This window comes from Pristiophorus japonicus, chromosome 2 (genome assembly GCF_044704955.1).
Source record: "Pristiophorus japonicus isolate sPriJap1 chromosome 2, sPriJap1.hap1, whole genome shotgun sequence".
In the NCBI taxonomy this organism is placed as follows: Eukaryota; Metazoa; Chordata; class Chondrichthyes; family Pristiophoridae; genus Pristiophorus; species Pristiophorus japonicus.
This window is the reverse complement of record NC_091978.1, coordinates 28,065,704-28,137,792: the sequence shown is the minus strand read 5'-3', so window position 1 is coordinate 28,137,792 and position 72,089 is coordinate 28,065,704.

The following is a 72,089-nucleotide window of genomic DNA, read 5'->3' as shown; positions in this document are numbered from 1 at the left end:
CAGATATTGATTAACCTGACATCCCCTTCAGAAATTGATCAACCCGACATTCCCTTCAGATATTGATTAACCTGACAGTCCTTTCAGATCTTGATTAACCTGACATTCCCTTCAGATATTGATTAACCCTACAGTCTCTTCAGATATTTATTAATCTGATAGTCCCTTTAGATATTGATTAACCCGACAATTTCCTCAGATATCAATTAACCTGACATTCCCCTCAGATATTGATGAACCTGACATTCCCTTCAAATATTGAATAACACAGCATTCCCATCAGATATTGATTAAACCAACATTCCCTTCAGATATTGATTCATCCAACATTCCTTTCAGATATTGATTAACTTAACATTCTCTTCAGATATTCATTAACTACATTCCCTTCCGATATTGATTAAGCAGATATTCGCTTCAGATATTGATTAAACTGACATTCACAACAGATATTCATTAACCCAACTTTACCTTCACATATTGATTAACCTGTCATTCCCTTCAGATATTGATTAACCTGACATTCCTTTCAGATCTTGATTCACCTAACATTCCCTTCAGATATTGATTAACCCGACAGTCTCTTCAGATATTTATTAATCTGATAGTCCCTTTAGATATTGATTAACACGACATTTCCCTCAGATAACGATTAACCTGACATTCCCCTCAGATATTGATCAACCCAACTTTCCCTGCTGATATTGATATTCCTGACATTCCCTTCAGATATTGATTAACCTGACATTCCCTTCAAATATTGAATAACACAGCATTCCCATCAGATATTGAATAAACCAACATACCCTTCAGATATTGATTAACCCAACATTCCATTCAGATATTGATTAACCCAACATTTCCTTCAGATATTGATTAACCCAATATTCTCTTCAGATATTGCTTAAACCAACATTGCCTTCAGATATTGTTTCAGCAGATATTCATTTCTTATATTGATTAACCCAACATACCCTTCAGACATTGATTAACCCAACATTCCCTTCAGATATTGATAAAGCAGACATTCCCTTCAGATATTGATTAACCCAACATTCCCATCAGATATTGATTAACCCAACATTCCCTTCAGATATTGATTATTCCAATAATCGCTTCAGATATTGATTAAACAGACATTCGCTTCAGATATTGATTAAACTGACATTCACATCAGATATTAATGAAACCAGCATTCCCTTCAGATATTGATTAACCCGATATTCTCTTCAGATATTGATCAACCCAACTTTCTTTTCTGATCTTGATTATTCCAACATTCACTTCAGATATTGATTAAGAAAACATTCTCTTCAGACATTGATTAACCTGACATTCACATCAGATATTGATTAAACCAGCATTCCCTTCAGATATTGATTAACCAGACATTCTCTTCAGATATTGATTAACCCAACATAGCCTTCAGATATTGATTAACCCAACATTCCCTTCAGATATTGATAAAGCAGACATTCTCTTCAGATATTGACTCACCCACTATTCCCATCAGATATTTATTAAACCAACAGTCCCTTCAGATATTGATTAAGCAGGCATGCCCTTCAGATATTGATTAAACTGACATTCCATCAGATATTGATTAACCCAAAAATCCCTTCAGATAATGATTAACCTGACATTCCCTTCAGATATTGATTAACCCTACAGTCTCTTCAGATATTTATTAATCTGATCGTCCCTTTAGATATTGATTAACCCGACAATTCCCTCAGATATCAATTAACCTGACATTCCCCTCAGATATTGATGAACCTGACATTCCCTTCAAATATTGAATCACACAGCATTCCCATCAGATATTGATTAAACCAACATTCCCTTCAGATATTGATTCATCCAACATTCCTTTCAGATATTGATTAACGCAACATTCCCTTCAGATATTCATTAACTACATTCCCTTCAGATATTGATTAAGCAGATATTCGCTTCAGATATTGATTAAATTGACATTCACAACAGATATTCATTAACCCAACTTTCCCTTCACATATTGATTAACCTGTCATTCCCTTCAGATATTGATTAAGCTGACATTCCTTTCAGATCTTGATTCACCTAACATTCCCTTCAGATATTGATTCTCCCTACAGTCTCTTCAGATATTTATTAATCTGATAGTCCCTTTTGATATTGATTCACCCGACATTTCCCTCAGATATCGATTAACCTGACAGTACCCTCAGATATTGATGAACCCAACTTTCCCTGCTGATATTGATATTCCTGACATTACCTTCAGATATTGATTAACCTGACATTCCCTTCAAATATTGAATAACACAGCATTCCCATCAGATATTGATTAAACCAACATTCCCTTCAGATATTGATTCATCCAACATTCCTTTCAGATATTGATTAACGCAACATTCCCTTCAGACATTAATTAACCCTACATTCTATTCAGATATTGATTAAGCAGACATTCGCTAGAGATATTGATTAAACTGAGATTCACAACAGATATTCATTAAGCCAACATTCCCTTCACATATTGATTAACCCAACATTCCCTTCAGATATTGATTCCCCCGACACTCCCTTCAGATATTGATTAACCCAACATCCCCTCAGATATTGATTAAACCAAAATTCCCTTCAGATATTTGTTAACGTGACATATCCCTCAGAAATTCATTAACCCTACATTCCCTTCAGATATTGATTAAACCGACATTCCCTTCAAATATTAATTCACCCAAGATTCCATGCAAATATTGATTAAAACAACATTCCCTTCAGATATTGATTCCGCAGATATTCATTTCAGATATTGATTTACCCAACATACCCTTCAGACATTGATTAATCCAACATTCCCTTCAGATATTGATAAAGCAGACATTCGCTTCAGATACTGATTAACCCAACATTCCCTTCAGATATTGATTAACCAACATTCCCTTCAGATATTGATTAACCCAACATTCGCTTCAGTTATTGATTAACGTGACATTCCCTTCAGACATTGATAAACCTAACATCCCCTTCAGATATTGATTCATACAATATTCCGTTTATATATTGATTAACCCAACATTCCCTTCTGATATTGATTAACCCAACATTCCGTTCAGATATTGATCAACCCAACATTTCTTTCAGATATAGATTATCTCAACATTCCCTTCAGATATTGATTAACCTGACATTCCATTCAGATATTGCTCAACCCAACATTCTCTTCAGATATAGATTAACATAACATCCCCTCAGATATTGATTAAGCCAACATTCCCTTTAGATATTGATTATCTCAACATTCCCTTCAGATATAGATGAACCCAACATCCCCTCAGATATTGATTAAGCCAACATTCCCTTCAGATATTGATTAACCTGACATTCACTTCAAATATTAATTAACCCAAGATTCCATTCAAATATTGATTAACCCAACATTCCCTTCAGATATTGATTTACCCAACATTCTATTCAGATAGTGAATAACCCGACATTCCCTTTCGATATTGATGAACTCAATATAAACTTCAGATATTGATTAACCTGACATTCCCTTCAGATATTGATTAACCCGACATTCACTTCAGATATTGATGAACCCAACATTCCATTCAGATTTTGCTTAACTCAACATTCCCTTCAGATATTGATGAACCCAACATTCCATTCATATTTTGATTAACTCAAAATTCCCTTCAGATATTGATTATCTCAACATTCCCTTCAGAGATTGATTAACCTGACATTCCATCAGATATTGATCAAGCCAACATTCCATTCAGATATTGATTAACCCAAAATTCCGTTCAGATATTGATTAACCTGACATTCACTTCAGATATTGATGAACTCAACATTCCCTTCAGATATTGATTAGGCAGACATTTGCTTCAAATATAGATTAACTTAACATTCCCTTCAGATAATGATTAACCCAACATTCCCTTCTGATATTGATTAACCCAACATTCCCCTCAGATAGCGATTAACCCAAAATTCCCTTCAGATATTGATGAACCCAACATTCCATTCAGATTTTGATTAACTCAAAATTCCCTTCAGATATTGATTATCTCAACATTCCCTTCAGAGATTGATTAACCTGACATTCCATCAGATATTGAAAAACCCAAAATTCCCTTCAGATATTGATTAACCCAAAATTCCGTTCAGATATTGATTAACCTGACATTCACTTCAGATATTTATTAACCCAACATTCCTTTCAGATATTAATTCATCCAACATTCATTTCAGATATTGAAAAACCCAACATTCCCTTCAGATATTGATTAACCTGACATTCTCTCTGATATTGATCAACTCAACATTCCCTTCAGATATTGATTATCCTGATATTCCCTTCAGATATTGATTTACCCAACATTCGACTCAGATAGTGATAAACCCAACATTCCATTTAGATATTGATTAAATCAACATAACCTTCAGATATTGATTAACCTCACAGTCCATTGAGAAATTGATTAACCCGACATTCCGTTCAAATATTAATTTAACCCAAGATTCTCTTCAAATATTGATTAACCCAACATTCCCTTCAGATATTGATTAACCCAACATTCCCATCAGATGTTGATTAACCTAACATTCCCTTCAGATATTGATTAACTCAACGTTCACTTCAGATACAGATTAACCCAACATACCCTTCAGATATTGATTTACCCAACATTCCCTTCAGATATTGATAAAGCAGTCATTCATTTCAGATATTGATTAACCCAACATTCCCATCAGCTATTGATTAACCCAATATTCCCTTCAGCTATTGATTAATCCAACATTCCCTTCAGATATTGATTTACCCAACATTCTATTAAGATAGTGATGAATCCAACATTCCCTTTAGATATTGATTAACTCAACATAACCTTAAAATATTGATTAACCTGACATTCCATTCAGATATTGCTCAACCCAACATTTTCTTCAGATATCGATTATCATAACTTCCCCTCAGATATTGATTAAGCCAACATTCTCTTCAGATATTGATTAACCCAACATTCCCTTCAGATATTGACTTACCCAACATTCTATTCAGATAGTGATTAACCCAACATTCCCTTTAGATATTGATTAACCCAACATTCCCTTCAGATATTGATTAACCCAACATTCCCTTCAGATATTGACTTGCCCAACATTCTATTCAGATATTGATGCACCCGACATTCCCTTCAGATATTGATTAACCCAACATTCCCTCAGATATTGATGCACCCGACATTCTATTCAGATAGTGATTAACCCAACATTCCCTTTAGATATTGATTAACCCAACATTCCCTTCAGATGTTGATTAACCCAACATTCCCTTCAGATATTGACTTGCCCAACATTCTATTCAGATAGTGATGAATCCAACATTCCCTATAGATATTGATTAACTCAACATAACCTTAAAATATTGATTAACCTGACTTTCCATTCAGATATTGCTCAACCCAACATTCTCTTCAGATATCGATTAACATAACTTCCCCTCAGATATTGATTAAGCCAACATTCTCTTCAGATATTGATTATTTCAACATTCCCTTCAGATATAGATTAACCCAACATCCCCTCAGATATTGATTAAGCCAACATTCCCTTCAGATATTGATTAACCTGACATCTCCCTCAGAAATTCATTAACCCTACATTCCCTTCAGATATTTATTAACACGACATTCCTTCAAATATTAATTAAGCCAATATTCCATTCAAATATTGATTAAACCAACATTCCATTCAGATATTGATTAACCCAACATTCCCTTCAGATATTGATTAACCCAACATTCGCTTCAGATATTGATGCACCCGACATTCCCTTCAGATATTGATTAACCCAACATTCCCTTCAGATATTGATGCACTCGACATTCCCTTCAGATATTGATTATCTCAACATTCCCTTCAGATATTGATTAACCCAACATCCCCTCAGATATTGATTGAACCAAAATTCCCTTCAGATATTTGTTAACGTGACATATCCCTCAATATATTGATTAACCCGACATTCCCGTCAGTTATTGATTAATCCTGCATGCCACTCAGATATTGATTAAACTATCATTCCCTTCAGATATTGAGTAACCCAACATTCACTTCAGATATTGATTAACCAGACATTCCCTTTAGATATCAATTAACCTGACATTCCCTTTAGATATCGATGAACCGAGCATTCCCCTCAGATATTGATTAAGCCTACATTCTCTTCAGATATTCATTAACCCGACATTCTACTCAGATATTGATTAACGCAACATTCACGTCAGATATTGATTAACGTGACATTCTTTTCAGATATTAATTTACCCAATATTCGTTTCAGTTATTGATTAACGTGACATTCCCTTCTGACATTGATTAACCCAACATCCCCTTCAGATATTGATTAACACAACATTCCTTTCAGATATCGATGAACCTGACATTCCCTTCAGATATTGATTAACCCAACATTCTCTTCAGATATTGATTAACCCGACATTCTCCTCAGATATTGATTAACCCAACATCCCCTTCAGATATTGATTAATCCTACATTCCATTCAAATATTGTTTCACCCAACTTTCCTTTCAGTTATTCATTAACCAAACATTCCCTTCAGACATTAATTAACCCAACATCCCCTTCAGATATTGACTAATCCATCATTCCCTTCAGATATTGAGAAACCCAACATTCCCTTATGATATTGATTAATGCAACAGTCCTTTCAGATATTGATTAACCCAACATTTCCTTCAGATATTGATCAGTGAGACATTAGCATCAGATATAGATTAACCCAACATTCCCTTCTGATATTGATTACCAGAACATTTCTTTCCGATGTTGATTAACTCAACATTCCCTTCAGATATTGATTAACCTGACATTCCATTCAGATATTGATTAACCCAACATTCCCTTCAGATATTGATTAGGCAGACATACGCTTCAGATATTGATTAACCTGACATTCCATTCAGATATTGATTCACCCAACATTCCCTTCAGATATTGATTAGGCAGACATACGCTTCAGATATAGATGGACCCAACATTCCCATCAGATATAGATTAACCCAACATCCTCTCAGATATTGATTAACCTGACATCTCCCTCAGAAATTCATTAACCCTACATTCCCTTCAGATATTGATTAACCCGACATTCCGTTCAAATATTAATTAACCCAAGATTCCATTCAAATATTGATTAACCCAACATTACCTTCAGATATTGATTAAACCAGCATTCCCTTCAGATATTGATCAACCAGATATTCTCTTCAGATATTGATTAACCCAACATTCCCTTCAGATCTTAATTATTCCAACATTCACTTCAGATATTGATTGAGCAAACATTCTCTTCAGATATTGATTACCCTGACATTCTCATCAGATATTGATTAACCAGCATTCCCTTCATATATTCATTAACCGGACATTCTCTTCAGATATTGATTAACTCAACATTCACTTCAGATAAATATTAACGCAACATTCCCTTCAGATATTGATTCAGCAGATATTTACTTCAGATATTAATTAACCAAACATACCCTTCAGATATTGATAAAGCAGACATTCTCTTCAGATATTGATTAACCTCACATTCCATCAGAAATTCATTAACCCTACATTCCTTTGAGATATCGATTAACCCGACATTCCCTTCAAATATTAATTAACCCAAGATTCCATTCAAATATTGATTAACCCAACATTACCTTCAGATATTGATTAACCCAACATTCTCTTCAGATATTGATTAACACAACATACCCTTCAGACATTGATTAACTCAACATTCACTTCAGATATTGATAAAGCAGAGATTCACTTCAGATATTGATTAACCCAACATTCACTTCTGATATTGATTAACCCAACATTCCGTTCAGGTATTGATTATTCCAACATTCACATCTGATATTGATTAAGCAAACGTTCGCTTTAGATATTGATTAACATGACATTTACATCAGATATTGATTAAACCAGCATTCCCTTCAGATATTGAATAACCCAACATACACTTCAGATATTGATTAACTCAACATTCCCTTCAGATATTGATTAAGAAGACATTCCCTTCAGATATTGATTAACCATGCATTCCCTTCAGATATTGATTATCTCAACATACCCTTCAGTTATTGATTAACCTGACAATCCATCAGATATTGATTAACCCAACATTCACTTCAGACATTGATTAACAAAACATTCCCTTCAGATGTTGATTAATCTAACATGCCGTTCAGATATTGATTAACCTGACATTCACTTCAGATATTGATTAACAAAACATTCCCTTCAGATATTGATTTACATAACATTCTATTCAGATAGTGTTTAACCCAACATTCCCTTCAGATATTGATTAACTCAACATAACCTTCAGATATTGATTAACCTCACATTACATTCAGATATTGCTTAACACAACTTTCTCTTCAGATACAGATTAACATTACATCCCCTCAGTTATTTATTAAGCCAATATTCACTTTCGATATTGATTATCCCAACATTCCCTTCAGATATTGATTAACCAAACATTCCCTTCAGATATTGTTTAACTCGACATTCATTTCAGATATTGATTAACTCAACAATCGCTTCAGATATAGATTAACCCAACATTCCCTTCAGATATTGATTAACGCAACATTCCTTTTAGATATTGAAGCACCCAACATTCCCTTCAGAAATTGATTAACCCAATAATCCCTTCAGGTATTGATTTACCCAACATTCCCTTCACATATTTATTAACCCAACATTCCTTTTATATGTTGATTGACGTGACATTACCTTCAGATATTGATTAACCCAACATTCGCTTCAGATATTGATTAATCCAACATTCACATCAGATATTGATTAAACCAACATTCCCTTTAGCTATAGATTAACCCGACATTCCATTTAGCTATTGATTAATCCAAACATTCCTTTCAGAAATTGATTAACCCAACATTCCCTGCAGATTTTGATTAACCCAACATTCCCTTCAGATACGGATTAACCTGACATTCCTTTCTGATACTGATTAACCCTAAATTGTCTTCAGATATTGATTAACCTGACATTCCCTTCAGATTTTGATCAACCCGACATTCCCTTCAGATATTGATTAAACCAAAATTCCCTTCAGATATTGATTAACACGAAATTCTCTTCAGATATTAATTAACCCGACATTCCCTTCAGATATTGATTAACCTGACATTCCCTTCAGGCATTGAATAACCCAACATCCCCTTCAGATATTGATTAATCCAACATTCCCTTCGGATATTGATTAACACAACATTCCCTTCTGATATTGATTAACCCAACATTCCCTTCTGATATTGATTAACCCAACATTTCCTTCAAGTAATGATTAGGTAGACATTCGCTTCAGATATTGATTATGCAGGCATTCGCTTCAGTTATTGATTAACGTGACAGTCTCTTCAGACATTGATTAACACAGCATCCCCTTCAGACATTGATTAACCCACCATTCCCTTCAGATAATGATTAACCCAACATTCCCTTCTGATATTGATTAACCCAATTATCCCTTCAGATATTGATTCGGCAGACATTCCTTTCAACTATTGATTAAACCAACATTCCGTTAGATATTGATTGACCCAAAATTCCCTTCAGATATTGATTTTCTCAACATTCCCTTGAGATTTTGATGAAATCAACATTCCCTTCAGATATTGATTAACCTGTCATTCCCTTCAGATATTGATTAACCTGACATCCCCTTCAGAAATTGATTAAACCTACATTCCCATCAGATATTGATTAACCCAACTTTCCCTGCTGATATTGATAATCAATATAACCTGACATTCCCTTCAAAGAATGAATAACACAGCATTCCCATGAGATATTGATTAAACCAACATTCCCTTCAGATATTGATTCATCCAACATTCTTTCAGATATTGATTAATGCAACATTCCCTTCAGATATTGATTAACCCTACATTCCCTTCAGATATTGATTAAGCAGACATTCGCTTCAGATATTGATTAAACTGACATTCACAACAGATATTCATTAACCCAACATTCCCTTCACATATTGATTAACCCAACTTTCCCTTCAGATATTGATTCACCCGACATTCCCGTCAGATATTGATTAACCCGACATTCCCTTCAGATATTGAGTAACCCAACGTTCACTGCAGATATAGATTAACCTGACATTCCCTTCAGATATCGATGAACCTAACATTCCCCTCAGATATTGATTAACCCGACATTCTACTCAGATATTGATTAACGCAACATTCATGTTAGATATTGATTAACCTGACATTCCCTTCAGATATTAATTAACCCAATATTCGATTCAGTTATTGATTAACGTGACATTCCCTTCTGACATTGATTAACCCAACATCCCTTTCAGATATTGATTAATCCAACATTCCATTCAGATATTGTTTAACCCAACTTTCCCTTCAGTTATTGATTAACCTAACATTCGCTTCAGATATAGATTAACCCAACATTCCCTTCTGATATTGATTACCCCAACATTTCCTTCAGATATTGATTCACACAACATTCTCTTCAGATCTTGATTAACCTGACATTCCATTCAGATATTGATTAACTCAACATTCCCTTCAGATATTGATTCGGCAGACATTCGCTTCAGATATAGATTGACCCAACATTCCCTTCAGATATTGATTAACCCAACATTCCCTTCAGATATTGATGAACTCAACATTCATTTCAGATTTTGATTTACCCAACATTCTTTGAAGATATTGATTAACCAACATTCCCTTCAGATATTGATTAACCCAACGTTCCCTTATGATATTGAATAACCCAACATTCCCTTCAGATATTGATTAACACACCATTTCCTTCAGATATTGATTAGGCAGACATACGCATCAGATATAGATTAACCCAACATTTCCTTCTGATATTGATTACCCCAACATTTCCTTCAAATATTGATTAACTCAACATTCTCTTCTGATATTGTTTGACCAACATCCCCTTCAGATATTGATTGACCCAACATCCCCTTCAGATATTGATTAATCCAACATTACATTCAGATATTGTTTCACCCAACTTTCCCTTCAGTTATTGATTAACCAGACATTCGCTTCAGATATAGATTAACCCAACATTCCATTCTGATATTGATTACCCCAACATTTCCTTCAGATATTGATTCACTCAACATTCCCTTCAGATCTTGATTAACCTGACATTCCACTCAGATATTGATTAACCCAACATTCCCTTGAGATATTGATTAGGCAGACATTCGCTTCAGATATAGATTGACCCAACATTCCCTTCAGATACTGATTAACTCAACATTCACTTCAGATTTTGATTAACCCAACATTCCTTTAAGATATTGATTAACCCAACATTCCCTTCAGATATTGATTAACCCATCATTCCCTTCAGATATTGATGAACACAAAATATCCCTTCAGATATTGATTTACCCTACATTCCCTTCTCATATTGATTAACCTAATATTCCCTTCAGATATTGATTAAACCAAACTTACCTTCAGATATTGATATACGCAACATTCCCTTCAGATATTAATTAATCTGACATTCCCTTCAGATATTGATCAACTCAACATTCCCTTCAGATATAGATTAAGCTGACATTCCCTTCAGATATTGATTAACCCAGCATTCCCTTCAGATAGCGATGAACCTAACATTCCCTTCAGATATTGATTAACCCAACATTTTCTTCAGATATTGATAAACATGACATTCCATTCTGATATTGATTAAACCAACATTCCCTTTAGATAGTGATTAACCCAACATTACCTTCAGATATTGAATAATCCGACATTCTCTTCAGATATTGATAAACCTGACATTCCATTCTGATATTGATTAAACCAACATTCCCTTTACATAGTGATTAACCCAACATTACCTTCAGATATTAAATAACCCGACATTCCCTTCAGATATTGATTAACCTGACATTCCCTTCAGATATTGATTAAGCTGACATTCACTTCAGGTATTGATTCACCCAACATTCACTTCAGGCATTGATTAACCCAACATTCCCTTCACATATTGATTAACCCAACTTTCCCTTCAGATATTGATTAACCCGACATTCCCGTCAGATATTGATTAACCCGACATTCCCCTCAGATAGTGATTAAACCAACATTCCCTTCAGATATTGAGTAACCCAACATTCACTGCAGATATCGATTAACCTGATATTCCCTTCAGATATCGATGAACCTAACATTCCCCTCAGATATTGATTAACGCAACATTCGTGTCAGATATTGATTAACCTGACATTCCCTTCAGATATTAATTAACCCAATATTCGCTTCAGTTATTGATTAAAGTGACATTCCCTTCTGACATTGATTAACCCAACATCCCCTTCAGATATTGATTAATCCAACATTCCATTCAGATATTGATTAACCTGACATTCCATTCAGATATAGATTAACCCAACATTCCCTTCTGATATTGATTACCCCAACATTTCCTTCAGATATTGATTCACTCAACATTCTCTTCAGATCTTGATTAACCTGACATTCCATTCAGATATTGATTAACCCAACATTCCCTTCAGATATTGATTCGGCAGACATTCGCTTCAGATATAGATTGACCCAACATTCCCTTCAGATATTGATTAACCCAACATTCCTTTAAGATATTGATTAACCCAACATTCCCTTCAGATAGTGATTAACCCATCATTCCCTTCAGATATTGATCAACACAAAATATCCCTTCAGATGTTGATTTACCCTACATTCTCTTCTCATATTGATTAACCTAATATTCCCTTCAGATATTGATTAAACCAAACTTCCCTTCAGATATTGATATACGCAACATTCCCTTCAGATATTGATTAAGCAAACATTCCCTTCAGATATAGATTAACCTGACATTCCCTTCAGATATAGATTAACTCCTCATTCCCTTCAGATATAGATTAAGCTGACATTCCCTTCAGATATTGATTAACCCGGCATTCCCTTCAGATAGCGATGAACCTAACATTCCCTTCAGATATTGATTAAACCAACATTCTCTTTAGATAGTGATTAACCCAACATTACCTTCAGAAATTGAATAACCCGACATTCTCTTCAGATATTGATAAACCTGACATTCCATTCTGATATTTATTAAACCAACATTCCCTTAAGATAGTGATTAACCCAACATTACCTTCAGATATTGAATAACCCGACATTCCCTTCAGATATTGATTAACCTGACATTCCCTTCAGATATTGATTAAGCTGACATTCACTTCAGGTATTGATTCATCCAACATTCACTTCAGGCATTGATTAACCCAACATTCCCTTCTGATATTGATTAAGCCAACATCCCCTTTAGATACTGATTAGCCCAACATTCCCTTCAGATACTAATTAACCTGACATTCCTTTCTGATATTGATTAACCCTACATCTCCTTCAGATATTGATTAAGAGGACCTTCGCTTCAAATATAGATTAACCTGACACTCTCCTCAGATATTGATTAAACCAACAGTCCCTTCACGTATTGATTAACCCAACATTACCTTCGGATCGCGATGAATCGAACATTCCCTTCAGTTATTGATTAACCTGACATTCCCTTCAGATATTGATTAACCCAACATTCCCTTCAGATATTGATTCAGAAAACATTCCCTTCAGATATAGATTAACCTGACATTCCCTTCAGATATTGATCAATTCAACATTCCCTTCAGATATTGATTAACCCAGCATTCCATTCAGATATTGATTCACCCAAAAATCCCTTCAGATATTGATGAAACCAACATTCCCTTCACATATTGATTAACCCAACATTCCCTTCAGATATTGATTACCCCGACACTCCCTTCAGACATTGATTAACCCAAAATTTCCTTCAGATATTGATTAACCCGACATTCCCTTTAGATTTCAATAAACCTGACATTCCCTTCAGATATTGATGCACCTCACATTCCCCTCAGATATTGATTAAGCCGACATTCTCCTCAGATATTGGTAAACCCGACATTCTACTCAGATATTGAATAACGCAACATTCGCTTTAGATATAGATGCACCTGTTATTCACTTCAGATATAAATTAACCCAATATTCACTTCAGTTATTGATTAACGTGACATTCCCTTCTGACATTGATTAACCCAACATCCCCTTCAGATATTGATTAATCCAACATTCCATTCAGATATTGTTCAACTCAATTTACCTTTCAGTTATTGATTAAACTGACATTCCCTTCAGACATTGATTAACCCAACATTCCCTTCAGACACTGATTAACCCTATATTCCCTTCAGATATTGATTAAGAAGACCTTCGCTTCAGATATAGATGAACCTGAAACTCTCCCCAGATATTGATAAACCCAACAGTCCCTTCAAATATTGATTAACCCGACATTCCCTTCAGATAGCGATGAACCTAACATTCCCTTCAGATAGTGATTAACCCAACATAACCTTCAGATATTGAATAACCCGACATTCTCTTGAGATATTGATAAATCTGACATTCCCTTCAGATATTGATTAACCCAACAATCTTTTCAGATATTGATAAACCTGACATTCCCTTCAGACATTGATTAAGACAACATCCCCTTCAGATATTGATTAACCGAAACGGCTCTTCAGATATTGATTAACCCAGCATTTCCTTCAGATATTGGTTAACTCAACATTCTCTTCAGGTCCTGATTAACCCAACATTCCCTTCAGAAATTGATTAACCCAACATTCCCTTAAGATATTGATTAACCTGACATTCCCTTCAGATATTGATTAACCCGACATTCCCTTCAGAAATTGATTAACCCAACATTCCCTTAAGATATTGATTAACCTGACATTCCCTTCAGATATTGATTAACCCGACATTCCCTTCAGATATTGATTAAACCAACAATCCCTTCAGATATTGATTAACCCGACATTCCCTTCAGATATCGATAAACCCAACATTCCCTTCAGATATTGATTAACCTGATATTCACTTCAGATATTGATGAACCCGACATTCCCTTCAGATATTGATTAACCTGACATTCTCTTCAGATATTGATAAACCCGACATTCCCTTCAGATATTGATTAACCTGACATTCCCTTCAGATATTGATGACCCCGACATTCCCTTCAGATATTGATTAACCTGACATTCCCTTCAGATATTGATGAACCCGACATTCCCTTCAGATATTGATTAACCTGACATTCTCTTCAGATATTGATCAACCTGACATTCCCTTCAGATATTGATTAACCTGACATTCTCTTCAGATATTGATCAACCCGACATTCCCTTCAGATATTGATTAACCTGACATTCCCTTCAGATATTGATGAACCCGACATTCCCTTCAGATATTGATTAACCTGACATTCCCTTCAGATATTGATGAACCCGACATTCCCTTCAGATATTGATTAACCTGGCATTCTCTTCAGATATTGAACAACCCGACATTCCCTTCAGATATTGATTAACCCTACATTCCCTTCAGATATTGATTATCCTGACATTCCCTTCAGACATTGAATAACCCAAAATCCCTTTCAGATATTGATTAATCCATCATTCCCTTCAGATTTTGATTCTCCCAACATTCCCTTCTGACATTGATTAACCCAACATTACCTTCAGATATTGATTAACCAAACATTTCCTTCAGATATTGATTAGGCAGACATTCGCTTCAGATATTGATTACGCAGACATTCGCTTCATTTATTGATTAACGTGACATTCCCTTCAGATATTGTTTAACCCAACATTCCCTTCAGATAATGATGAACCCAACATTCCCTTCTGATATTGTTTAACCCAACTTTCCCTTCAGTTATTGATTAACCTGACATTCCCTTCAGACATTAATTAACCCAACATCCCCTTCAGATATTGATTAATCCAACATTCCCTTCAGATCTTGTTTAACCTGACATTCCATTCAGATATTGATTAACCCAACATTCCCTTCAGATATTGATTAGGCAGACAATCGCTTCAGATATAGATTGACTCAACATTCCCTTCAGATATTGATATACCCAACATTGCCTTCAGATATTGATTAAGCCAACATTCCCTTCAGATATAGATGAACCTGACATTCACTTCAGATATTGATTAACTCAACAATCGCTTCAGATATAGATTGACCCAACATTCCCTTCAGATATTGATTAACCCAACATTTCCTTCAGATAGTGATTAGGCAGACATTCCCTTCAGATATTGATTAACCCGACATTCTCTTCAGATATTGATTAACCTGACATTCCCTTCAGATATTGATTAACCCAACATTCTCTTCAGATATTGATTAACCCGACATTCCCTTCAGATATTGATTAACCCAACATTTTCTTCAGATAATGATTAACCTGACATTCCCTTCAGATATTGATTAACCCAACACTCCCTTCAGATATTGATTCGGCAGACATTCCTTCAGATATTGATTCACCCGACATTCCTTACAGATCTTGATTAACATGACATTCCCTTCATAGAAACATAGAAACATAGAAAATATTTGCAGGAATAGGCCATTCGGCCCTTCTAGCCTGCACCGCCATTCAATGTGTTCATGGCTGAACATGCAACTTCAGTAGCCCATTCCTGCTTTCTCGCCATACCCCTTGATCCCCCTAGTAGTAAGAACTACATCTAACTCCTTTTTGAATATATTTAGTGAATTGGCCTCAACAACTTTCTGTGGTAGAGAATTCCACAGGTTCACCACTCTCTGGGTGAAGAAGTTTCTCCTCATCTCGGTCCTAAATGGCTTACCCCTTATCCTTAGACTTTGACCCCTGGTTCTGGACTTCCCCAACATTGGGAACATTCTTCCTGCATCTAACCTGTCTAAAAACCCATCAGAATTTTAAACGCTTCTATGAGGTCCCCTCTCATTCTTCTGAACTCCAGTGAATACAAGCCCAGTTGATCCAGTCTTTCTTGATTGGTCAGTCCCGCCATCCCGGGAATCAGTCTGGTGAACTTCGCTGCACTCAATCAATAGCAAGAATGTCCTTCCTCAGGTTAGGAGACCAAAACTGTACACAGTACTCCAGGTGTGGCCTAACCAAGGCCCTGTACAACTGTAGCAACACCTCCCTGCCCCTGTACTCAATTCCCCTCGCTATGAAGGCCAACATGCCATTTGCTTTCTTAACCGCCTGCTGTACCTGCATGCCAACCTTCAATGACTGATGTACCATGACACCCAGGTCTCGTTGCACCTCCCCTTTTCCTAATCTGTCACCATTCAGATAATAGTCTGTCTCTCTGTTTTTACCACCAAAGTGGATAACCTCACATTTATCCACATTATACTTCATCTGCCATGCATTTGCCCACTCACCTAACCTATCCAAGTCGCTCTGCAGCCTCATAGCATCCTCCTCGCAGCTCACACTGCCACCCAACTTAGTATCATCCGCAAATTTGGAGATACTACATTTAATCGCCTCGTCTAAATCATTAATGTACAGTGTAAACAGCTGGGGCCCCAGCACAGAATCTTGCGCTACCCCACTAGTCACCGCCTGCCATTCTGAAAAGTACCCATTTACTCCTACTCTTTGCTTCCTGTCTGACAACCAGTTCTCAATCCATGTCAGCACACTACCTCCAATCCCATGTGCTTTAAATTTTCACATTAAACACTTGTGTGGGACCTTGTCGAAAGCCTTCTGAAAGTCCAAATATACCACATCAACTGGTTCTCCCTTGTCCACTCTACTGGAAACATCCTCAAAAAATCCAGAAGATTTGTCAAGCATGATTTCCCTTTCACAAATCCATGCTGACTTGCACCTATCATGTCACCTATTTCAAAATGCGCTGCTATGACATCCTTAATAATTGATTCCATTATTTTACCCACTACCGATGTCACGCTGACCAGTCTATAATTCCCTGTTTTCTCTCTCCCTCCTTTTTTAAAAAGTGGGGTTACATTGGCTACCCTCCACTCGATAGGAACTGATCCAGAGTCAATGGAATGTTGGAAAATGACTGTCAATGCATCTGCTATTTGCAAGGCCACCTCCTTAAGTACTCTGGGATGCAGTCCATCAGGCCCTGGGGATTTATCGGCCTTCAATCACGTTAATTTCCCCAACACAATTTCCCGACTAATAAGGATTTACCTCAGTTCCTCCTCCTTACTAGACCCTCTGACCCCTTTTATATCCGGGAGGTTGTTAGTGTCCTCCTTAGTGAATACCGAACCAAAGTACTTGTTCAATTGGTCCGCCATTTCTTTGTTCCCCGTTATGACTTCCCCTAATTCTGACTGCAGGGGACCTACGTTTGTCTTTACTAACCTTTTTCTCTTTACATATCTATAGAAACGTTTGCAATCCGTCTTAATGTTCCCTGCAAGCTTCTTCTCGAACTTCATTTTCCCTGCCCTAACAAACCCTTTGTCCTCCTCTGCTGAGTTCTAAATTTCTTCCAGTCTCCGGGTTCGCTGCTATTTCTGGCCCATTTGTATGCCACTTCATTGGCTTTAATACTATCCCTGATTTCCCTTGATATCCACGGTTGAGCCACCTTCCCTTTTTTATTTTTACGCCAGACAGGAATGTACAATTGTTGTAGTTCATCCATGCGGTCTCTAAATGTCTGCCATTGCCCATCCACAGTCAACCCCTTCAGTATCATTCGCCAATCTATCCTAGCCAATTCATGCCTCATACCTTCAAAATTACCCTTCTTTAAGTTCTGGACCATGGTCTCTGAATTAACTGTTTCATTCTCCATCCGAATGCAGAATTCCACCATATTATGGTCACTCTTCCCCAAGGGGCCTCGCACAACAAGATTGCTAATTAATCCTCTCTCATTACACAACACCCAGTCTAAGATGGCCTCCCCGCTAGTTGGTTCCTCGACATATTGGTCTAAAAAACCATCCCTTATGCACTCCAGGAAATATTCAGATATTGATTAACCCTACAGTCCCTTCAGATATTTATGAACCTCGTAGTCCCTTTCGACATTGATTGACCCAACATTCCTTTCAGATATCGATTAACCTGACATTCCCCTCAGATATTGATCAACCCAACTTTCTCTGCTGATATTGATAATCCTGACATTGTCTTCAGATATTGATTAACCTGACATTCCCTTCAAATATTGAATAACACAGCATTGCATCAGATATTGATTAACCCAACATTCCCTTCAGACATTGATTAACATGACATTCCCTTCAAATATTGAATAATTCAGCCTTCCCATCAGATATTGATTGAACCAACATTCCATTCAGATATTGATTCATCCAACATTCTTTTCAGATATTGATTAACGCAACATTCCCTTCAGATATTCATTCACCCTATATTCCTTTCAGATATTGATTCAGCAGACATTCGCTTCAGATATTGATTAAACTGACATTCACAACAGATATACATTAACCCAACATTCCCTTCACATATTGATTAACCCAACATTGCCTTCAGATATAGATTACTCCGACACTCCTTTCAGATATTGATTAACCCTATATTCCCTTCAGATATTGATTAACCCAACATTCCCTTCAGATATTGATTAGGCAGACATTCGCATCAGATATAGATTGACCCAACATTCCCTTCAGATATTGATTAAGCCAACATTTCCTTCAGATAGTGATTCGGCAGATATTCGCTTCAGATATAGATTAACCCAACATTGCCTTCAGATATTGATTACTCCGACACTCCCTTCAGATATTGATTAACCCAAAATTCCCTTCAGATATTGATTAACCCAACATTCCCTTCAGATATTGATTAGGCAGACATTCGCTTTAGATATAGATTGACCCAACATTCCCTTCAGATATTGATTAAGCCAACATTTCCTTCAGATAGTGATTAGGCAGATATTCGCTTCAGATATAGATTAACCCAACATTCCCTTCTGATATTGATTCACCCAACATTCCCTGCAGATATTGATTACGCAGACATTCCCTTCAGATATTGATTAACCCGACATTCTCTTCAGATATTGATTAACCTGACATTCCCTTCAGATATTGATGAACCCAACATTCTCTTCAGATATTGATTAACCCGACATTCCCTTCAGATATTGATTAACCCAACATTTCCTTCAGATGGTGATTAGGCAGACATTCCCTTCAGATAATGATTAACCTGACATTCCCTTCAGATATTGATTAACCCAGCATTCCCTTCAGATATTAATTAACCCGACATTCCTTACAGATCTTGATTAACATGACATTCCCTTCATAGAAACATAGAAACATAGAAAATATTTGCAGCAATAGGCCATTGGCCCTTCTAGCCTGCACCGCCATTCAATGAGTTCATGGCTGAACATGCAACTTCAGTACCCCATTCCTGCTTTCTCGCCATACCCCTTGATCCCCCTAGTAGTAAGGACTACATCTAACTCCTGTTTGAATATATTTAGTGAATTGGCCTCAACAACTTTCTGTGGTAGAGAATTCCACAGGTTCACCACTCTCTGGGTGAAGAAGTTCCTCCTCATCTCGGTCCTAAATGGCTTACCCCTTATCCTTAGACTGTGACCACTGGTTCTGGACTTCCCCAACATTGGGAACATTCTTCCTGCATCTGACCTGTCTAAACCCATCAGAATTTTAAATGTTTCTATGAGGTCCCCTCTCATTCTTCTGAACTCCAGTGAACACAAGCCCAGTTGATCCAGTCTTTCTTGATAGGTCAGTCCCGCCATCCCTGGAATCAGTCTGGTCAACCTTCACTGCACTCCCTCAATAGCAAGAATGTCCTTCCTCAGGTTAGAAGACCAAAACTGTACACAATACTCCAGGTGTGGCCTCACCAAGGCCCTGTACAACTGTAGCAACACCTCACTGTCCCTGTACTCAAATCCCCTCGCTCTGAAGGCCAACATGCCATTTGCTTTCTTAACCGCCTGCTGTACCTGCATGCCAACCTTCAATGACTGATGTACCATGACACCCAGGTCTCGTTGCACCTCCCCTTTTCCTAATCTGTCACCATTCAGATAATAGTCTGTCTCTCTGTTTTTACCACCAAAGTGGATAACCTCACATTTATCCACATTATACTTCATCTGCCATGCATTTGCCCACTCACCTAACCTATCCAAGTCGCTCTGCAGCCTCACAGCATCCTCCTCGCAGCTCACACTGCCACCCAACTTAGTGTCATCCGCAAATTTGGAGATACTACATTTAATCCCCTCGTCTAAATCATTAATGTACAGTGTAAACAGCTGGGGCCCCAGCACAGAATCTTGCGGTACCCCACTAGTCACTGCCTGCCATTCTGAAAAGTACCCATTTACTCCTACTCTTTGCTTCCTGTCTGACAACCAGTTCTTAATCCATGTCAGCACACTACCCCCAATCCCATGTGCTTTAACTTTGCACATTAAACACTTGTGTGGGACCTTGTCGAAAGCCTTCTGAAAGTCCAAATATACCACATCAACTGGTTCTCCCTTGTCCACTCTACTGGAAACATCCTCAAAAAATTCCAGAAGATTTGTCAAGCATGATTTCCCTTTCACAAATCCATGCTGACTTGGACCTATCATGTCACCTCTTTCCAAATGCACTGCTATGACATCCTTAATAATTGATTCCATCATTTTACCCACTACCGATGTCAGGCTGACCGGTCTATAATTCCCTGTTTTCTCTCTCCCTCCTTTTTTTAAAAGTGGGGTTACATTGGCTACCCTCCACTCGATAGGAACTGATCCAGAGTCAATGGAATGTTGGAAAATGACTGTCAATGCATCCGCTATTTCCAAGGCCACCTCCTTAAGTACTCTGGGATGCAGTCCATCAGGCCCTGGGGATTTATCGGCCTTCAATCACATTAATTTCCCCAACACAATTTCCCGACGAATAAGGATTTCCCTCAGTTCCTCCTCATTACTAGACCCTCTGACCCCTTTTATATCCGGAAGGTTGTTAGTGTCCTCCTTAGTGAATACCGAACCAAAGTACTTGTTCAATTGGTCCGCCATTTCTTTGTTCCCCGTGATGACTTCCCCTGATTCTGACTGCAGGGGACCTACATTTGTCTTTACTAACCTTTTTCTCTTTACATATCTATAGAAACTTTTGCAATCCGTCTTAATGTTCACTGCAAGCTTCTTCTCATACTCCATTTTCCCTGCCCTAATCAAACCCTTTGTCCTCCTCTGCTGAGTTCTAAATTTCTTCCAGTCTCCGGGTTCGCTGCTATTTCTGGCCCATTTGTATGCCACTTACTTGGCTTTAATACTATCCCTGATTTCCCTTGATAGCCATGGTTGAGCCACCTTCCCTTTTTTATTTTTACGCCAGACAGGAATGTACAATTGTTGTAGTTCATCCATGCGGTCTCTAAATGTCTGCCATTGCCCATCCACAGTCAACCCCTTAAGTATAATTCGGCAATCTATCCTAGCCAATTCACGCCTCATACCTTCAAAATTACCCTTCTTTAAGTTCTGGACCGTGGTCTCTGAATTAACTGTTTCATTCTCCATCCTAATGCAGAATTCCACCATATTATGGTCAATCTTCCCCAAGGGGCTTGCAAAACAAGATTGCTAATTAATCCTCTCTCATTACACAACACCCAGTCTAAGATGGCCTCCCCCCTCGTTGGTTCCTCGACATATTGGTCTAAAAAACCAGCCCTTATGCACTCCAGGAAATGTTCAGATATTGATTAACCCTACAGTCCCTTCAGATATTTATGAACCTCGTAGTCCCTTTCGATATTGATTGACCCAACATTCCTTTCAGATATCGATTAACCTGACATTCCCCATAGATATTGATCAACCCAACTTTCTCTGCTGATATTGATAATCCTGACATTGCCTTCAGATATTGATTAATCTGACATTCCCTTCAAATATTGAATAACACAGCATTCCATCAGATATTGATGAAAGCAACATTCCCTTCAGATATTGATTCATCCAACATTCCTTTCAGATATTGATTAACGCAACATTCCCTTCAGATATTCATTATCCCTACATTCCTTTCAGATATTGATTCAGCTGAAATTTGCTTCAGATATTGATTATACTGACATTCACAACAGATATTCATTCACCCAACATTTCCTTCACATATTGATTAAACCAACATTCCCTTCAGATATTGATTACTCCGACACGCCCTTCAGATATTGATTAACCCAAAATTCCCTTCAGATATTGATTAACCCGACATTCCCGTCAGATATTGATTAACCCTATAGTCCACTGAGATATTGATTAAACCAACATTCCCATCAGATATTGAGTAACCCACCGTTCACTTCAGATATTGACTAACCCAACATTCCCTTCAGATCTTGATTAAACCGACATTCCCTTTCGATATCGATTGACCTGACATTCCCTTCAGATATCGATGAATCTCACATTCCCCTCAGATATTGATTAAGCCTACATTCTCTTCAGATATTGATTAACCCGACATTCTACTCAGAGATTGATTAACGCAACATTCGCTTCAGATATTGATTAACCTGATATTCCCTTCAGATATTAATTAACCCAATATTCGCTTCAGTTATTGATTAACGTGACATTCCCTTCTGACATTGATTAACCCAACATCCCCTTCAGATATTGATTAATCCAACATTCCATTCAGATACTGTTGAACACAACTTTCCCTTCAGTTATTGATTAACCTGACATTCCCTTCAGACATTGATTAACCCAACATCCCATTCAATTATTGATTCACCCATCATTCCCTTCAGAGATTGATTAACCCAACATTCCCTTCTGATATTGATTACCCCAAAATTTCCTTCAGATATTGATTAACTCAACATTCCCTTCAGATATTGATTGACCCAAAATTCCGTTCAGATATTGATTAACCTGACATTCCCTTCAGATATTAATTAACCTGATATTCCCTTCCGATATCGATGAATATACATCAATGATTTAGATGAAGGAATTGAATGTAATATCTCCAAGTTTGCAGATGACACTAAGCTGGGTGGCGGTGTGCACTGTGAGGAGTATGCTGAGAGGCTGCAGGGTGACTTGACAGGTTAAGTGAGTGGGCAAATGCATGGCAGTTGCAGTATAATGTGGATAAACATAGAAACATAGAAACATAGAAAATAGGTGCAGGAGCAGGCCATTCAGCCCTTCTAGCCTGCACCGCCATTCAATGAGTTCATGGCTGAACATGCAACTTCAGTACCCCCTTCCTGCTTTCTCGCCATAACCCTTGATCCCCCGAGTAGTAAGGACTTCATCTAACTCCCTTTTGAATATATTTAGTGAATTGGCCTCAACTACTTTCTGTGGTAGAGAATTCCACAGGTTCACCACTCTCTGGGTGAAGAAGTTTCTCCTCATCTCGGTCCTAAATGGCTTACCCCTTATCCTCAGACTGTGACCCCTGGTTCTGGACTTCCCCAACATTGGGAACATTCTTTCTGCATCTAATCTGTCTAAACCCGTCAGAATTTTAAACGTTTCTATGAGGTCCCCTCTCATTCTTCTGAACTCCAGTGAATACAAGCCCAGTTGATCCAATCTTTCTTGATAGGTCAGTCCCGCCATCCCGGGAATCAGTCTGGTGAACCTTCGCTGCACTCCCTCAATAGCAAGAATGTCCTTCCTCAAGTTAGGAGACCAAAACTGTACACAATACTCCAGGTGTGGCCTCACCAAGGCCCTGTACAACTGTAGCAACACCTCCCTGCCCCTGTATTCAAATCCCCTCGCTATGAAGGCCAACATGCCATTTGCTTTCTTAACCGCCTGCTGTACCTGCATGCTAACCTTCAATGACTGATGTACCATGACACCCAGGTCTCGTTGCACCTTCCCTTTTCCTAATCTGTCACCATTCAGATAATAGTCTGTCTCTCTGTTTTTACCACCAAAGTGGATAACCTCACATTTATCCACATTATACTTCATCTGCCATGCATTTGCCCACTCACCTAACCTATCCAAGTCACTCTGCAGCCTAATAGCATCCTCCTCGCAGCTCACACTGCCACCCAACTTAGTATCATCCGCAAATTTGGAGATACTGCATTTAATCCCCTCGTCTAAATCATTAATGTACAATGTAAACAGCTGGGGCCCCAGCACAGAACCTTGCGGCACTCCACTAGTCACTGCCTGCCATTCTGAAAAGTACCCGTTTACTCCTACTCTTTGCTTCCTGTCTGACAACCAGTTCTCAATCCATGTCAGCACACTACCCCCAATCGCATGTGCTTTAACTTTGCACATTAATCTCTTGTGTGGGACCTTGTCGAAAGCCTTCTGAAAGTCCAAATATACCACATCAACTGGTTCTCCTTTGTCCACTTTACTGGAAACATCCTCAAAAAATTCCAGAAGATTTGTCAAGCATGATTTCCCTTTCACAAATCCATGCTGACTTGGACCTATCATGTCACCATTTTCCAGATGCACTGCTATGACATCCTTAATAATTGATTCCATCATTTTACCCACTACTGAGGTCAGGCTGACCGGTCTATAATTCCCTGTTTTCTCTCTCCCTCCTTTTTTAAAAAGTGGGGTTACATTGGCTACCCTCCACTCGATAGGAACTGATCCAGAGTCAATGGAATGTTGGAAAAGGTCTGTCAATGCATCCGCTATTTCCAAGGCCACCTCCTTAAGTACTCTGGGATGCAGTCCATCAGGCCCTGGGGATTTATCGGCCTTCAATCCCATCAATTTCCCCAACACAATTTCCCGACTAATAAAGATTTCCCTCAGTTCCCCCTCCTTACTAGACCCTCTGACCCCTTTTATATCCGGAAGGTTGTTTGTATCCTCCTTAGTGAATACCGAACCAAAGTACTTGTTCAATTGGTCTGCCATTTCTTTGTTCCCCGTTATGACTTCCCCTGATTCTGACTGCAGGGGACCTACGTTTGTCTTCACCAACCTTTTTCTCTTTACATACCTATAGAAACTTTTGCAATCCGCCTTAATGTTCCCTGCAAGCTTCTTCTCGTACTCCATTTTCCCTGCCCTAATCAAACCCTTTGTCCTCCTCTGCTGAGTTCTAAATTTCACCCAGTCCCCAGGTTCGCTGCTATTTCTGGCCAATTTGTATGTCACTTCCTTGGCTTTAATACTATCCCTGATTTCCCTAGATAGCCACGGTTGAGCCACCTTCCCTTTTTTATTTTTACGCCAGACAGGAATGTACAATTGTTGTAATTCATCCATGCGATCTCTAAATGTCTGCCATTGCCCATCCACAGTCAACCCCCTAAGTATAATTCGGCAATCTATCCTAGCCAATTCACGCCTCATACCTTCAAAGTTACCCTTCTTTAAGTTCTGGACCATGGTCTCTGAAATTACTGTTTCATTCTCCATCCTAATGCAGAATTCCACCATATTATGGTCACTCTTCCCCAAGGGGCCTCGCACAATGAGATTGCTAATTAATCCTCTCTCATTACACAACACCCAGTCTAAGATGGCCTCCCCCCTAGTTGGTTCCTCAACATATTGGTCTAGAAAACCATCCTTTATGCACTCCAGGAAATCCTCCTCCACCGTATTGCTTCCAGTTTGGCTAGCCCAATCTATGTGCATATTAAAGTCACCCATTATAACTGCTACACCTTTATTGCATGCACCCCTAATTCCCTGTTTGATGCCCTCCCCAACATCCCTATTACTGTTTGGAGGTCTGTACACAACTCCTACTAACGTTTTTTGCCCTTTGGTGTTCTGCAGCTCTACCCATATAGATTCCACATCATCCAAGCTAATGTCTTTCCTAACTATTGCATTAATCTCCTCTTTAACCAGCAATGCTACCCCACCTCCTTTTCCTTTTATTCTATCCTTCCTGAATGTTGAATACCCCTGAATGTTGAGTTCCCAGCCCTGATCATCCTGGAGCCACGTCTCCGTAATCCCAATCACATCATATTTGTTAACATCTATTTGCACAATTAATTCATCCACCTTATTGCGGATACTCCTTGCATTAAGACACAAAGCCTTCAGGCTTGTTTTATTAACACCCTTTGTCCTTTTAGAATTTTGCTGTACAGTGGCCCTTTTTGTTCTTTGCCTTGGGTTTCTCTGCCCTCCACTTTTCCTCATCTCCTTTCTGTCTTTTGCTTTTGTCTCCTTTTTGTTTCCCTCTGTCTCCCTGCATTGGTTCCCATCCCCCTGCCATATTAGTTTAAATCCTCCCCAACAGCACTAGCAAACACTCCCCCTAGGACATTGGTTCCGGTCCTGCCCAGGTGCAGACCGTTCGGTTTGTACTGGTCCCACCTCCCCCAGAACCGGTCCCAATGCCCCAGGAATTTGAATCCCTCCCTGCTGCACCACTGCTCAAGCCACGTATTCATCTGCGCTATCCTGCGATTCCTACTCTGACTATCACGTGGCACTGGTAGCAATCCCGAGATTACTACTTTTGAGGTCCTACTTTTTAATTTAGCTCCTAGCTCCTTAAATTCGTTTCGTAGGACCTCATCCCTTTTTTTACCTATGTCGTTGGTACCAATGTGCACCACGACAACTGGCTGTTCTCCCTCCCATTTCAGAATGTCCTGCACCCGCTCCGAGACATCCTTGACCCTTGCACCAGGGAGGCAATATACCATCCTGGAGTCTCGGTTGCGGCCGCAGAAACGCCTATCTATTCCCCTCACAATTGAATCCCCTATCACTATCGCTCTCCCACTCTTTTTCTTGCCCTCTTGTGCAGCAGAGCCAGCCACGGTGCCATGAACTTGGCTGCTGCTGCCCTCCCCTGATGAGTCATTCCCCTCAACAGTACCCAAAGCGGTGTATCTGTTTTGCAGGGGGATGACCACAGGGGACCCATGCACTACCTTCCTTGCACTACTCTTCCTGTTGGTCTTCCATTCCCTATCTGGCTGTGGACCCTTTCCCTGCGGTAAGACCAACTCACTACACGTGATACTCACGTCATTCTCAGCATCGTGGATGCTCCAGAGTAAATCCACCTTCAGCTCCAATTCCGTAACGCGGACCGTCAGGAGCCGGAGGTGGACACACTTCCCGCACACGTAGTCGTCAGGGACACCGGAAGTGTCCCTGAGTTCCCACATGGTACAGGAGGAGCATAACACCCAACCGAGCTCTCCTGCCATGTCTTAACCCTTAGATACACTTAAACTGGTAATAACAATGTTAAAAGTTACTGACCAATATAAGAAGAAAAAGAAAAACTACTCACCAATCACCAGCCAATCACTTACCCCCTAGGCTGTGACGTCACCTTTGTATCTTTGCCTTCTCCCTGCAGCTGCACCGGCACGCCTCTCGCCGACCCCAGACTCGCGCTGCTCCGAGCTCCCGCCTCCTCGACTGACTGCTCGAACTGCTCGACTCCCGCTGGCCTTTATAGGCCTCTCGCCGACCCCGGACTCGCGCTGCTCCGAGCTCCCGCCTCCTCGACTGACTGCTCGAACTGCTCGACTCCCGCTGGCCTTTATAGGCCTCTCGCCGACCCCGGACTCGCGCTGCTCCGAGCTCCCGCCTCCTCGACTAAATGTGAGTTATCCACTTTGGTGGCAAAAACAGGAAGACAGAATATTATCTCAATGGTGACAGATTAGGAAAAGGGGAGGTGCAACGAGACCTGGGTGTCATGGTACATCAGTCATTGAAGTTTGGCATGCAGGTACAGCAGGCGGTCAAGAAGGCAAATGGCATGTTGGCCTTCATAGCTAGGGGATTTGAGTATAGGAGCAAGGAGGTCTTACTGCAGTCGTACAGAGCCTTGGTGAAGCCACACCTGTAATATTGTGTTCAGTTTTGGTCTCCTAACCTGAGGAAGGACGTTCTTGCTATTGAGGGAGTACAGCGAAGGTTCACCAGATTGATTTCCGGGATGGCAGGATTGACATATGAGGAGAGACTGGATCAACTGGGCTTGTATCCACTGGAGTTTAGAAGAAGGGAGAGGGGATCTCATAGAAACATATAAAATTCTGACGGGATTGGACAGGTTAGAGGCAGGAAGAATGTTGCCGTTGCTGGGGAGTTTCATAACCAGGGGTCACAGTCTAAGAATAAGAGGTAAGCCATTTAGGACCGAGATGAGGAGAAACTTCTTCACTCAGAGTGGTTAACCTGTGGAAAGTAATTGAGGCCAGTTCGTTAGATATATTCGAAAGGGTGTTAGATATGGCCCTTACGGCCAAAGGGATCAAGGGGTATGGCGAGAAAGCAGGAAAGGGGTACTGAGGTTGAATGATCAGCCATGATCTTATTGAATGGCGGTACAGGCTCGAAGGGCCGAATGGCCTACTCCTGCACCTAATTTCTATGTTTCTATGTTTCTATGAACCTAACATTCCCCTCAGATATTGATTAAGCCTACATTCTCTTCAGATATTGATTAACCCGACATTCTACTCAGATATTGATTAACGCAACATTCGCTTCAGACATTGATGAACCTGACATTCCCTTCAGATTTGATTAACCTGACATTCCCTTCAGATATTGATTAACACAGTATTCCTTTAAGATATTGATAAACCCAACATTCCCTTCAGATATTGATTCACCTAAAAATCCCTTCAGATATTGATTCACCCAACATTCCCGTCACATATTGATTAACCCAACATTCCCATCAGATATTGATCAACCCAAGATTCCCTTTAGCTATTGATTAACCCAATTATTCCCTTCAGATATTGATAAATCCAACATTCCCTTCAGATACTGATTAACCTGACATTCCCTTTAGATATTGATTAACCCGACATTCCCTTCCGATAGCGATGAACCTAACATTCCCTTCAGATATTGATTCAGCCAACATTCTCTTCAGTTATTGATGAACCTGACATTCCCTTCAGATATTGATTAACCCAACATTCTCTTCAGATATTTATAAATCTGACATTCCCTTCAGACATTGATTAACCCAACAGCCCATTCAGATATTGATTAACTCAAAATTACCTTCAGATATTGATGAAGCAGACATTCCCTTCAGATATGGATTAACACAGCATTAGCTTCAGAAATTGATTAGGCAGCTATTCGCTTCAGATTTAGATTAAGCCAATATTTCCTTCAGATATTCGTTAACCCAACATTCCCTTCAGCTATTGATTAACCTGACATTCCCTTCAGATATTGATTCATCCAACATTCCCTTCAGATATTGATTCATCCAACATTCCCTTCAGATTTAGATTAACCCATCATTCCCTTCGGGTATTGATTAACCTACCATTCCCTTCAGATATTGATTCACCCAACAATCCCTCAGATATTGATTTACCCATCAATCCCTTTAGATATAGATTAACCCAACATTCCCTTCAGATATTGATGTATCAAACATTCCCTTTAGATTTTGATTTACCCAGCATTCCCTTCATAAGAACATAAGAACATAAGAATTAGGAACAGGAGTAGACCATCTAGCCCCTCGAGCCTGTTCTGCCATTCAATAAGATCATGGCTGATCTGGCCGTGGACTCAGCTCCACTTACCCGCCTTCTCCCCGTAACCCTTAATTCCCTTATTGGTTAAAAATCTATCTATCTGTGACTTGAATACATTCAATGAGCTAGCCTCAGCTGTTTCCTTGGGCAGAGAATTCCACAGATTCACAACCCTCTGGGAGAAGAAATTCCTTCTCAACTAGGTTTTAAATTGGCTCCCCCGTATTTTGAGGCTGTGCCCCCTAGTTCTAGTCTCCCCTACTAGTGGAAACAACTTCTCTGCCTCTATCTTGTCTATCCCTTTCATGATTTTAAATGTTTCTATAAGATCACCCCTCATCCTTCTGAACTCCAACGAGTAAAGACCCAGTCTACTCAATCTATCATCATCTCCGGAATCAGCCGAGTGAATTGTCTCTGTACCCCCTCCAAAGCCAGTATATCCTTCCTTAAGTAAGGTGACCAAAACTGCACGCAGTACTCCAGGTGTGGCCTTACCAATACCCTATTCAGTTGCAGCAGGACCTCCCTGCTTTTGTACTCCATCCCTCTCGCAATGAAGGCCAACATTCCATTCACCTTCCTGATTACCTGCTGCACGTGCAAACTAACTTTTTGGAATTCATGCACAAGGACCCCCAGGTCCCTCTGCACCTCAGCATGTTGTAATTTCTCCCCATTCAAATAATATTCCCTTTTACTGTTTTTTTTCCCAAGGTGGATGACCTCACATTTCCGACATTGTATTCCATCTGCCAAACCTTAGCCCATTCGCTTAACTTATCCAAATCTCTTTGCAGCCTCTCTGTGTCCTCTACACAACCCGCTTTCCCACTAATCTTTGTGTCATCTGCAAATTTTGTGACATTACACTCTGTCCCCTCTTCCAGGTCATCTATGTATATTGTAAACAGTTGTGGTCCCAGTACCGATCCCTGTGGCACACCACTAACCACCGATTTCCAACACAAAAGAGACCCATTTTTCCCGACTCTCTGCTTTCTGTTTGCCAGCCAATTCTCTATCCATGCTAATACATTTCCTCTGACTCCACGTACCTCTATCTTCTGCAGTAACCTTTTGTGTGGCTTGAATGCCTTTTGGAAATCTAAATACACCACATCCATCGGTACACCTCTATCCACCATGCTCGTTATAGCCTCAAAGAATTCCAGTGAGATAATGATGAAGCCAACATTCTCTTCAAATATTGATAAACCCAACATTCCCTTCAGATATTGATGTACCAAACATTCCCTTTAGATTTTGATTAACCCAGCATTCCCTTCAGATAATGATTAAGCCAACATTCTCTGCAGATATTGATTAACCCAACATTCCATTCAGATATTGATAAACCCAACATTTTCTGCAGATATTGATTAACCCAACATTCCCTTCAGAATTTGATTAACTCAACATTCTTTTCATATATTGATTAACCCAACATTCCATTCAGATATTGATTAACCCAACATTCCCTTCAGATATTGATTCACCTCACATTACCTTCAGATATTGATTAACCCTACATTCCCTTCAGATATTGATTAATCTGAAATTCCCTTCAGATATTGATTCGCCCGACATTCCCTTTAGTTATTTTTTAACTCGAAATTACCTTCAGATATTGATTAACCTGACATTCCCTTCAGATATTGATCAACCCGACATTCACTTCAGATATTGATTAATTGAACATTCTCTTCAGATATTGATTAACCCGACATTCCCTTCAGATATTGATTAATCTGACATTCCCTTCAGATATTGATTAACCCGACATTCTTTTCAGATATTGATTAACCCAACATTCTCTTCAGATGTTAATTAAACCGACATTTCCTTCAGATATTGATTAATCCGACATTCCCTTCAGATATTTATTAAACCAACATTCCCTTCAGATATTGATGAACCCAAAATTCACTTCAGATATTGATTAAACCAACATTCCCTTCAGATATTGATTAACCCAGAATCATCTTCAGATATTGATTAACCCAACATTCCCTTGATATATTGATATACCCAACATTCCCTTTAGATTTTGATTAACCCAAAATTCCCTTCAGATATTGATTAACCCAACAATCCCTCAGATATTGATTGACCCAACAATCCCTTTATATATTGATTAACCCAAAATTTGCATCAGATATTGATTAACTTGAAATTCCCTTCAGATATTGATTAACGCAACATTCCCTTCAGATATTGATGTATCAAACATACCCTTTAGATATTGATTATCCCAGCATTCCCTTCAGATAATGATTAAGCCAACATTCCCATCAAATATTGATTAACCCAACATTCCCTGCAGATATTGATGTACCAAACATTCCCTTTAGATATTGATTAACCCATCATTCCCTTCAGATAATGATTAAGCAATCATTCTCTGCAGATATTGATTAACCCAACATTCCCTTCAGATATTGATTAGCTCAACATTCTCTTCAGATGTTAATTAAACCAACATTCCCTTCAGATATTGATTAACCCGACATTCCCTTCAGATATTTATTAAACCAACATTCCCTTCAGATATTGATGAACCCAAAATTCACTTCAGATATTTATTAAACCAACATTCCCTTCAGATATTGATTAACCCAGAATCATCTTCAGATATTGATTAACCCAACATTCCCTTCAGATATTGATAAACCTACCATTCCCATCAGATATTCATATACCCAACATTCCCTTTAGATTTTGATTAACCCAAAATTCCCTTCAGATATTGATTAACCCAACAATCCCTCAGATATTGATTGACCCAACAATCGCTTTATATATTGATTAACCCAAAATTTGCTTCAGATATTGATTAACTTGAAATTCCCTTCAGATATTGATTAACGCAACATTCCCTTCAGATATTGATGTATCAAACATACCCTTTAGATATTGATTATCCCAGCATTCCCTTCAGATAATGATTAGGCCAACATTCCTTTCAAATATTGATTAACCCAACATTCCCTGCAGATATTGATGTACCAAACATTCCCTTTAGATATTGATTAACCCATCATTCCCTTCAGATAATGATTAAGCAATCATTCTCTGCAGATATTGATTAACCCAACATTCCCTTCAGATATTGATTAACCCGACATTCCCTTCAGATATTGATTTACCCGACATTCCCTTCAGATATAGATTAATCTGACATTCCCTTCAGATATTGATTAACCCGACATTCCCTTCAGGTATTGATTAACCAGACATTCCCTTCAGATATTGATTAACCCGACATTCCCTTCAGATATTTATTTATACAACATTCCCTTCAGATATTGATTTACTCAAAATTCCCTTCAGATTGTTATTAAACCAACATTCCCTTCAGATATTAATTAACCCAGAATTATCTTCAGATATTGATCAACCCAACATTCCCCTTTGATATTGATTAACCTGACATTACCTTCAAATATTGATTAACCCAATATTCCTCTCAGATATTGAGAAACCTGCAATTCCCTTCAGATATTGATTCACCAGCCATTCTCTTCAGATATTGATTAAGCCAATATTCCCTTCAAATATTGATCAAACCAACATTCCCTTAACTTATTGATTCACCCGATATTCCCTTCAGATATTGATTAACCCGACATTCCCTTCAGATATTGACTCACCCAACATTCGCTTCAGATATTGATTAACCCAACAATCCCTCAGATATTGATTGACCCAACAATCCCTTTAGATATTGATTAACCCAAAATTTGCTTCAGATATTGATTAACTTGAAATTCCCTTCAGATATTGATTAACGCAACATTCCCTTCAGATATTGATGTATCAAACATACCCTTTAGATATTGATTATCCCAGCATTCCCTTCAGATAATGATTAAGCCAACATTCCCTTCAAATATTGATAAACCCAACATTCCCTGCAGATATTGATGTACCAAACATTCCCTTTAGATATTGATTAACCCATCATTCCCTTCAGATAATGATTAAGCAATCATTCTCTGCAGATATTGATTAACCCAACATTCCCTTCAGATATTGATTAACCCGACATTCCCTTCAGATATTGATTTACCCAACATTCCCTTCAGATATAGATTAATCTGATATTCCCTTCAGATATTGATTAACCCGACATTCCCTTCAGATATTTATTTATCCAACATTCCCTTCAGATATTGATTTACTCAAAATTCCCTTCAGATTGTTATTAAACCAACATTCCCTTCAGATATTAATTAACCCAGAATTATCTTCAGATATTGATCAACCCAACATTCCCCTTTGATATTGATTAACCTGACATTACCTTCAAATATTGATTAACCCAACATTCCTCTTAGATATTGAGAAATCTGCAATTCCCTTCAGATATTGATTCACCAGCCATTCTCTTCAGATATTGATTAAGCCAATATTCCCTTCAAATATTGATTAAACCAACATTCCCTTAACATCTTGATTCACCCGACATTCCCTTCAGATATTGATTAACCCGACATTCCCTTCAGATATTGATTAACCCAACATTCCCTTCAGAAATTGATTAACCCGACATTCCCTTCAGATATTGATTAACCCAACATTCCCTTCAGAAATTGATTAACCCGACATTCCCTTCAGGTATTGATTAACCTGACATTCCCTTCAGATATTGATTAACCCTACATTCCCTTCAGATATTTTTTAACCCGAAATTCCCTTCAGATATTGATTAACCTGACATTCCCTTCAGATATTGATCAAGCCAACTTTCTCTTCAGGTATTGATTAGCCAGACATTCCCTTCAGATATTGATTAACCCAACATTCCCTTCAGATATTTATTGATCCAACATTCCCTTCAGATATTGATTAACCCAAGATTCCCTTCAGATTGTTATTAAACCAACATTCCCTTCAGATATTAATTAACCCAGAATTATCTTCAGATATTGATCAACCCAACATTCCCCTTTGATATTGATTAACCTGACATTACCTTCAAATATTGATTAACCCAACATTCCTCTCAGATATTGAGAAACCTGCAATTCCCTTCAGATATTGATTCACCAGCCATTCTCTTCAGATATTGATTTAGCCAATATTCCCTTCAAATATTGATTAAACCAACATTCCCTTAACTTATTGATTCACCTGACATTCCCTTCAGATATTGATTAACCCGACATTCCCTTCAGATATTGATTAACCCAACATTCCCTTCAGAAATTGATTAACCCGACATTCCCTTCAGGTATTGATTAACCTGACATTCCCTTCAGATATTGATTAACCTAACATTTCCTTCAGGTATTGACTCACCCAACATTCACTTCAGATATTGTTTAACACGACATTCCCTTCAGAAATTGATTAGGCAGACATTCGCTTCAGATTTAGATTAACCCAACATTTCCTTCAGATATTCGTGAACCCAACATGCCCTTCAGATATTGGTATACCCAACATTCCCTTTAGATTTTGATTAACCCAAAATTCCCTTCAGATATTGATTGACCCAACATTCCCTTCAGATATTGATATACCCAACATTCCCTATAGATTTTGATTAAGACAAAATTCCCTTCAGATATTAATTAACCCAACAATCTCTCAGATATTGATTAGCCCAACATTCCTTTTAGATATTGATTCACCCAAAATTCGCTTGAGATATTGATAAACCTGAAATTCCCTTCAGATATTGATTAACCCAACATTTCCTTCAGATATTGATGTAGCAAACATTCCCTTCAGATATTGATTAACCCGACATTCCCTTCAGATATTGATTAACCCAATATTTCCTTCAGATATTGATATACCCAACATTCCCTTTAGATTTTGATTAACACAAAATTCCCTTCAGATATTGATTAACCCAACAATCTCTCAAGTATTGATTAGCCCAACATTCCTTTTAGATATTGATTCACCCAAAATTCGCTTGAGATATTGATTAACCTGAAATATCCCTTCAGATATTGATTAACCCAACATTCCCTTCAGATATTGATGTAGCAAACATTCCCTTTAGATATTGATTAACCAGACATTCCCTTCAGATATTGATTAACCTTACATTCCCTTCAGATATTGATTAACCTGACATTCCCTTCAGATATTGATCAACCCGACATTCACTTCAGATATTGATTAACACAATATTCTCTTCAGATATTGATTAACCTGACATTCCCTTCAGATATTGATTAAACCGAAATTCTTTTCAGATATTGATTAACACAACATTCTATTCAGATTTTGATTAACCCGACATTCCCTTCAGAACTTGATTGTCCCAACATTCCCTTCAGATATGGATTAACCTGACATTACTTTCAGATATTGATTCACCCGACATTCCCTTCAGATATTGATTAACCCGACATTCCCTTCAGATATTGATTAACCCGACATTCCCTTCAGACATTGATTAACCTGACATTCCCTTCAGATATTGATTAACCCGACATTCCCTTCAGATATTGATTAACCTGACATTCCCTTCATATATAGATTAACCTCACATTACCTTCAGATATTGATTAACCCGACATTTCCTTCAGATATTGATTAACCTGATATTCCCTTCCGATATCGATGAACCTAACATTCCCCTCAGATATTGATTAACCCGACATTCCCTTCAGATATTGATGAACCCGACATTCCCTTCAGTTATTGATTATCCCAACATACCCTTCAGATATTGATTAACCCGACATTCCCTTCAGACATTGATTAACCTGCCATTCCCTTCAGATATTGATTAACCCGACATTCCCTTCAGATATTGATTAACCTGACATTCCCTTCATATATAGATTAACCTCACATTACCTTCAGATATTGATTAACCCGAAATTTCCTTCAGATATTGATTAACCTGATATTCCCTTCCGATATCGATGAATCTAACATTCCCCTCAGATATTGATTAAGCCTACATTCTCTTCTCATGTTGAGTAACCCAACATTCCCATCAGATATTGATTAACCTAAGATTCCCTTTAGCGATTGATTAACCCAATTATTCCCTTCAGATATTGATAAATCCAACATTCCCTTCAGATACTGATTAACCTGACATTCCTTTCTGATCTTGATTAACCCTACATTTCCTTTAGATATTGCTTAAGAAGACCTTCATTTCAAATATAGATTAACCTGACGCTCTCCTCAGATATTGATTCACCCAACATTCCCTTTAGCTATTGATTAACCCAATTATTCCCTTCAGATATTGATAAATCCAACATTCTCTTCAGATACTGATTAACCTGACATTCCCTTCAGATATTGATTAACCCGACATTCCCTTCAGGTGGCGATGAACCTAACATTCCCTTCAGATATTGATTCAGCCAACATTCTCTTCAGATATTGATTAAGCTGACATTTCCTTCAGACATTGATTAACCTAACATCCCATTCAGATATTGGTTAACTCAACATTACCTTCAGATATTGATGAAGCAGATATTCCCTTCAGATATTGATTAACACAGAATTAGCTTCAGAAATTGATTAGGCAGCTATTCGCTTCAGATTTAGATTAAGCCAATATTTACTTCAGATGTTCGTTAACCCAACATTCCCTTCAGATATTGATTAACCTGACATTCCCTTCAGATATTGATTGATCCAACATTACTTTCGGATATTGATTCATCCAACATTCCGTTCAGATTTAGATTAACCCATCATTCCCTTCGGGTATTGATTAACCTACCATTCCCTTCAGATATTGATATACCCAACATTCCCTTTAGATTTTGATGAACCCAAAATTCCCTTCAGATATTGATTCACCCAACAATCCCTCAGATATTGATTTATCCAACAATCTCTTTAGATATTGATTAACCCAAAATTCGCTTCAGATATTGATTAACCTGAAATTCCCTTCAGATATAGATTAACCCAACATTCCCTTCGGATATTGATGGATCAAACATTCCCTTTAGATATTGATTTACCCAGCATTCCATTCATAAGAACATAAGAACGTAAGAATTAGGAACAGGAGTAGGCCATCTAGCCCTTCGAGCCTGCTCTGCCATTCAATAAGATCATGGCTGATCTGGCCATGGACTCAGCTCCACTTACCCGCCCTCTCCCCGTAACCTTTAATTCCATTATTGGTTAAAAATCTATCTATCTGTGACTTGAATATATTCAATGAGCTAGCCTCAACTGTTTCCTTGGGCAGAGAATTCCACAGATTCAGAACCCTCTAGGAGAAGAAATTCCTTCTCAACTCGGTTTTAAATTGGCACCCCCGTATTTTGAGGCTGTGCCCCCTAGTTCTAGTCTCCCCGACCAGTGGAAACAACCTCTCTGCCTCTATCTTGTCTATCCCTTTCATGATTTTAAATGTTTCTATAAGATCACCCCTCATCCTTCTGAACTCCAACGAGTAAAGACCCAGTCTACTCAATCTATCATCATAAGGTAACCCCCTCAACTCCGGAATCAGCCCAGTGAATCGTCTCTGTACCCCCTCCAAAGCTAGTATATCCTTCCTTAAGTAAGGTGACCAAAACTTCACGCAGTACTCCAGGTGTGGCCTTACCAATACCCTATTCAATTGCAGCAGGATCTCCCTGCTTTTGTACTCCATCCCTCTCGCAATGAAGGCCAACATTCCATTCACCTTCCTGATTACCTGCTGCACCTGCAAACTAACTTTTTGGGATTCATGCACAAGGACCCCCAGGTCCCTCTGCACCGCAGCATGTTGTAATTTCTCCCCATTCAAATAATATTCCCTTTTACTGTTTTTTTTCCCAAGGTGGATGACCTCACATTTTCCGACATTGTATTCCATCTGCCAAACCTTAGCCCATTCGCTTAACCTATCCAAATCTCTTTGCAGCCTCTCTGTGTCCTCTACACAACCCGCTTTCCCACTAATCTTTGTGTCACCTGCAAATTTTGTGACATTACACTCTGTCCCCTCTTCCAGGTCATCTATGTATATTGTAAACAGTTGTGGTCCCAGCACCGATCCCTGTGGCACACCACTAACCACCGATTTCCAACCCGAAAGGGACCCATTTTTCACGACTCTCTGCTTTCTGTTTGCCAGCCAATTCTCTATCCATGCTAATACATTTCCTCTGACTCCACGTACCTCTATCTTCTGCAGTAACCTTTTGTGTGGCTTTAATGCCAAATTGAAATCTAAATACACCACATACATCGGTACACCTCAACATCTTGCTCGTTATATCCTCAAAGAATTCCAGTAAGATAATGATGAAGCCAACATTCCCTTCAAATATTGATAAACCCAACATTCCCTTCAGATATTGATGTACCAAACATTCCCTTTAGATTTTGATTAACCCAGCATTCCCTTCAGATAATGATTAAGCCAACATTATCTGCAGATAATGATTAACCCAACATTCCCTTCAGAATTTGATTAACTCAACATTCTCTTCATATATTGATTAACCCAACATTCCATTCAGAAATTGATTAACCCAACATTCCCTTCAGATATTGATTCACCTAACATTACCTTCAGATATTGATTAACCCGACATTCCCTTCAGATATTGATCAACCCGACATTCATTTCAGATATTGATTAACTCAACTTTCTCTTCAGATATTGATTAACCCGACATTCCCTTCAGATATTGATTAACCTGACATTCCCTTCAGATATTGATTAATCTGACATTCCCTTCAGATATTGATTCGTCCGACATTCCCTTCAGTTATTTTTTAACTTGAAATTCCCTTCAGATATTGATTAACCTGACATTCCCTTCAGATATTGATCAACCTGACATTCACTTCAGATATTGATTAACTCAACATTCTCTTCAGATATTGATTAACATAACATTCCCTTCAGATAGCCCTGCAAAGCTATGGCGAACGAGCTGGGGAGCGGGTCCAATTGGATAGCTGTTACAAGGTGTTGCACAGGCACAATATGCCAAAAGGCTGCCTTCTGTGCTGTAAGATTCGAGGGCTAGAAATTCTGTACATTTGTGCCTCAGGGGAGTGGGGGTTGCGGCGCTAACGGGGCAAAAATTAAAAGCATGGTGGCCGATGGAAATTTGAAAAAAAACTTACCTCAGTTTTCCCGCTGCTGATCCGGTTTATCCACGGGGCAGTTGCCGCGATCGCTTAGCCCAGCAACCTGTGACCAACCCTCTCCATGGTGGTGCAATTAAGTTGCTATTCCATTTGCAGAGTCGGCAGTGTGGGCCCTTCCCTTTAAGTGAGGCAAGCGAGCCCAAGGTGGGCAGAGCAAACGTTTCAAGGACACCCTCAAAGCCTCCCTGATAAAGTGCAACGTCCCCACCGACACCTGGGAGTCACTGGCCAAAGACGGCCCTAAGTGGAGGAAGAGCATCCAGGAGGATGCTGGGCACCTTGAGTCTCGTTGTCGAGAGCATGTGGAAATCAAGCGCAGGCAGCGGCAGGACCAGACTCCCCACCCACCCTTTCCTTCAACCACTGTCTGTCCCACCTGTGACAGAGACTGTAATTCCCGTTTTGGACTGTACAGTCACCTGAGAACTCACTTTTAGTGTGGAAGCAAGTCTTCCTCGATTCCGAGGGACTGCCTATAATGATGATGGTGATGAAGTGAGGGAAGGGCCCCTCGGACACAGCAGCCCTGCTGAGGCATCTGCCCTTTAGAGCCCCAGGAAGGAAGGGAGCACTTGATTTAGTGCTCCAGTTCCTTCCAGGGGCAGTAACCCAAATGTTTTGGACAGGGGTGAGACTTCAGCACCTGCCGTGATGTCTCGTGCCTCCCAACTGTTACCGCTCCCAAATGGGGCGATACCAGATTTCACACTCTATTATTCTATATTGATTAGGCCAGCATTCCCCTTCAGATAATGATTGCCCGGCCATGCACTTCCAGCATTTTATCTTTTCATTGTAACCCAGTAATTCCAGCATGAGTGTTTCATTTGTTCTCAATTGGTGAGACTTGGCAAGGCTGCATTTATTGCCCTTTCCTGGTTGCCCTTCGAGACTGGTGGCAGGCCTTGACCTTGAACTACTATAGTCCTTGTGATGATGGTGCTGTGATGGTGCAATACTCTATTATACATAGATGTGTTGATGAATCAATGTAGGGAAAGGGTATGGTAAATACCTTTTAAAACTTTAAAAGGTGAAAAATAATTGAACTATTTTCCATTTGTTGTGTTGGTTTCCATGGTGACATTGACTGGGAATCAATTAAATCATGGATTTAAGAGAGATCTGGGGCAGAATTCCTGTACTCAAAAGTGTTGAGAATAATCTGTCAGACACCGTAGTTGAAGCAAAGCATTGGGACCATTTGAAATGTAGCTGGATGCTGTAATGGGAGAAGATAAGCAGTGATGGGATGATTGAACCTTTCTAATCCTTGACTTTGCTTTCTTCTGCTAAGAGCTGAATAAAAGAACTGTTTAATGTTTCGGGAGAGAGAACCGTCATCAGAATTGAGAGCCGAAAATAACAAAGCCCCTTTACAAAATCGAACAAGGTGACGTGGGGGAGAAACGACAGGTAAAATAAAAGAATGCATCTACTTTTTGCTGTCAGAAATGCAGTTAATGAGGCTAAAAACCCGTCAACATATTTTTTTGAATACTGGCTGATGTATGAAGATCCTTTCAGTTCCAGTAGCAAAAGAATCATAGAGTCATAGAATCATAGAAATTTACAGCACGGAAGGAGGCCATTTCGGCCCATCGTGTCCACGTCGGCCGACCAAGAGCTCTCCAGCCTAATCCCACTTTCCAGCTCTAGGTCCGCAGCCCTGTAGGTTATGGCACTTCAAGTGCACATCCAAATACTTTTTAAATGTGGTGAGGGTTTCTGCCTCTACCACCCTTTCAAGCAATGAGTTCCACCACCCTCTGGATGAAGACATTTCCCCTCATATCTCCTCTAAACCTCTCCCCATTTGCTTTAAATCTATGCCCCCTGGTTGTTGACCTCTCTGACAAGGGAAATATGTCCTTTCTATCCACTCTTTCCAGGCCCTTCAATTTTATACACCTCAATCAGGTCTCCCCTCAGCATCCTCTGTTCCAAAGAAAACAGACCCAGCATCTCCAATCTTTCCTCATAGCCAAAATTCTCCAGTCACGACAATATTCTTATAAATCTCCTCTGCACCCTTTCCAATGCAATCACATCTTTCCTGTCATGTGATGACCAGAACTACACACAGTACTCCAGCTGCGGCCTAACCGGGGTTTTATATAGTTCAAGCATAACCTCCCTGCTCTTGTATTCCATGCATCGACTAATAAAGGCAAGTAGTCTATATGCCTTCATAACCACCTTTTCGACCTAGCCTGCTACTTTCAAGGGTCTGTGGACCTGCACTCCAAGGTCCCTTTGTTCCTCTACACTTTTCAATGTCATACAATTTAATGTGTATTCCCTTGCCTTGTTACACCTCCCCAATGCATTACCTCACACTCATCCGGATTGAATTCCATTTGCCACTGTTCCGCCCACCTGACCAGTACATTGATATCTTCCTGCTATCCGCAGTTCTATTCTTCATTGCCAAACACACAGCCTATTTTAGTGTCATCTGCAAACTTCTTAATCATACCCTCAACATTCAAGTCCAAGTCATTTGATATATACCACAAAAAGCAAAAAGAGCAGGAAGAGTGTGAAAATAGCTGAGTAAGGCCCACAATTAGTAATGGTGACTTCAGCTGCCTGGGCCCTAAGCTCTGGAAATATCTCCCTAACCCTCTCCACCTCTCTACTTCTCCCTCTCTAAATTCAAGACGCTCCTTAAAACCTATCTCATGGACCAAGTTTTGGTCACTTGCCCGAACATCTCCTTATATGGTGGCTCGGTGTAAAATTTTTGTCTGATTACGCTCCTATGAAGCACTTTGGGACTTTTTAGTTCGTAAAGGCTGCTTTATAAATGCAAGATGCAAGGGCAAAAAAAACCCCTCCAGAATATAGAGGAATGAATCGGAAAGTGGATGGAGGAATGTGGCTACAGTCAATGTTGCCCAGCAGAAAGATGAGCTATTACTTGCGTTGAGCTTGATTGGAATCGTAGAAGAGGCCAAAGCTGGAAAGATCAGAGTAGCAATGGAAGGAAGAATTGGAGTGATGAGCCACAGGGATGTGATGTTCAGCAATCTGGGCAGCCAACCTAAGTTGAGTCTCCCCTATATAGAGACGGCTCTGCGAAAACTGAATACAATATTCGAGACAAAAAAAGCAAGAAAGAAAGACTCGCATTTCGTGAAGTCCCAAAAAGCTTTGCAACCAATGAGATACTTTTGAAATGTAGTCACTGCTGTAATGTAGAAAACACAGCAGCAAATTTGTACACAGCAAGCTCCCACTAATCATAGAATCATAGACATTTACAGCACAGAAGGAGGCCATTCGGCCCATCGTATTTGTACCGGCCAGAAAAGAGCCATCCAGCCTAATCCCACTTTCCAACTCTTGGTCCGTAGCCTTGCAGGTTACAGCACTTCAAGTACTTTTTCAATGCCATGAGGGTAATGATCAGGTAATGTGTTTTAGGGATATTGATTGAGGGATAAATATTGGCCGAGCCTCTGGGTGGAGTGCTTTGTCGACCTCTTTGAAATACTGGCGTGGGATCTTTTACGTCCACCTGAAAAGACAGGCGGGGCCTTGGATCAACAGCCCATCCAAAAGACGGCACCTCCAACGGTGCAGCACTCCCTCAGCACTGCACGGGAGTGCCAGCCTAGAATCTGTGCGCAATTTCTGGAACTGAGCCTTGAACCCACAATCTTTTAACTTGGGGAGGCAAGAGTGCTGCCCACTGAGGTACTGCAGTAGCAAGTACATGCAATTTGCTATCTTACAGGGAATGCATTGGGCAATGGCAGAGAAGAAGCATTTGTTATGTTTCGTTGTTTGACTAGTATTGATGTGAAGGAGAGTACTTTGTTTTGTGAGGTGCAAGGAGTAAGACTTAAAATAATGACGTGCATATTTATAGAGCTCTTTACATTGTAAAGCTCTTCAAAGCCGATTAATTAGTTTTTGAAGTTCAATAACTATTGTTTGGTCTTAAACACAACAACTAATTTGCACACAGCTGGGTCCTATAAACAGTGAATGAATAATAACTCTTTCATTGTAAGATTATTGCCAAGAAGTGTTTAATCTACCTCAGTCAGTGAATGCTTTGGTTTAACTTCTACAGTGCAGTGCTCGCTCAGTCATCATCATTGTAAGAATAAAAGCGTTCAGTAATAAAATTGATTCTGTGTATGTATAAATGTTGAAAGTGTAGACGATACGAAAAGACAGTTTTGAAAGATTCAAAATGAAAGCTCACAGACCTCCAGCATGGCATTTGTGTATTGTGATAATTGGAAAACCATTAACTTCATCAAGGGATGGCTGGGCCAGTCCAGCAGACACTAGTGAGGAGAGCCAATAAGGAACTGCCCTGCAACCAAGGTCCAATCCTTAGGCATTCGGTGGAAAAATGGACTTAAGGGATATAAAAACAGATTGCTCTCTCTCTCCTTCTCTCCTGAGCACACGCAGACCTTCTGCTGAAGACCAGCCAAAACAGAAAGCCATGTGCTCAGCCAGCCAGAGGAAAGTGACGTATACAATTTTATAAATCATTATTGTAACATTGTATCCGTTGTAACTGAGTAAGATCCGTAGGATAGCCGACGACTGCTGATATGTGCATGTGTGTGTGTTTTAATAAACTATTCCGAATTGTTTTAAAAGAATCAGTCTCACTGCTAATATAATGCCAGAGATTTAGAATTCGAGGATGTCTTGCTTTCATGCCAAAAACTTTACAGGTGTTTCAATGAAGGACCTAATATTCCAGGTCCTGAACTAAATCTTCCGCTCCCCGTGGTGCCGCTGGACCCTCGCCTCTTCTGGGCCCCGAACTCGCGCCTCTCCTTGGCCCCGATCACGTCCCTCTACAATCTCTCGCCGCTCCTTCGCCCCGACCTCGCCACTCCTGCAGTACCTGCCCATGCTCCACTCAGCGACCTGGATCTTGGTGACGTCCAATCCAGTTGCCCTCTTCGCTGCTGTTGCTCTCCTGCTCCAGCACGTGCTGCTCCCTGGAGTGGTACGCTGCCACACTGCTCCTTCTGATCCCCGGCCTGCTCCGATGGTGCTCACAGGCCGGGGGCCGCACAGACTGCTGAGCTAGGTTGCCACACTGCTCCTTCTACTTCCCGGCCTGCTCCGATGGTGCTCGCTCAGTACTGCACCAGTCAGCCTCGTACTCAAGTCTCACAGTGGGGCTTGAACCTACAACCATCCGAGAGTGTTACCACTGAGCCAAGCTGGTGGGTGATCTCACTAATATGGACTCTGATAGCAATGTTAACAGTTTCATTCTAAACTCCATCATTATTCTTATCTTCTTCATTAGGCTAAGCGTTCCCGTGGAAATGAGGTGGGAAGGGGCCATAGCCAGCACTCCCACCTTACTTTCCAGTCATTTCATTGAAGGGCACCCAAAATCAGAGGCCTTCAAAGAAGCTGGTGGTGGGTCTGGCTCCTGCGAACCTGGCAGACCGAAGGGTTGGAGGGGACCAGGCAGCAAGGAAAAGGGTATTTGCTCCTTTGCTCTTATAGAAACATAGAAACATAGAAAATAAGTGCAGGAGTAGGCCATTCGGCCCTTCAAGCCTGCACCAACATTCAATAAGATTATGGCTGATCATTCACCTCAGTATCCCTTTCTTGCTTTCTCTCCATACCCCTTGATCCCTTTAGTCATAAGGGCCATATCTAACTCCCTCTTGAATATATCCAATGAACTGGCATCAACAACTCTCTGCAGTAGAGAATTCCACAGGTTAACAACTCTCTTAGTGAAGAAGTTTCTCCTCATCTCAGTCCTAAATAGCTTACCCCTTATCCTTAGACTATGTCCCCTAGTTCTGGACTTTCCCAACATCGGAAACATTCCTCCTGCATCTAACCTGTCCAGTCACGTCAGAATTTTATATGTTTCGATGAGATCCCCTCTCATACTTCTGAACTCCAGTGAATACAGGCCCAGTCGATCCAGTCTCTCCTCCTATGTCAGTCCTGCCATCCCGGGAATCAATTTGGTGAACTTTCGCTGCACTCCCTCAATAGCAAGAATGTCCTTCCTCAGATTAGGAGATCAAAACTGAACACAATATTCCAGGTGAGGCCTCACTAAGGCCCTGTACAACTGCAGTAAGACCTCCCTGCTCCTATACTCAAACCCCCTAGCTATGAAGACCAACATACCATTTGCCTTCTTCACCGCCTGCTGTACCTGCATGCCAACTTTCAATGACTGATGTACCATGACACCCAGGTCTCGTTGCACCTCCCCTTTTCCTAATCTGCCGCCATTCAGATAATATTCTGCCCTCGTGTTTTTGCCACCAAAGTGGATAACCTCACATTTATCCACATTATACTGCATCTGCCACTCATTTGCCCACTCACCTAACCTGTCCAAGTCACCCTGCAGCTTTTTAGCGTCCTCCTCACAGCTCACACTGCCACCTAGCTTAATGTCATCTGCAAACTTGGAGATATTACACTCACTTTACTCATCCAAATCATTAATTATATTGTTAATAGCTGGGGCCCAGCACTGAGCCCTGCGGCACCCCACTAGTCACTGCATGCCATTCTGAAAAGGACCCATTTATCCTGACTCTCTGCTTCCTGTCTGCCAACCAGTTCTCTATCCACCTCAGTACATTACCCCCAATACCATGTGCTTTAATTTTGCACACCAATTCCTTGTGTGGGACCTTGTCAAAAGCCTTTTGAAAGTCCACCGATTCTCCCTTGTCCACTCTACCAGTTACATCCTCAAAAAATTCCAGAAGATTTGTCAAGCATGATTTCCCTTTCATAAATCCATGCTGACTTGGACCGATCCTGTCACTGCTTTCCAAATGTGCTGCTATTTCATCTTTAATAATTGATTCCAACATTTTCCCCAATACTGATGTCAGGCTAACCGGTTTATAAATACCTGTTTTCTCTCTCCCTCCTTTCTTAAAAAGTGGTGTTACATTAGCTACCCTCCAGTCTATAGGAACTGATTCAGAGTCAATACCCTGCTGGAAAATGATCACCAATGCATCCACTATTTCTAGGGCTACTTCCTGAAGGACTCTGGGATACAGACTATCAGGCCCTGGGGATTTATCGGCCTTCAATCCCATCAACTTCCCTAACACAATTTCCTGACTAATAAGGACTTCCTTCAGTTCCTCCTTCTCACTAGACCCTCGGTCCCGTGTATTTCCGGAAGGTTATTTGTGTCTTCCTTCGTGAAGACAGAACCAAAGTATATGCTTCACTGGTCCGCCATTTCTTTGTTCCCCATTATAAATTCACCTGAATCTGACTGCAAGCGACCTACGTTTGTCTTCACTAATCTTTTTCTCTTCACATATCTGTAGAAACTTTTGCAGTCAGTTTTTATGTCCCCAGCAAGCTTCCTCTCATACTCTATTTTCCCCCTCCTAATTAAACACTTTGTCCTCCTTTGCTGTATTATAAAATTCTCCCAGACCTCATGTTTGCTGCTTTTTCTGGCCAATTTATATGCCTCTTCCTTGGATTTAAAACTATCCTTAATTTCCCTTGTTAGCCACGGTTGAGCCACCTTCTCCGTTTTATTGCAGCCTACCAGCAGTTCTTCATACCTGGAGGCTTTCCAGTTGCTGTTCTCCAATGGCAGCCATAAGACTGCAAGAGCGGCGATCAGTCCTTCGGCAAAGATGGAGTAAGGTGCGGCCAGTGAAATCAGTCCTAAAGAGTAAAGATAGAATTAAGTTACTACTTCGATTGAGGACTCAATAATTTAAAACTTCAGACTTGACTATTCCAATGCACTCCTAGCTGGCCTCCCACATTCTGCCCCATGTAAACTAGAGGTAATCCAAAACTCGGCTGCCTGTGTCCTAACTTGCTCCAAGTCCCACTCACCCATTACCCCTGTGCTCACTGACCTACATTGACTTCCGGTTAAACAATGCCTCAATTTCAAAATTCTCATCCTTATTTTAAATCCCTCCATGGCCTCGCCCCTCCCTATCTCTGTAATCTCCTCCAGCCCCACAACCCCCCGAGATGTCTGTGCTCCTCACATTCTGCCCCCTTGAGTATCCCTGATTATAATTGCTCAACCATTGGTGGCCGTGCCTTCTGTTGCCTGGGCCCCAAGCTCTGGAACTCCCTGCCTAAACCTCCCCGCCTCTCTATCTCTCTTTCCTCCTTCAAGATGCTCCTTAAAACCTACCTCTTTGACCAAGCTTCTGGTCACCTGCGCTAATTTCTACTTGTGTTGCTCAGTGTCAAATTTTTAAAATCTCATAATACTCCTGTGAAGCGCCTTCACAATGTTAAAGGTGCTATATAAATACAAGTTGTTGTTGTTGTTGTTATGAGCAACTGCTAATCTTTCGAGCGATTGGCAAGGCGGTGTTTGACAGAGCAAGCAGTCGGCCTCCTGGGTAAGACAGTGCCAACTTGTTTCTGATCGCAGCAACTCCCCCAGCTCCCCAGGGCATGTCGTAATTGGTCATTCATCTTTGGGAAATGTCCTTGCATATTAAAAGAACACGGACGGGTATCTGAAGAGATTTCAAATGAAGTGAAATGTTTTAAAAGGAGAAAAAAAGAGAAAGACTTGCATTTTGTATAGCGCCTTTCACGACCACCGGACGTCTCAAAGCGTTTTACAACCGATGAAGTACAAAATTGAAAAAAAAGACAGCGAGGGAGAAGATAGTGGAGGATAGCCAGGCACGCACAGTCACGGAGGTGGACTACCATGCCTGACATCTGCGGAGGGGAAAATGTCTGGTGTCTGTGCTGATGGCTGGAGGGGAATTGTGGGGCATCACTGCTGATTCTGCGAAGGGAACCTAAATATCCCTAAGTTATTTCTTTAGTGGATAGCATGTTAAATAAATCAAACCGTTAGAAGAGATTGGGCCGGAAATTCGGTTGAAGGTTTTTTAAGGCACTCATGTCGGGCAGTGGCTAAATTTAGTGCAGGGAAATGGTTTGCGTCGGCAGCCACAAAATGTATTGGTTGCGGCCCGCCAGTGGAGCGGAGCACTAAAGGAAGTGTTCCACCTTTCTCTTAGGGTGCTGGGCCGGTGAGCAACTGAACGGCCCAACCTCTCCGGGTCCGTACAAAGTTTCTACGGACCTGGGAAGGCATCGCAAAAGCCAGTTATCAGCGCACAATGCGCATGCGCTGAAAACCGGCTTTTCCGATCTGTCAGGCTGGAGCTTGACAAATCCTCCGCATATCGGGAGCGAGGACATTTGCAAGGGCAAGGTTGCGGGATTTACCCATATCTTGCCCAGCAAATGTCCTCAAAATTCTTGCGCCTGATAAAAGCAGGTGCATAGCCTACTTTTACAGATGTAAATGTTTAAAAACATACAAAAGTATAATTAAATTAAAAAAGCACATAATTTTAAAAACCCTGCCACTACGTTAATTTCGATTAATTTTAATTATGTGAGGCGTGTTTTTTATTTTTAACCATTATTTAAAAAAAATTTTAAAACTCGGATTTTTTTCCTCTCAAATATTTATTAACTTTAATTTCGATTAATTTTAATTATGTGAGGTGTGTTTTTTATTTTTTATAACATATGTTTGGTGTCTTTGATTTTTTTTCTCATTAATAGCAATGAGAACTGCTAGATACGGAGTTCCCAGTGCTATTAATGAGAAAGCTGTGGAATACTGTACCTGATTGGCTGAGCACTCACACATGACTGCACCACCTGTGTGGCAACCTGGAGGACGGGAGCACGCTTCTCAGTACGGGAAGAGAAAGCCTCCCCACCGGAATCACAGGCTCCTCCCGGACCATCAGGTAAATTCGTAGAAATGTTTCAGATCGGAGGCAATTGCCCGCGAGAAGCCTCCGACCACAATTCCAAGGCCAATATCTCAAACTAAAGTGCACCCTAAGAGAGACTGTCCTGCAAAAAAAAGAATCGGAACAAAAACCATAAATAAACATTCCCTCTACATTACTTGCCCCAAATAAAATTAAATCGCAAAAAAAAAAATCACTCACACTTACCTCATGCAGTCGTTCCTTCCCTTAGCGCCCCGGGACAGCTCTGCACGCCAGCTTTCTCTGGCGCGTTCACTACGGAGCGTTACGGGTTCAGCGCACTACAAATTTTGTATCCATGTCAATACCGGGGGCATTGCATACCGGCGCGATGCTCCCAGGCGATACTCCTCAGCATCCGCTAGTACCGGCACACTGAATTTGCCGAGCGCCGTGAATGTCGGTGCTCGTGGCTGCAAAGCCTTTAACGCCCCTATTCCGACCCTCACCAGGGGTGCTGTCCATATGAATTTCTAGCCCATAAAGTTATCAGTGCTTTTTCTTGCTCTCAAGCCCCCAACCCCGCCCCAGGGTAATTCACAGAAAGTTAATAAAGATTGCGCAGTAGTGGGAAATGAATGCAAGTGCCACTTATCACAGGCAACATGATTTGGTGGTAAATGTGCATGCCGATATCATTTCCCACATAAATGGAAAATAAAATAGCCTCAGGCAGCTCAGGGACCTTTCTTACTTGGTTTAGTTCTCTCTATGCCTCGGAAGGTTAATTATCCGCCCTCCCCTGCACCCCAGTCTTTAACAAGAGTCTCATCAATGGCCTGATTTCTGTTGAAATTGAAAATGTTGGGAATGGGGTCAAGTTGCTCGATCTTGATATTTTAACATACACACCGCTCCCTTACCCCTATCGCCTGCCCGTGGGGGAAAGGGGGTGAGGTAGTAAAAATCAAGGCCTCTATTTCTTAAAATTTGAAGTAATTTTTTTCACTAAAGTAACTTGAAGTAGTTGAAGTAATAATTCAATTTAAGAAAAAATGAAAGAAAGAATTACATTTATATAGCGCCTTTCACGACCACCGGTCATCCCAAAGCGCTTTACAGCCACTGTTGTTATAGGGGAAACTCGGCAGCCAATTTGCACACAGCAAGCTCCCACAAACAGCAATGACCAGATAATCTGTTTTTGCTGATGTTGATTGAGGAATTGGCCAGGACACTGGGGAGAACTCCCCTTCTCTTCCTCAAAATAGTGCCTTGGGACCTTTTACGTCCACCTGAGAGAGAAGACGGGGCCTCGGTTTAACATCTCATCCAAATGACGACACCTCTGACAGAGCAGCACTCCCTCAGCGCTGCAGTACCAGACTTGAATCTTCATGACATTTAGGACATTCATGACTGAGAGGCAAGGGTGCTAGCAACTGAGCCACAACTGACATAACACATGTAAGGAACAAATTAATGTGGGAGTTTAGTGCTAAAAAAATTAATATTTAATTAATTAAGCGACTTTGAATTAAGAACAGTAGTCAGCATTTGAAGGCTGGATCGGGCCCAAATAAAGTGGGGAGGGGACAGCAACCTTCAAAGCTCAAAAGTTCAGAAGGGGATCGCAAACCACTTTCCGGCGCCAAATTTAGCCATCGCCCCACATTAGCGCCTTAAAAAACCTTCATCCGGACTTCCAGCTCGATTTCTTCTAATGGTTTGATTTATTTAACATGCTATCCATTGAAGAAATGACTTTGGGATATTTAGGTTCCCTTCGCAGAATCAGAAGTTCAGAAGGGCATCACCCAGCCTGTAGGGTCCAAGCAAAACATTAACCATTCCTTCTCTCTTCAATGCTGAGTGACTTCCTGTGCACTCCCGACTCTTTCTGTCTGGATTGAATGTTCAACAAGCTCTGCTGATTGAAGGGAATTCCCATTAAAATATCAATCAACAAGTTTCTGAGTGAAGACCCTGATTCACTTTAATTATACTGAAGGCTCGCCGAACATTACTGCATGCAGGAAGATGCAAGTAAAGGATGGTGATACGAATTGTATTAGCTGTCCTTGATACAGCCTCTCCTGTTTTAATGTAGTCTGTATGAATGCAATCAAAGGCACAGAGTACAGGAAGCTGCAAGGATCAACAAGCAGTTTGATTCTTGGGAAGACTGCATTCTGTGTGTATGGTTCTGTAAAGGCAGCATTATCTTCTTCATTTCTTTCCTAATTGGCTGTGGATCGTACGTTATGGTCTGAGTCATGCGGCCTACAGGTAGAAAGGCTCTTTTGGTAGTAATATATGCTTGTTAACTGACAGGTGATTTTTCTCTCACTTCCTAGTCTCCAGGCTCTCTGCACTGGGCGTTATCTAAACACATGCGATCATTCCTCCTCTCAGCTTTCTTCTTTTGTTCCTCCTAAGTTCGAAATGGCCGCTCTCAGAAAGGCCAGTTAGTGCCACCGGGACATGTTAAAGGGTTTTTTACTCGGGCAGGGTGGCCGCCAGCTTTTTCCTGTCGGACGACTTTTCAGTCGCGGGTGTGGCCGGGACGCCAACATGCAGCCCGGCGCACCTGTCTTGGGTACCGGGCCACCGGCCTGGCCAACACCCTCCCTGGTGGACACCACTAAAGAGGCTGCAGAGCTCACAGTGGCCCTCCCCTTTAAAAGAATGGGAGGGACGTTGTGATGCATCAGCGTGACGTGTCAGGTCTGCGTCTCGTTGATGTGACTGGCGCGGCGCTAAGTGTGGTGCCCCGCGGGCGCCCGGCGAACGCTCTGTTAGCGCAACAAACGTTTTTTGTACACGGAGAGGCCAATTCCGTGCCGGGCCGGCAGGCACTTCCTGCGCCAGTGCAAAAAAAACCCCAGATAAATCGAATGTACTGCCCCAAACCCAACGCGGGCCAATTTCGGCCCCTACATTTGAATGCTTAGAATTTCACTACAAATTCTCCCGATCTCCTGCCATAGCTCCGGTTGGAGATCGACGGAATGAATGAATGAACGCACATTTATATAGCGCCTTTCACAACCTCAGGCCGTGCCAAAGCCTTTCACAATGATGTACTTTTTGAAGTGTAGTCACTGTTGTGATGGAGGAAACACAGCAACCAATTTGCACACAGCAAGGACCTGCAAACAGCAATGAGATAATGACCAAATAATTTTCTTTTAGTGATGTTGTTCGAGGGATAAATATTGGCCAGGACACTGGGGATAACACCCTTGCTCTTCTTCGAAGTAGTGCCGTGGGATCTTTTACATCCACTTGAGAGGGAAGACGGGGCCTTGGCTTAACACTTCATCCGAAAGCCCGGGAGCAATGGTTGCAATTCATGGTCGCTGTCCCAGATGCACTGCATTGATTCATTGTATCATCTCCTATTCTAACCTATTCTTTCTCACAACTGCAAAAACTGTGGAATTCCTTACCCACTTTCTCCATTTCTCCCTAATAACTATTGGCTTTTGAATCCAAAAGTAATATCATATAACCATTAATTCTTGGTTATAATAACCATACCCTCCTGTATGGCTCAGAGACGTGGACCATATACAGCAGACATCTCAAATCGGTGGAGAAAAACCACCAACGATGTCTCCGCAAGATCCTGCAAATCCCCTGGGAGGGTAGACGCACCAACATCAGTGTTCTCGATCAGGTCAACATCCCCAGCATCGAAGCACTGACCACACTTGACCAGCTCCATTGGGCGGGCCACATTGTCCACATGCCCGACACAAGACTCCTAAAGCAAGCGTTCTACTTGGAACTCCTACACGGCAAGCGAGTCCAAGGTGGGCAGAGCAAACATTTCAAGGACAGCCTCAAAGCTTCCTTGATAAAGTGCAACAACCCCTCCGACACCTGGGAATCCCTGGTCAAAGACCGCGCTAAGTGGAGGAAGAGCATCCAGGAGGGCACTGAGCACCTCAAGTCTCATCGCCGAGAGCACGCAGAAAACAAACGCAGGCAGCGGAAGGAGTGTGCGGCAAACCAGACTCCCCACCCACCCTTTCCTTCAACGACTGTCTGTCCCACCTGCGACAGAGACTATAATTCCCGTATTGGACTGTTCAGTCACCTGAGAACTTACTTTTAGGGTGGAAGCAAGTCTTCCTCGATCTCGAGGGACTGCCTTTGATAATGATGATGATGATGAATTCTTGGTTTATCTTCTCTCTTACTCTTGATCATTATTGTTAAGGCCCTGGATCTTTCACCATTCTCACAATTTAAAAAAATCATGTGTAGTTATTGTCTTGCTATTATTTTCTGCATTTACAGCATGACAATTCACCAAGGTACCTGAAAGCTTCATGTTCATAGAATCAAGAGATTAATCTAAGATTTGCAAAACATCTTCGCCTGGAACTTGCAGAATGGGAGTGTAACTGAATTTCAATGTAGGTAAATGTGAGGTGACGCATTTTGGTCGGGGGAATAAGGAGGCCATGTACTCCTTGGAAAATAAGAATCTAAATGGGGTAGAGGCACAAAGGGTTTGAGGGGGACAGATACACAAATCATTAAAAGTAGCAACGCAGGTTAACAAAGACATCCAAAATGCTGGGGTACATTTCTAGAGGAACAGAATTCAAAATCAGAAAAGTTATGTTGAACTTGTACAGAACCTTGGTTAGACCACACTCAGAGTACTGTGAACAGTTCTGGTGTCCATATTAAAAAAAAGATATAGAGGCACTAGAAAAAGTGTGAAGAAGATTTACAAGGATACCAGAACTGAGAGGTTGTAACTATCAGGAAAAACTGAACAGCCTGGGGCTTTTTTCTGGAAAACAGAAGGCCTAATAGAGGTTTTTAAAATTATAATGTTTTTTAATAGGGTAGATGCAGAGATGTTCCAACTTGTGTGGGAGTCCAAAACTAGGGATCATCAATATAATAAATTCAATAGGAATTCAGGCAAAACTTCTTTATGTAGAGAATGTGGAACCTGCTACCCCATGGAGTGGTTGAGGTGAGTAGCTTAGATGCATTTATGGACAAGCTAGTTAAGTACATGAGTGAGAAAGGAAGAGGAGGTTATGCTGACAGGGTGAGATGAAGTCAATAGAGTGGGAGGAAGCTCGTGTGGAGCATGAACACTTGCTTCTGTTTCTGCGCTGTAAATTTTATGTCATTCTATGAATGTGCCAACCGGACAGTGTTTACTCAGCTTCCTCCTGAGGTCCCCACCATCACAGATGCCAGTATCCAGCCAATTTGGTTCACTCCACATGGCATTAAGAAGTAGCTGATTGCAATGGATACAGAAAAGGCTATGGCCCCTGGGAATATTCTGCTTGTAGTGCTGAAGAGACTGGAGTTCATCATCACCCCCGGCAACCAAATTTTAATTTGAACCACATGTTCTAAAGGTTAATTTGTTTAAGTTTGTCGGTTTTAGTGCCCCTCCCCCTACCTTTTAGCCAGGGGGTACTTGAATAATTTGTGTTTTTGGTAACCTCAAAAAAAAAATAAGGGGGCACTTAAAAAGTTTTTTGGAATGTGACCCCCCTTTAATCAGGGGACACTTAATTAATGTTTACAACAAAATAGTTGTAGTGCTGAAGACCAGAACTCGCTGCTCCCCTGGCCAGGCTACTCCAGTGCAGCGATGACACTGGAATTTACCCGACAATGTGCAAGATTGCTCAGGCAGGTCTTATCCACAAAAGCAGGCCAAATCTAACCCAGTCAATTACCATCCAATCAGCCTCCTCCCACTCATCAGTACAGATGGAAGGATTCATCAATAGTGCTATTAAATACCAACTATTCAACAATAATCTGCTCACTAATGCTCAATTTGGGTTCTGCCAGAACCAACTCATTTGCGATCTTACTTGGCCAATTACCATCCTATCAACATCCTTCCAATCATCACTAAGGTGATGGACGAAGTCATTACAGTACTATCAATTGACACCAATTACTCACCAACACTCAGTTTGGGTTCTGCCCGAATCACTTAGCTCCAGACATCATTGTAGCCGCATTGATTCAGGCATGGACAGAAGAGCCGGAAAGCAGGGAAGAAGTGAAAATATTTGCCCCGGACGTCAAGGCGGCATTCAACTGAGTATAGCAACAAGGAGCACCAGGAAAAGTGAGGTCAATGGGGGTCAAGGAGAAAACTGCGCAGTGGCAAAACTATGTGAAGATGGTAGTGGTTATAGGAAGCCCACCATCACAAGCCCAGGACATTGACACAGGAGTTCCTCAAGAAAGTTTCATCGGCCAACAATCTTCAGCTGCTTCATTGATAACCTTCTCTCTGTTATAAGATCAGGAGTGGGGCTGTTCACTGCTGATTCCTCAGTGTTCATCTCTATTCACAACTCCTCAGATAATGAAGTGGACCATAAAATCTACTGTAGAAGCTGGACAACATTTGCAATACATAAGTACCAGATAATTACCATTTCAAACAAGAAAAACTTAACCAACATACCTTGACCTTCAACGGCTCCACCATTGTCAAGTCTCCTACCATGAAGATCATACCACGTAACTGGAAGCTTAATTCGAACAGTCTGATCAACATCATCAGCAAAAAAGCAGGGCGGAGGCTGCGTACTCCGTGATGAGTGGCTCACCTCCTGACCCCTCAAAGCCTTTCCACCAACTACAAAGCTCAAGTCAAGAGTTTGAGGGAAAATGCAGCACTTGCCTGGATAGTTGTCATGGCAACAACACTCAAGAATCTCGATACCATTCAGGGCAGAGCAGCTCTGTTCATCAGTGTCCCAGGCAACAACCTGGGTACAGGGTCCTGGGTGTCCTTGTACACGAATAACCGAAAGTTAACATGCAGTTACAGCAAGCAATTAAGAAAGCAAATGGTATGTTGCCCTTCATTACAAGAGGATTTGAGCATAAGAGTAAAGATGTCTTGTTGCAATTATATATGGCCCTGGTGAGACCGCACCTGGAGTATTGTGTACAGCTTTGGTCTCCTTATCTAAAGAAGGATATACTTGCCATTGATGGAGTGGAACAAAGGTTCACCAGACTGATTCCTGGGATGGGAAGATTGTCCTATGAGGAGAGATTGAGAAGACTAGGCCTATATTCTCTAGAGTTTGGAAGAATGAGAGGCGATCTCATTGAAACAAACAAAATGCTTACAGGGCTTGACAGGGTAGATGCAGGGAGGATGTTTCCCCCTGGCTGAAGAGTCTACAACCAGGGGTCACAGCCTCAGGATAAGGATCATAGAAATTTACAGCGCAGAAGGAGGCCCATCGTGCCCGCGGCAGCTGAAAAGAGCCGCACGGCCCTCGGTCAGCAGCCTTGAAGGTTATATATAAACCTAATAAGGGGTCAGCCATTTAGAACTGAGTTGAGGAGAAATTTCTTCATTCAGAGGGTGGTGAATCATTGGAATTCTCCATCCCAGAAGGCTGTGGATGCTCAGTAATTGAGTATATTCAAGACAGAGATCAATAGATTTTTGGATATTAAAGGAATTAAGGGATATGGGGATAAGGCAGGAAAGTGGAGTTGAGGTAGGAGATCAGTCATTCAGCCATGATCTCATTGAATGGTGGAGCAGGCTCGAGGGGCTGAGTGGCCTAGTCCTGCTCCTATTTCTTATGTTCTTATGTAATATCCCATCATCATCATTATAGGCAGTCCCTCGAAGCGAGGATGACTTGCTTCCATGCCAAAAAAGGATGAGTTCACAGGTGTTTCAATGAAGGACCTAATATTCCAGGTCCAGAACTACATCCTGAAGGGTGGAAGATGCCAGTGTATGGATTTTTTTAACGTGCGGTGGCCGTTGTACACCAGCCAACTCATGGGCTTGACAGAGCTAAGTCTTGGTCCAGTGGCAAGGGTTATCCAAGATGACTGGAGACCTGCTCTGCTGCACGGACCTAGTGCGCACACATATCGCAGTGTGGGCTGGCCCATGCTGCCCCTGGGCCTCTGGTCCCAAACTCACACCTCCCCTGGGCCCCGATCACATCCCTCCAGTCTCTCGCTGCTCCTTCGCCCCGATCTCGCCGCTCCTGCTGTATCTGCCCACGCTCCAATCACCGACCTGGACCTTGATGACGTCACTCTTCACTGCCATCGCCCTCCTGCACCAGCTCGCGCTTTCCCTGGAGTAGTATGCCTCCACGTTGCTCCCGGGCCACCGCCCCTCCACTCCTTTTATGGTCCCGATCTGCTGCTGGTGTTCTCATGTAGGTCAGGGCCTCCACGCTGCTTATCCATCCCTCCCACCACTAGCACAATGTCAGTGTGTGTGATCTACAGGCCGGATTGCAGCATTTACCCAAATGTACTTCTACGGGCTCATCCTCCCTTGTGACCTCTCGTACTAAGAAGCACCAGAGCAGCAATGTCATGGGAACACCCTCATCTCCACGTTACACACCATCCTGACTGGGACATGTATCACCGTTCCTTCATCGCACTGGCTCGAACTAACTGCGGAACTAACTGCTTAATGGCAGCATTATTACCGCAGGGACTGCAGAGATTCAAGAAGAAGGATTAGTACCTTCTCAGGGTAACTTGCAATGGGCTGCTGTACCAGCGTCACCCATGTCTCGAGAACAAATTTTTAAAAAGAGGTATGTTGCAGGCGATCCTCTCTTGCCTATGAAAGCTGCTGAAAATGTGCTGGGAATTGTGTTAGAGTCCCCATGTCCTCTGTGACTCCAGCTGCGATAGTCTAAGAGATAATTTAGAATCACAGAATCACACAGCATAGAAGGAGGCCATTCGGTCCATCGTGCCTGTGCCGGCTCTGTGAACGAGCTCACCCAATTAGTTGCACGCCCCCACTCTTTCCTCATAGCCCTGCTAATTGACGATCTTCATGCATTTTTCCACTGAGCATTAAGAAAGAAAGACTTGCATTTATATAGCGCCTTTCACGACCACTGGACGTCTCAAAGCGCTTTACAGCCAATGAAGTACTTTTGGAGTGTGTAGTCACTGTTGTCATGTAGGAAACACGGCAGCCAATTGTCACACAGCAAGCTCCTAGTCTTGGACCCCCTTGCCACTGGACCAAGACCTTGCTCAGCTAAGCCCGTGTGTTTGCCGTTGTGCAGCAGCCACCCCACGTTAAAAGAACTCACGCACAGGCATCTTCCATTTCGTCCTAGAAACAGTACTGTGATAATGACTAGATAACCTGTTTTTGTTATGTTGATAAAGAGATAAATATTGGCCAGGACACCGGCGATAACTCCCCTGCTCTTCTTCAAATTAGTGCCATGGGATCTTTTACGTCCACCTGAAAGGGGAGACGGGGCCTCGGTTTAACGTCTCAGCTGAAAGACGGCACCTCCGACGGTGCAGCACTCCCTCAGCACTGCAATGATGTGAAGTGTCAGCCTAGATTTATGTGCTCAAGGCCCTGAAATGGGATATGAACCGAAACCTTCTGACTGGGGATTAAATGTAGTATCTCCAAATTTGCGGATGACACTAAGTTGGGTGGCAGTGTGAGCTGCGAGGAGGATGCTATGAGGCTGCAGAGCGACTTGGATAGGTTAGGTGAGTGGGCAAATGCATGGCAGATGAAGTACAATGTGGATAAATGTGAGGTTATCCACTTTGGTGGTAAAAACAGAGAGACAGACTATTATCTGAATGGTGACAGATTAGGAAAAGGGGAGGTGCAACGAGACCTGGGTGTCATGGTACATCAGTCATTGAAGGTTGGCATGCAGGTACAGCAGGCGGTTAAGAAAGCAAATGGCATGTTGGCCTTCATAGCGAGGGGATTTGAGTACAGGGGCAGGGAGGTGTTGCTACAGTTGTACAGGGCCTTGGTGAGGCCACACCTGGAGTATTGTGTACAGTTTTGGTCTCCTAACTTGAGGAAGGACATTCTTGCTATTGAGGGAGTGCAGTGAAGATTCACCAGACTGATTCCCGAGATGGTGGGACTGACCTATCAAGAAAAACTGGATCAACTGGGCTTGTATTCACTGGAGTTCAGAAGAATGAGAGGGGACCTCATAGAAACTTTTAAAATTCTGACGGGTTTTTCAGGTTAGATGCAGGAAGAATGTTCCCAATGTTGGGGAAGTCCAGAACCAGGGGTCACAGTCTAAGGATAAGGGGTAAGCCATTTAGGACCGAGATGAGGAGCAACTTCTTCACCCAGAGAGTGGTGAACCTGTGGAATTCTCTACCACAGAAAGTAGTTGAGGCCAATTCACTAAATATATTCAAAAGGGAGTTAGATGAAGTCCTTACTACTAGGGGGATCAAGGAGTATGGCGAGAAAGCAGGAATGGGGTACTGAAGTGCATGTTCAGCCATGAACTTATTGAATGGCGGTGCAGGTTAGAAGGGCTGAATGGCCTACTCCTGCACCTATTTTCTATGTTTCTATGTTTCTATGACTCAGAGGTGAGTGTGCTACCCACTGAGCCACAGCTATAACCAATATGTAAACTGTTTGGGCAACGTATGTCACGAGGTAAGTGAAAGATTCCAAAGTGAAAATTGATCTGCATAAAAATAAATAATATGGTGCATGTGCAGGCGGGTGTGTGGGCGGGAAGGGAATGTAACAGTCCATGGGCTGCGTTGGCCTGAAGGGCACATTTAATGCAACAACTGGGTGACCCTGTTGCAATATATTACAGAGGATTTTAGAAAAGTTTGCTCCAGTACCTTTGACGTACAATATCAACACAAGCAGATTAAAGGCATGCAGTCTGTAACCCAAGTTAATTCTGATGTCTTATAGCACAAATGCCATATGTGCACACCAGATATCCTTGTTCAACATGACTCGCTCGCAGTGGGTATTCATGTTAATGTAACATTTCCATGGTGCTTTGATGCTTTATTAGATTAAGCATGTCGGTGTAAAATGTCAATATTTGAGAGTAAAATCATGTTTAAAAAAAAGCCAATGCCCTTTAATGTTCACAAGCAAACTTCTGGTTCTTTCCACTTAGTACTGACGAATATAAATACATAGAACAGGGCTGTTGTTGTTACTTGCAAAAAGATTCAAATGAGATCTGATGATGATGAACAGAAAATTATTTTTTAACCAGATTTGGAGCATAATGTTGTGAGATGGGAAGTGACATGACCATTTAGAATCTTATTAGAGCGACATTATAAATGAGAACCTTGGAACTTGACAACAGCAGTGCATTGTGCAGGAATACAAACTCCTCTAACCATTGTTTCAAAGGGCCTGGAGTATTTTTTTATTCATTCACAGGACGTGGGCATATTATGGGCAAGACCAGCATTTATTGCCCATCCCTAATTGCCCTGTGGTGGTGGTGAGCCGCCTTGAACCGCTGCAGTCCGTGTGGTGAAGGTACTCCCACAGTGCTGTTAGGGAAGGAGTTCCAGGATTTTGACCCAGCGACGATGAAGGAACGGCGATATATTTCCAAGTCAGGATGGTGTGTAACTTGGAGGGAAACTTACAGGTGAAGGTGTTCCGATGCACCTGCTGCCCTTATCCTTCTCGGTGGTAGAGGGGGCTTGGGAGGTACTGCCGAAGAAGCCTTGGTGAGTTGCTGCAGTGCATCTTGTAGATGGTACACAGTGCAGCCACAGGGCTGCTCTGTCCTGAATGGTGTCGAGCTTCTTGAGTGTTGTTGGAACTGCACTCATCCAGCCAAGTGGAGAGTATTCCATCACGCTCCTGACTTGTGCCTTGGAGATGTTAAAAGGTCATCATTGTTTTGCCCTTGGTGGTTTTGAATCACCCCTCTTACAACAGTTTTAGAAACCAGAATTATAGTCGTGAACAGTAATATACAGTCATAGATAGATCTTTTCGGTCTCCACCGTCACAATGCTTTTATTCAAGTTAAAGCACACACCTGCACCCAGTAAAACACACCCTGGTGGGTCAAAACAAACTAACACAGTACAACACAAGACACTGGCCCATCTGAACAGACCCCTAACGCGAAGTACCCACGACTAAAACACGCCTGCTCGGATTCAAAAGTGCACTTCTGAAATCTGTCCAACAGAATCTTTGTATTGGAAAATTGCAAATGTCACTTAACTATTTAAAAAAGGATGGAACAAGAAAGCTGGTGAGTACAGAACCGTCAGTTTAACATCAATATTGTGAAAGTTACTGGGATCTATCATCAGAGGCAGAGTGACTGAGCACTTGGTTGATCAAAGAGAGTCAGTGTGGATTTGTGAAAGTCTGTCTAACCTAGTTGAATTTTATGAGGCGGTCATTAACATGGTGGGTATGGGGGTGTCTGTGGATGTTGTCCAGAAGGCATTCGATAAGGTTCCACTTAAGAGACGACTAGGAAAAATGAAATCACATGGAATTGGAAATCCACCTTGTATTGTGGAAGGGGTCGTTCAGCCCAATTGGCTACCTCTCTTCCGCGGTTATGTTCGAGCCAGGGTGAGCCTGGAGATGGAGCACGTGGTGTCCACTGGTACGCTCACGGCCTTCTGCGAGAGGTGGGCACCGGAGGGACTGGAGTGCATCATTTCAACCGGGAACAGAATTTTAATTTGATTTAATTTGATTTGATTTGACAAAAGTTCCCTTTATGTTCAATTGTTAATTTGTGTTTTTGGTGCTCTCAAAAAAAACAAGGGGGCATTTGAATGAAAGTTTCTCCCAAAATAGTTGTATTGTGGATTGGTAATTGGTGGGAGGTGAGAGACAGAGAATTGGGAATAAGGGCGTTGTAATGTATTTGATTCATGGGTTCGTTGCTTAAGAATTCATAGCAACGCATTGCTATTAAGAACTAATTGGTTTATTAACAAAGGTTTGACAATCACACTCCACATTACCAGTTTATCCGCTGGCTTGTTCTCTGATTAGATGTGCTCCTCAGGGATCTGTACTGGGTCCTCAGCTTTTCACCATTTACATCAATGACTTGGATGAAGGAATAGAGAGTTGCATATCCAAGTTTTGCAGATGATACGAAGTTAGGAGGCACAGTGTGGATGGGAAAAGAAGTTGCAAAGGGACATAGACTGACAAAATGAGCAGGCAAAACTATGGCAGGGGAGTTTGAAAGTGTGAGGTCGTCCACTTTAATTCTGAGAGAGACAAATTGGAATAATGGTGAGAGTCTAGGATAGAGCAAGCGGCTATGGGAGTCTGTGTACACAAAGCACTAAAATTAGTTCATAGGCACATAAAGGCGAAAGGAATTTTGGCCCTTATCACAAAGGGAATTGATATCAAAAGGGAGGAAGTGATGCTTCAGTTATACAGAGCCTTGGTTTGATCCTACCTGGTGCACTGCTTCTGTTGTATATGGAGAAAGAGTCAGACTGAACACTGTGAGCTCAAAGTAAAGTGTGAACTTACTCTTTTATTGCAGGTCTCCAGAGTGCCTCTCCAACCTGTGAAGCCTCCTTAAATACTTATGCTCCCAAGGGATTATGGGATCCCTTGGGATTCCAGGGGATGAGCCCACTGGTGGCTGTACAGAGTAAATACAAGTCCACATATATAACAACACTCCCTCCAAAGTCAATAGTGTAACTATTTACAATGTGAGTTGATCTTGGGCCCTTCTTGCCCTGGTTGATCGTCTCGGTATGAAAGCTGGTGTTGTTGAATCATTTGTTGGGCCCTCGCTGGGCTGCTGTGCAGCTGGCCATGCTGGGCTGCCTGGTGTGTTGGGCCCTGCAGGGCTGCTGTGGATGATGGGTTCTGCTTTGTGGTCAACTGTGGTGCTGGTTGCCACTGGTGCGTATGTTAGGGGATCAAAAAAGGTAGGGTCCATGGTGGGTTGCTCAGGATAGTCCGTGAATCTGAGTTTGATTTGGTTCAAGTGTTTCCGGTGAATGAGTCCATTTGAAAGTTTGACCCGAAACACCCTGCTCCCCTCTTTGGTCATAACAGTGTCGGGAAGCCACTTGGGACCTTGTCCATAATTTAATACAAATACAGGATCATTGATTTCAATCTCGCGTAACACATTTGCACTATCATGGTATGCACTTTGTTGAAGCCGCCTGTTCTCTACCTGTTCATGTAGATCAGGGTAAACTAACGAGAGCCTTGTCTTAAGTGCTCTTTTCATGAGCAGTTCAGCAGGTGGGATCCCATTGAGTGAGTGGGGTCTCGTGCGGTAGCTAAGCAGGACTCGGGATAGGCGAGTCTGCAATGAGCCTTCAGTTACCCTCTTCAAACCTTGCTTGATGGTTTGCACTGCTCTCTCTCTGCCTGACCATTGGACGCTGGTTTAAATGGGGCAGGTGTGACATGTTTGATCGCATTACGGGTCATGAATTCTTTGAACTCAGCACTGGTAAAACATGGCCCGTTGTCGCTCACCAGGGCATCGGGTAAGCCGTATTTGGCAAACATGGTCCGCAGGCTTTCAGTGGTGGCAGCGGACGTGCTAGCCAACATTATCTCACATTCAATCCACTTGGAGTACGCGTCTACAACCACAAGGAACATTTTACCCAAGAACAGGCCCGCATAGTCGATGTGTACAATAGACCACGGTTTGGAGGGCCAAGATCATAAACTCAGCGGCGCCTCCCTGGGTACATTGCTTAACTGTGAGCATGTATTACATCTGTGAATGCAGGACTCTAAGTCCGCATCGATATCAGGCCACCACACGTGGGATCTGGCTGTCGCTTTCATCATTACGATGCCTGGATGGGTACTGTGGAGGTCATTGATGAAGGTGTCTCTGCCCTTCTGGGGACCACTACTCGATTGCCCCATAGAAGGCAGTCTGCCTGTGTAGACGTTTCATCTTTGCGCTGCTGGAATGGCTTTATCTCTTCCTGCATTTCCACTGGGACACTGGACCAGCTCTCGTGAAGCACACAGCTTTTGACTAGAGATAATAAGAGGTCCTGGCTTGTCCAGGTTTTGATCTGCCGGGCAGTGATGGGTGATTGCTCACTCTCAAATGCTTCCATACCCATGGCTAGATCTGCGGGCTGCGCCATTTCCACCCCGTGGTGGGCAATGGCAGCCTACTGAGAGCGTCGGCGCAGTTTTCTGTGCCTGGCCTGTGGCGGATGGCGTAGTTGTATGCGGACAACGTGAGCGCCCATCCCTGGATGTGGGCTGATGCGTTGGTATTTATCCCTTTACTCTCGGAGAACAGGGATATAAGTGGCTTATGGTCAGTTTCCAATTCGAATTTTAGCCCAAACAGGTATTTTCTTTACCCCATAGACAGACGCTAACGCTTCTTTTTCAATCATGCTGTCGGCTCTCTCAGCCTTAGGCAGACTCCTGGATGCATAAGCAACCGGTTGCAGTTTCCCGAAATCATTAGCTTGTTGCAATACACACCCAATGCCATATGACGACGTATCACATGCTAGTACCAAATGCTTACATGGATCATACAACACAAGCAATTTGTTTGAGCTTAATAATTTTCTCGCTTTTACAAAGGCATTTTCTTGGCTTTTGCCCCAGACCCATTCACCCCCTTTTCGTAGTAAGACATGTAGTGGTTCTAGCAGGGTGCTGAGACCCGGTAAGAAGTTACCAAAGTAGTTCAAGAGTCCCAGAAATGACCGTAGCTCCGTCACATTCTGTAGCCTCGGTGCATTCTCGATTGCCTCCGTCTTCACGTTGGTGGGACTGATGTCGTCTGCTGCAATCCTCCTTCCCAAGAACTCCACTTCAGGCGCCAGGAAAACGCACTTCGAGCGATTTAACCTGAGCCCCACGCGGTTGAGTCGACTAAGAACCTCCTCCAGGGTCTGTAGGTGGTCGACTGTGTTCAGACCTGTGACCAAGATGTTGTCCTGCAAGACCACAGTGTTTGGGACCGAATTTATGTTTCTCTGATATATCGCCGCCGCTGATCGGATTCCAAACGGGCATCTGTTATAAACAAAAAAACCTTTGTGCGTGTTGATGCAGGTGAGGGCCTTCGATGATTCCTCCAGTTTCTGCTTCATGTAGGCTGAAGTCAGGTGCAGCTTCGTGAATGTCTTTCCCCCCGCCAGCATTGCAAAGAGGTCGTCGGCCTTTGGTAGTGGGTCTTGGTCCTGCGGGGAGAAACGACTGAGAGTTACTTTGTAATCGCCACAGATTTTGACGGTGCCTTCTCCCTTGAGGACTGGGGCAATAGGACTGGCCCACTCGCTGAACTCGATCGGTGAAATGATGCCCTTTCTTTGCAGCCGGTCTAGCACAATCTCTACCCTTTCTCTCATCATGTACGGTACTGCTCTCACCTTGTGATGGATGGGTCGCGCCCCCGGAATTAGGTGGATCTACACTTTTGCTCCTTGGAATTTCTCGATCCCTGGTTCGAACAACGAAGAAAATTTGTTTAAGACCTGGGCACACGAAGTGTCGTCAACGGGCGATAGCGCTCGGACGTCTTCCCAGTTCCAGCGTATCTTTCCCAGCCAGCTCCTGCCGAGCAGCGTGGGGACCATCGCCCGGTACACCCAGAGTGGTCGCTTGTGCACTGCACCATCATATGAGACCTTTACGGTAGCACTGTTGATTACAGGAACTAAGTTCTTAGTTTCGTGCGAACTGGAGTTAAGACTGGCATTGAGGCCTTGTTGCACCACAACCTTCCAGCTCCACTGACACCGGGAGTCCATTTCATTCAACATTCAGCATTATCGGGGGATAATTCGTGGTGAATGTGTGCACCCCATGTACCTCTGCCTCCTCTATCTGAGGCTCTGGTTCATTGTGGATCTGTCCTCCTCTGCAACATGGTGCTTTGCAGGTTTAACAGGCTTTGTAGCTCGCCTGCATACTCGTTGGAGGTGTCCCATTGTTGCACAGCCCGTGCAAACATACTCTTTGAATCGGCATGAATGTAAATGATGATTACCCCCGCAGCACCAATAAGGTGTTAATGGCCTTGTATTCATCACCCTTGATGGTGGAGTCTGAGTCATCTGCGGACATGCAGCCGCAGGTGTGTGTGACCTGCCCTGTACGTTACGATTTCGAAAACAACATCACTTGGTTCACAGTACTTGTAGCAGCCTTTGTGTGCTGAGAAGATTTGCTTCGTATTGTCACCGGTGTCATCGGTTGCCTGGGCTATCACTAAGGCCTTACTCAAGGTTGGGGTCTCTACAGTCAAAAGTTTGCGAAGTATGGTTTCGTGGTCAATGCCAAGTACGAAAAAGTCTCGAGTATGTGCTCCAAATGTCCTTCAAATTCGCAATATCCTGCAAGGTGTCTTAGCTCGGCGACATAATTCGCCACTTCCTGGCCTTCAGACCTTTTGTAGGTGTAGAACTGGTACCTCGCCATCAGAACACTTTCCTTCCGGTTCAGCTGCTCTCGGACCAGTGTGCACAAATCGTCGTACGATTTCTCCGTGGGTTTTGCTGGAGTGAGCAGATTCTTCATGAGGCCATACGTTGGTGCCCCACAGACAGTGAGGAGGATCGCCCTTCGTTTGGCAGCGCTATCTTCCCCATCTAGCTCATTGGCCACGGAGTATTGGTCGTGTCGCTCCACAAAATTTTCCCAATCATCTCCCTCCGAAAATTTCTCCAGGATGCCCACTGTTCTCTGCATCTTTGGGTTTGCTATCTGTATCTCGTCGCCAGTTGTTGTATATGGAGAAAGAATCAGACTGAACACTGTGAGCTCAAAGTAAAGTGTGACCTTAATCTTTTATTGCAGGCCTCCAGAGTGCCTCTCCAACCTGTGAAGCCTTCTTAAATACCTGTGCGCCCAAGGGATTATGGGATCCCTTGGGACTCCAGGGGATGAGCCCTCTGGTGGCTGTACAGAATAAATACAAGTCCACATATATAACACATTCAGTGTTGGGAACTAAATCTTGGGAAAAATATATTGGGCATGGAGGAGGTACTCTTCAGATTCACTCGACTAATACCTGGGCTTAAAGGGTTAAATTATCAGGACAGGTTGCATCAATCTGGACCCCTTCCCCAAAAACCTGTGGAAAGAAAGAAAAGAAAGATATACTTGCATTTCTATAGCACCTTTCACAACCACCGGATGTTTCAAAGCGCTTTACAGCCAACTAATTACTTATGGCGTGTCGTCACTGTTGTAATGTGTTTTCTAAATCAATTGAAATTTTCAAGACTGAGATTGAGAGATTGTTGCTAGGTATCAAGGGATATGGAACAAAAGCAGGTAAATGGAGTTGTGGTACAGATCAGCCATGATCTGATTGAATGGCAGAACAGGCTTGAGGGCTGAATGGCCTCCTTCTATTCCTATGTTCGCATGCGACTGTGAGAAAAATGACACAAAGCTTTTTAACATTGCCTTCAAAAGCAGACAGCGTGGAACAAAGGTGTGGAACAAGCAGATTTGATCTCTGTTCTGTGTTGAGTTCACTGATCTCAGTAGGCCAGTATTAGAGTACTACAATCGCTTTCAATACCCCTGGGGTAAATGAAGGAAAGAAACAACTCAGGTTCCAGTTCCTGTCTCTATTCAATGATTGCTACTGCCAGGTACACATTTAAAGAAAAAATGAAAGACCTGCATTTCTATAGCACCTTTCCTGACCTCAGGACATCCCAAAGCGCATTACAGCCAATGAAGTACTTTTTGAAGTGTAGCTACTGTTGTAATATGGGAAATGCAGCAGCCAGTTTGCACACAGCAAGCTCCCACAAATAGCAATTTGATAATGACCAGATAAACATTTTTTGTGATGTTGGGTGAGGGATCAATATTGGCCAGGACATCAGAGATAACTACCCTGCTCTTCTTCGAAATAGTGCCATGGGATCTTTTACATCCACCTGGGATGGCAGACATTTGCAGACATTGGGTGAGTTACAGGTCGAGCTAAGATTCCCCTCTCACTCTCTGCTTGGCTCAACGGTGATGACAAATTATTTGAATGAGGTACTCATCATCATATCACCATAGGCAGTCCCTCGGAATCGAGGAAGACTTGCTTCCACTCTAAAAATGAGTCCTTAGGTGGCCGAACAGTCCAATACGAGAACCACAGTCCCTGTCACAGGTGGGACAGATAGTCACTGAGGGGAAGGGTGGATGGGACTGGTTTGCCGCACACTCTTTCCGCTGCCTGCGTTTGATTTCTGCACGCTCTCGCCGATGAGACTCGAGGTGCACAGCGCCCTCCAGTTAGGGTGGTCTTTGGCCAGGGACTCCCAGGTGTCAGTGGAGATGTTGCACTTTATCAGGGAGGCTTTGAGGGTATCCTTGTAACATTTCCTCTGCCCACCTTTGGCTCGTTTGCTGTGAAGGAGTTCCGAGTAGAGCGCTTACTTTGGGAGGTACTGGAGAGCTGGTGGAACCCATAAAAATAGGCATTATGTGGATTATGTGAATCCAAAACGACCTAGTTCAAAACACCTCTGAATTACAAAATCGCTCAGTTGCGATTGGTTAAAAAACACGCCCCAAAAAACACGCCCCATGGTACCAGGGATGAGGGGTTTCAGCTATCTAGAGAGACTAGGGGGCCGAAATTGCCCCTTTCTATAAGTCCTCTGGCTGACTGAAAGCAGCGGCCACGGGTTGGTGCGGAACGACAGCTGTGTCTCCGCAGAGGGGCCGCCATTTTGAAAATTGCCCTTCCTCAGGTTTGGAGCAGTGCAGGGGACCGCTCCGCCCGTTTTCCCACCGCGGTGTGCCGACCCCTTACCGACTGGAGGGGACCCCTTCCCGAAATTGCCCCTCGGGAAATGGCCCCTTTCCCAGAATTGCCCCGCGGGAGCGGCGTCACCACCGGTCGATGCCACTGACAACTTTTGCTGTCGGTATCTCTCAGTTGCTTGGTGGCACGGCCACCCTTAAAGGAGAGGTGGTGCTGCCGGCTACGCCATGTTAATTTTTTTGTTGGTCGACTGCCAGGTCGGGCCGACAATTATGCCCCCAGGTTCGGCCGGGCCGCCAACAGGCAGCCTGGCACCTCTCTTGGGTACCAGGCCGCTGGCCCGGCCGAAATCCTCCCTAGTGGCCCAGTGCTTGCCATCTAAATTGGCTGCAGAGTTCACAGCGGCCCTCCCCTTTAACTGATGGGGAGGGACCTAGTAACGTGCCAGCGCGATGACGTCATCAGTGTGATGCTGATGCTTTGCAGCGTCGGTCACTCTGCCCCGCCCCCACGTCGAGGCCACTTCCGCCCCACTCCAAAAAAGAGCACAACGTCCTAAATTTCTCCAGTTTGGCCGCCCAATGCATCGAAGACAGAGGGTACAATTCGTTTCGGCCTCAAGAGAATCTGGGCTTGTTCTCCTTCGAACAGGGAAGGTGAAGGGGAGATTTAAAATAGGTTTTCAAACTTATAGGGCTAGACCTTCCACTTCACATCGCCCATATATCGCCCAAAACGGCCTTTCGTCGCCCATTTTGACAAAAAAGTGGAAATTCAGGCTGGAACATCACCGAAAAATTACCCCCCTCACTTTCGGCTCACATCGCCGAGCTGATCGGCGAGGTGATCGCCCGCATATTGCTCAGTGTAACTTTCGGCACATCGCCGGCACATCGCCGGGCTGATCGCTCGCTGACAACATTGCCGGGGAATAGTTGCTTTTCCTGGGCTTTCCTCACAGAGCTCGGCGCTACGGATGCCAGGAAAGGAGGAAGGCTGCAAAAACAAGAATGCTAGTAATTTGTGAGTTATAAGTGTATTTGACAGATATATCCAATCAAATTTAAACTTATATTTATTATTATAATTATATTTTCATTTATTTTCGTAGAAAGGTCAGTTTAGTAGTAGAAAGGGCATTTATATAAACAATGAAAGAATGGGGGCTGCATCTTCTCTGCCATTACTTGTAAGTGCAGAACTGCTGGCATCTGAACTTGAGTTAATTGAAGGGTTAAGTGAAGGGTTTAGTGAAGGGGTCAATCATAGAGGTCGCAGACTAACGCGTGAAAGTATGAGGAGACTTTACAGCCGAATAACTTCAAGGAAAAGCAATCTTACCTCAACTTGTCCGATAATACGTGCGTTCGGAGGTTGCGCTTCCGAAAGGAGGTCATCGATGGGATTTGTCAGCTCATCAAGGGGGTTCTGCAGCCTGCTAGCACCATCAGGACCGCACTGTCCATTGAGATAAAAGTTACTGCGGCACTATCCTTCTATGCATCGGGCTCCTTTCAAGCTTCAGCTGGCGAGATCTATGGTATCTCTCAGCACGCCACACACTGCTCCATTTGACAGATGACTCAAGCCCTTTACGCTCGCAGGATGGACTTTATAAACTTCCCTATGACCAGGGAGGCACAAACCCGGAGGGCTTTGGGGTTCTCGAGAATAGCAAACTTCTCTGAGGTGCAGGGAGCAATAGACTGCATGTACATCGCCCTGAAATCACCTTTACAGAATGCGGGAGGTGTTTTGTAACCGCTGAATGTGCAGCTCATTGTCGACCACAACCAAATTATCATGGCAGTTAATGCTAATTTTCCAAAGCATCCATGGTGCACACATCCTGCGTGAGAGTGCTGTCTCTGACCTGTTTGTCAATCAGCCACAAGGTCACAGCTCGGGGATAAAGGATATGGCCAGCTGGCTCACGACCCCCCTGCATAATCCCGTTACTGAGGCCGAGAAGCATTACAATGAAAGCCACATTGCTACATGCAACATCGTCGAAAAGACAATTAGAGTCCTAAAGTCGCGCTTCAGATGCCTGGACCACTCAGGAGGCAGCCTACACTATCATCCTGACCAGGTCGCTGAGTTTATTGTGGTGTGTTGCATGTTACATAACCT